A 71,716-nucleotide genomic window follows, 5' to 3' on the forward strand; every position below is an offset into this window, starting at 1 on the left:
GGTCCGATATGATGCCTTCTTACTAAATACTTTGTATATTTTAGGTATTGTATAAGGTATAATTTATTATTAGGGTGAAAACAAAAAATCCACAATTTATACTAGGAATCAAAAGATTGTTTCATAATCTATACATATATTTGGCAATTTCTATTCGATCTGTGCACTTATGTTTTCTTGCAAAAGTAAATAAACCAATATACTACTGAGTACTAAACTAAGAAACCCAGAAAATTGAGATCTATGATCTGATCTCTACCTACCACAGATAAAATCTTAGAAGGCAACATACCAAAAGAATTTAGCCAAATAAAATAGAGCATAAGTGAAGTAAAAGAAGGTGATTATTAACTAAGGAAAGTATCCCACTTGTCATCCAACAAACAATTCCTTAGATTTCCCTACATTTTATTTTCTTTTTTTTAATTGCTTTTTAATAATGCTCAGTATTAATACTAATTAAATTCATTAAAGTTCTTACTAGTAGTAATTATGCTCTGAAATGACAGTGTAATCTCATTAATTAGTGCCAAAATTAAAGATTAGGGTATTTAGATCTGAGAAAGTCAGCAAATCATTATGGTTGAAGCTGTATTTTATTAAAAAGATTTCTTTTTTTACTTCTACTCCACTACTTTGGAGTGTTTCTCGTGAACATGTCATCTACTTCCATCCTCAAGTAGTCATGTTCAACTTACCCTTTTATAGTTTGGCCTTTCAATTACTCCTCTGTCTATTTAAAAGTGCCTAATGTTCCACTTTTAAACGTTTCTTTGATTTTGTCTCATACTATAAATAGTATAAAGACGGTTATTTTATTCTTACATGCATTGTTTTACTTCTACCAATTTTTTCTATCATAGACTTGCGAGAGTTAATTATCAATAAATATACTAGTACAAGAAATGAGTAAGGGTGTATTGTGTTATTTGTGTACATGATACACTTAGTATAAACACAAACACTTTAATTTTATGGTACTAGTGTATTGGTTGAGTTTATTTACGGAGTGTGTATTTAATGCTCAAATAATGTACATTGTACTTTGTCCTATTTATTTGATTGGCTGAGAGAAAAAAACAGAAGGAAAAATAGTTCTTGATACAACACCAATAAAATTGCAAGAATACTAGCTCTTAGAATAAACTTAGTTACACTTACACATCCCATTTGTTTCACAAATATTTGTACACTTTGATGATTGACATTACTCACAAACTCCAGTGTATCTCTTTATAGAGTATGTATTTATACTTTATAGTGCATGGCTTTGTCCTCTTATATGTCATACTATGTGGCTACAATGTTAATAATAGGGAGGTGATTATGTAATTGGTTTCATATGATCCTACTAAAATCCAAAAGATGAACCTCTTATATAGAGAATGGTAGGTTAAAGAATAAGATAATTATTTAAAATTCTTCAAGATCTTTAAGATATTATAACATATTTTAGAGACATCATCACCTTATTTACATAAATTTGACAAATTTTTGTGTTTACACATCTCAACAGTAATTTTTGCAACAAACTAGAAATTATGGGGTAAAATATAATTGCTCCAATATTTACATGGATATTGTTGACAAACGCATGGGGCGTTAGATAACCATTTAATATATTTCCTAAAATGGTATTAATATAGGAATGCATGCCAAAATTACGCGTTGATCGATATGCTTAATGCTCATTTCAAATTAATATTTATACTTTTAACTATCTTATCCAACACTTTAGGGGCAGACGTTCGTTGCTTTTGTCTATTTTCATAGACACTAATAAAAATGTAACAATCTTTATGAAACAGAGGTAATTATCTACAAATACAAATAATGACATACATTTAGACAGTATCCTATATGGAACAAAGTAATGAAATAACAATTACTTAATATTAAATCACAAATTTCATTACTTTACTCACAAAAACCCAACAAAATGTCCTAGAATAAATTTAGGTAGTGTCTAAATCTTTTCGAGAGCAAAAGGCATTACAAATTTACCACTTTCAAAGTCTGAATTTCAAGAAAAGAAACCAACAAAATTTACTAAAATCCAACCCCTAGAACAGAACAATGAAACTTTTGAAAGAAACAAAAAATACATTAATTTTATTTATTTTAATTTTTAGGTAATTTTGACAAAATTCCATATAAAAAAATAGAATAAAAAATGTGGGTACTTTCTGTGGCTTGGGATTCTTCTAGTCTATCGTGCCTGCCAGCTTTACATAAACACGGGCAAAATTTAGAGAACTGTTCTCTTCTTGTTTACTGTTCAATTCGTCGGTCAGAAATTACAACGAAAATTACTCCAAATTTTAATTAGTAAACAAATTATGGAATTATACCCAAGAAATTAGATTTATTATTTAATCATTCAATTAATTAAAAAAATAGAAATTTAAAATAGAGCAGGCCATCACTGTCTGTCTGTTTAGTCTTCACTGGAAGGGAAGAAAGAGGTGGATAGAGAGAGAATTTTTGGAGAGAGAATTTTTAGAGAGAGAAAGTTAGAGAGAGAGAATTATTGAGAGATGATGATGGAGCTTTGGAGGCTCCTGATTATCAGCATTTTGGTGTTTAGTCCAAGCTTCATTAGTGGTGACACAGATCAATCTGATGGTTAGTTTTTTTTTTGTTTTTTGTTTTAAAGTTAATTTTGATTTTATCTTCTTTTTTACTTGTTTTGTTCATCTGGGTTTCTGTTAATTTTGATTTTTTAGATTGAATTGGTTTCTGGGTTTTGAAATTTTAATCGATTTTTAGCTGCTGACATTCAATTTTTTTGCGCTTTTTTATTTTTTTTGTGGGATTTAATTGTAAAGATTGATTCTTTTATTCTTTTTTTTTGGGGTTTTGATTAAAGATGTGGTTTATGCTTGCTGATGTTTGTCATGTAGATATTGGCTTGATTTTTGCATTCGGATTTTCTGGGTTTATTTTTTTATTTAATTTTTAATTTTTTTGAGGTGGGAATTTTGATGGAATGCTGATGATTGATGACACTGATTGCTACAATGAGTATGTTGATCTAGTTTATCCAAGCTGGCAAGCTATTTTACAATGAATTTGGTTTCTTTTTTTTTTTTCTATGAAAATATGAGAGGAATTTTCTGTATTTGGGTTACTGAAATTATTGGTCAAAGGGTGTTCATATGCTGATGATCATGATGATATTCTTGCTAAAACCAATGGGGTTTTCTGGGGTGTGGACAGTTGAGTTTTTCATAGATCTTTTGTGTCAATTTGCCCAGTGCAGCATTCTAGTACATGTATGGTTTGTTTCGTCGGTGGTAATGAGAATAATTTTGTATGTAAATGTGCTAGTAAAGTTATTGTTCATATGCTATTAACCCATGAAGTCATCTCCGTTGTCGGCTTGTTGCTGTGTATTACTACCTACGAAATGGGACATATGGTGGTTGTTATGAATGGAGCTATTTTTTCCCTACTTCATCACAATTGGCTTGTTTAGAGGCGTTGTTCTGAGCTTCTGCAAATAAGGATTATCAGAGTAAAGATGGTTGTTACGACGATCTTGATGGTGTTATTGATTTCAGAATCAAAAGTTATTGCAATTTTTGTTTGACTAAGTCTGACTGAAATTGCTGAAAGTTGATCAATGTGATCAATACGATGGATTAACAAAAAATAAAACCCAACTGGGGAGATATTGCCAATTCTTATTGATTAAGACATATATGTGATGTTGGTTCTCTTTTCAATTTGCAGCTTCTGCTCTTAATGTCATGTTTAGCAGCATGAATTCGCCTCCACAGCTTACGGGATGGACTGCTAGTGGTGGTGATCCATGTGGTCAGTCATGGAAGGGTGTTACTTGCTCAGGCTCAAGGGTAACACAAATGTAAGAGTCGGTTTTATGCATTGTACTGGTGTTATTACGATGTTTAATCACCTGTAAAAGCTTGTGTGTTCTAATTCTGGTATCATACAATCTTTTGTGCAGAAAAATATCAAATCTTGGACTTACTGGGTCAATAGGTTTTCAGCTTACGAGTTTGACATCTTTGACTGACTTGTAATACAATTTTTTTTTTTTTTTTTTTTTTTTTTTTTTTTTTTTTTTTTTTTTGCAGTTTAATTGTAATATCTCCTGTATCTTTATGTACATTGTCTGATGATTTTGTGATAATGTTTGCAGTGATATAAGCCATAATAATTTTGGAGGCACAGTACCTTATAACCTTCCTCCAAATTTGCAACGACTGTAAGCACTTTTGCTTCCATTGTCTCAACTCTTTTAAGAATTGAATGTCGTTACAGTAACTGCAGTTGTTTTCCTATCTCCTATTTTAATTTTCGGCTTTCTTGTTCACGGGAGTTCCAGATGATTCTTAGGCTATTGTTTTTGTGCAGAAACCTTGCTGGTTGCAATTTCAATGGTGCGGTACCTTATTCAATTTCAACTATGAAACCTTTGGTGCATCTGTAAGTTGCTTGCCCTTTGACCAATATTTCTACTTGATGTCATATTCTATGAAAGACCTGACTAAGGCTCATTTCTGTGAATGAGGATAGAGACCTCAGCCAAAATCAATTTAATGGACAGCTGAATGTCGACTTTTCACAGCTTACTTCGCTCTCCAATATGTGAGTAATCCTCTATCCTTATGTTAACCATATTTGCAGATATATTTATTTGTATTTATGGGATGAAAAGATAATTTTTCAGTGTGAAATAGTATTCAATATTGTCAATGACTTCTTTTACTTGCATGATCTATTAGTTTCCAAGTCCAAGTAGTTTCAGTTAGCTTTACGAATATTACTTTCCATTCTTTCATATTTCCGAAGATCAAACATAAAAGCTAATCTAATCTGCTGGTGAAACTACTTGAATACTTCTACTGAGACTAATCTTGTTGGAACAGAGTTATGGAGTAGTTTATAAATCACTGAATGTTTATAATTATTATTTCAGAAATCTCGCGAACAATGCTCTCACAGGCAATCTTCCACAAACAATGAGCTCGTTGACCAGTTTGAAAACCTTGTTAGTGCCTCTTCTATTTAGCTTTCTTCTGTATTAAATTCTCAATTTACTTGCCTTTGTGGACAGTGTACAGTACACACGTGCTCTATATTTGTAATATGATTGATTAACCTGCTACTATTGTGCAGGAACTTGCAAAATAACCAGTTCACAGGCACAATTGATGTCCTAGGAGATCTACCTCTGGAGAATTTGTTAGTATTCTTGTATATGAAAAATTTAAGGAGTAGAATTGCCAATACATATTTCTTGATGTTTTATTTCTTGTTTTATAGGAATATTGCGAATAACCATTTCACTGGATGGGTTCCAAGGCAGTTACAAAATATTAATATACAGTAAGAATTGATGGATACCTCATCTATGTTTCTGGTTCTTTTAAACTAAGTGGAACTTTTTGAGTCCTGCTTTTATAATGTATATTTTTTCCCTCACAGGAAAGATGGTAACTCATGGAACTCAGGGCCAGCACCCCCAGCTCCACCTGGATCGCAAACCAATCATCACAAATCTGGGAATCACGGAAAATTGTCAGAGAGTTCGAGTTCTGGGGATGGAAAATCTGGTATCAGTGCTGGTGCTATAGTTGGAATTATTCTGGCTATTGTCGTAGTTGTAGCAGTAGTAGGATTTATATTATTTAAGAGAAGAATACGGAGGCCATCCCCGGACGTAGAGAAGGTAGACATTCATAAGCCTTTTGTTGCTCCTGCTTCGAATGACGTGGAAGGTAATTCACTCTTATTGTGGTTCTTTTTCCTCTCTTAATGGATCTTGCTTCAGTGAGAGAAACATATATAATTTTAGGTTCTTTTATCATCTGGAACTATGTATTTTCTTGCCATAAAAAAGTACTCGATAAACCTTAAAAGATATTGAGGATGTTAATATGGCATATCCACCCCTTCTAGCATATGGCACTATCCTTGCGCATAAGTTCATTATGAGTTGAAACCTCAAGACCCCAACCATAGGAATGAAGATAACTGAACCTAAAAAAACAGTCTTTTGCCAGTGTGTGGTCTAGGCTTTGTACATTGGTGTCTCTTAGCTAACATTATAAATCTTATATATAATTAAATCTCACCTGGCTTGAGCACATAAACCCAAAATGACCTGGAAATAGCAAGTCTCAAGAGTCCAGGTGAGCTCTAAACATAATTCAAAATTTGTAAGCCCAATCTCCAAGTGTCAGTATAGCACATGGAGGCTTCATTGACTGGTGGCACTTCCAGAGCGGAATGAATTTGATGAAGATCAGATATGGAGTCATTTGCAATGCTAGATATGGAATCAATCAAAATGAAATCATTGCACTTGTTATATGATCCAAGCATGTCTGCATTGTGTTTTGAGATTGCTTATTTGCTGTTTGTGTTTGCTGCATCAACTTGCCTTATGCTCCTTAATTTCCTAAATCTTACTTTCGAGCTGTTTTGAATGCTAATTCATCAGGTAAACCTGAATATATGGAATTGAAGTCAGTTCATTCTTCATCGTCAATCAACACCACCACGCTTGACACAGTTACCGCAGTTCTAAAACCACCTCCATTGGATCGCAACAAATCATTTGACGATGAAGACTTTTCAAATAAACCTGTTCGCCCTATAGTAACCAAAATTCCTACACCAGTGCCCGAAAATGTAAAATCATATTCTATAGCAGACCTGCAGATGGCTACCGGAAGTTTCAGTGTTGAAAATCTTATTGGAGAGGGGTCTATTGGACGTGTATATCGTGCTCAATTTGATGATGGAAAGGTGTGTACCCTTGAATGCTTTTAATTTTTATTTTTTATTCTCCACTTTTTGTTCCCCAAATGATGGGAAGTCTGCCAATGGAAGAAATTATACTATTGCTGTTCGTGATTTGAATGGTGTGTCTCAGCCCTCGTATATAAGATAGTACTGTAAATTTATTGAAAAAAATTTGGTCTGGTGCACTAGAAGGCAAAACATAAATTTTTAACCTAAAGAAAAATTTCATGAAATGAATGGCCTAATGCTTGGACAGGTGAAAGCCTGAAAGGGACATACATTTGAAATTTTTCATCATTTTTTACATGTGAATTGTACCTATGTTGTTTGGCAACCTCCACATTCAGTGTCATTGAACTGCTGATAGTTGGTGACAAGTCATTGTGTGCTAGTTTGAAGCCTTTATGATGATTATAGTTGCTCATTGTTGGTAAATATGTTGTTTTGATAGGTTCTTGCTGTGAAAAAGATTGATTCATCTGTTCTAGCTAACCATCCTGAAGATTTCACCGAAGTTGTTGCGAGCATTTCCAAATTACATCATCCAAATGTAACTGAGCTTGTTGGCTATTGTTCTGAACATGGCCAACACTTGCTAATGTATGAATTCCACAAGAATGGCTCATTGAACGACTTCTTACATCTTGATGATGAGTACAGTAAACCATTGACATGGAATACTCGTGTCAAAATTGCTTTAGGGAGTGCACGTGCTCTTGAGTAAGTCAGCTTAGTGATTTAGTATGTGTAATTTTCATTTGTTTACTCAACTCCATTCACATTAACATATATTCCCCACTCATTGCCAGGTACCTACATGAAGTTTGCTCTCCATCTGTTGTTCATCAAAACTTTAAATCAGAGAACATATTACTTGATGTGGAGCTAAATCCTCATCTTTCTGATTGTGGGTTGGCAAACCTCCTTCCAAACGCAAACCAGGTAAGCTTTCAATATATACTCTAAGTTCTTTGCTTGAATGAGGGCCTATGAGGCATGTCCTACATTCATGGTACTCATATGACAATGTCTTTTGTTGGACATGCATCATAGTATCTTGGAGTTTGAGTAGACTGAAAGGTCCACCCTGTAATACCATAAAAGGAAGAGAAAGAAGAGGAAAAGGAGAAAAGCACTAAGTGATCACTGTCTAAGAAATTATCTTAACATTTGATCAAACTTTATACTATTTTCTTCATTTCTTTTCCCCTTCATTTTTTTTCCCTTTTTGGTGATTGTAAATTGAGAAATTTTCAGTCATTGATGCTTTGTGTTTGTAAGTTGTTTTTTTTTTTTTTTTCCAGATAACGATCCTGATTTTCTTGCAAGTAATTCATTGCTGACAACTATGTTTCATAACATGCTCAAAGACTAACGCCCTTTCTTTTGCTGTCCTCTTGCTGTTTATGCAGGCGATTAACCATAATGCTTGTGCTCCTGAAGTTGCTGATTCTGGTCAGTATACTTTGAAGAGTGATGTCTACAGTTTTGGCGTGGTTATGTTAGAGCTTCTCAGTGGACGAAAACCATTTGATAGGTAATGTTGTGTCATCAGTACCGAATGAGGACACAGCCAGAATTTAATAAGGTGATTTTCTGAATAAATCTATTTTGTATTCAGCTCGTTGCCGAGGGCTGAGCAATCATTGGTTCGGTGGGCTACACCTCAGCTTCATGACATTGATGCTTTGACTAAAATGGTGGATCCTGCTCTAGAAGGCCTCTACCCTGTGAAATCTTTGTCGCGATTTGCTGATGTCATTGCCCTTTGTGTTCAGGTATTGTTGACTGCCTTTTCTTGGTTTGTATCACACCTTGGTTTGTTTTCTTGAATTACATGCTGTTACTTCAGATGCTAGAACTTATATGCTGATCCCGGCAAAAACCTGAAACTTTGTGGGGGTGATAGCACTTCATATATTGTTTGGTTGTATGTGTGGTCTTGTGCACTGAAGATATCATATAGATGAACAAGAGAATCTCATAATACTAGCTAATTATTGAATAACCACAACCAGGTCCATCAGATTAGTATACAAGAATGTCACAACCCATTTGGTAGATTAATGTTGTGTATGTTTACACACAATTTCCAAGTGGATGTCTTGGGAGATGTATCTCCACCTCCAAGTATATGATTTCCTTCTTTAATTCAGTACCGCTCATTTGCATCTCTAGAGGTGGTGATCAGTGGTAATAAAGGTCAAAGAACAAAAATGCATGTTTTGTAAACTGTGGGTACTTGTGTAGGTGCGTTTAAGACTTGCAGTAAGCGTCTACATGGAAATATGGAATTTTGCATGTAAATTTACCCACCCAGTGTAGTAACCTCAGTTTATGATCTTGTATCAACTCGTCCAGTTGTCCATTAGATCCTTAGAGCCTTCACTCACCTATGAATTTTGGAATGTTGGAAGCTTTTACTTTCTGAAACATAAGATGTAGATTTTCATTTAGACACTTGTTTGTTCTGCGTAGTATTCTATACATATCTAGGTTCTGCTAGGTTTGTGTCTAAAACATACTGAAACATTCTTTTGTGAACAGCCTGAGCCCGAGTTCCGGCCACCAATGTCAGAGGTGGTGCAAGCTTTGGTTAGATTGGTTCAGCGAGCAAACATGAGCAAAAGAACTGTTGGAAATGCTGCTCGACAATCAGAAAGCACAGACACAAATGATAGTGTTAATTAAATGGATGTATAATAATTTTGTTCATTTGATCCTCCGCCTGACCAAAGTAAAGTTATTTATTTCTCCTTCACCTCATAATTTTTCTCCTCCACGACCTGGTTTCTTCTGCATTCACAAAAGTTTCAGTTCAGGGTACGAATGCTGTCATTTATTCTTTTCTTTTCCTTTTATATATGTTCATTTTCCGTATCACCTTATTGTAAGATATAATGTATTGAAGGTGAAAAAAGATTAATACTTCATATGTTTTCATGTGGTGCATCCATCGCATGGGCTTTGTATTCTTCCTTCCCTAGTTCCCCTGGGATGGTAGGGGAAAAAAATTGTACGTAGTATATCATATTGAGAGTTGAAAATTCTCAAAATTTTGTCAAAACAAGTTCAGAAATGTTACAACAAAGAACATTAAAGGATCCAACTTTGGCTAATTCAGAGACACTAACTTGACAAAACTGACCCAATTCCGATTGTACCTCATTACGATTATTGAACTGTACTTGTAACACTTGGCCGAATAATGACTTGAATAGGTTTATGAAATGACCTGAAAATAATCATCAATCAGCTAATTGGTAAGACTCAAATATGACCCAACTTACTTAATTATGAAAACTGGATATTTGGACTAAATTATGTCGAACAATGATTTGTTCACTAAAGCCCTGTTTGTCTATTGTCACTTCCAAAAGCTCTAATTGACACTAATTCAAAGACACATTGTTTATTACTCGTATTAGTTGAACATGAGAAGAACCCTTTCTCCTAAAGAATGCTCACTCGGTTTATATTGACTAATTTAAGATAAAATAGGATTAATTTAATTGAGTTTTAAAAATTGACGACAAAATATATTCATATCACACAATGTACCACAAGAATTTTCGAATAATTTTAAAACCAAACAATTTTTACTCAAGACTCTTACCCCGTAATTTTTTTCCGACAAAATAAGTTCCAATAGTTTCAATACAGTTGAAATAAACACAAAATAGAAGTGAACTTCAAGACAAAACTATAAACACAAAAAAACACAATTACTACATAATTTGGGCAAAGACGAGTAGCAGAGCAAAAATGGCGGGTACTGAGAAGAAGCTCTTAACAGAACTCCATGAATCTGGCATTTATGATTTCCCTAATTCACTCACATTCTTCATTGATCCTGTTCGAATTCTCAATCGTAACTACACTCAATTTAGGGTTTCCCCTTCTTCCTATTATTCTCGCTTCTTTACTTCCAATTTCACCATTGATGAACTACCAGAACACAAACAAGAAAATGAAGAGAGTTTTAGGGTTTCTGCAAGTTTAGGTAAGAGAAAACGAAACCAAAAAAAGAAGAAAAATCAGCAATGTTATTCTCTTAATGAGAAGGAATTACTCGCCGATCAAAGACACCAGGTACAATTTCAATTTCAATTTAATTTTTAGGGTTTATGTTTTACTTCATTTGTTGTTAATTTTGTGCAAGTTTTGATTTTTTTTTTCTGGGGTTGATTTGTTTGAAGGAAATTAGGCCTTTATTAGTGAAGGCACATGAAGAATTGCTAAGAGCTAAGGAACTGTTAGATGTAATTTGTGAGCTTAATTGTGAAATTGATGGTTGGGAACGTTGTGTTGATTTGAATTCTGGTGGAATTAATGAAGAAGATGAAATTTCGTTTATTGAGCTTGGAAAAGTTTGGCAAGCTCCCTTGTATGAAATTGCTCTTGATTATACTCAAGCTAGCAAACAGGTCCAAGTAAATGGAGGTTAGTTTGTGTTGATTTCACGATATTTAATTCGTCTAGGTTTGTTTGTTGTGTTGCTATTGGTTTCAAGTTTTCAACTGTTTCGATTCGAAGATTTCTCTTTTGTGTAGGACTAGGATTATTGTTGTTTTGTTGTCTTTTTAGAGGTGGAAAGAATTTGTTGCAAATGAAGATATGATTGCTTTGAGGGGTTCCCTAATGCGTTTCGTTGTCGTGCTTTCGAGTTTTGATGAATTGGCTTGTAGTTGAGTTGAGTAAAATTTGTGGCTATATAATTACTGCAAATGTGCCTTTTATAGTATGTCTATACATGAATCTATCATCTAAGCCTTCACTAACATCTGAAAGTATAGGGTAACAAGTTCCTTGCCATTAGTTAAACATTATTTCACTGTGTTCTAATCTTTTTTCAACTATATTTTCACCCATTTGTTCCTTTGTTGAATATTATGATTTAAGGATATCCAATACATTTCTTTTCAGTTCTATTTGTCACTATGCTTCTATCTCTTATTAAGGAGTTTCCTAGTTATCATGCATCAATGTATACATAATTATGATGATTCTTAGGCTTCCATTCTCTGTTGGACACACAGGTTCCCTTGACACTCAGCACATTGATCAAAGGTTACTCCCGTTATTCAATAACTTAGTCTCAAATGAGACAAACTATGATATGGTGGCAGAATTTCAGACAAGTCAGTACATTTTACCAAAAGATAGCTGCTTCTACATGGTATACTGTTTGCCTTTGCTTAATGGTTTGTGTTAATCCATAGCTCTCTATTAGCTATCATAAAAAATGCAACTTAGCTTTTATCGGACTTTACTTTAAGCATCACCATCATTGTTCTTATTTCTTACACAACCTTTTGTTTTTTTTTTATTTTTCTTATGTCCATTTCATAGTCTGAACTGGAGCAGATTCACACCTTAGTTCCTGGTAATGGTTTTTATGATATTTCTTCACAGCACATTGCTCCTTCATGCTTCCTAGTTCTAGGCTACCAAATATTGATGGTTCATTAGGATCCTTCATTAAGCTATTTTCATAAACAAGTCTACTTTTCTCACTTAGTAAGCAGAGGTAATGATGCAACTTGTAAGTCATACCTAAAAGCTTATCACTTTATCTCTAAGTTTATCACACTTGTTTGTATCTGTGCCTTATTCTTCATCATTGATGTAGATAGGGGTTAGACAGTTAGTCTCTGTCTGCTGGTCTAAAATTTTGGACTGAGATGTTTTTTCTTATCATTGCAGCTAACTTGGAATGTGGGTTTAATTTTATAATGGTTGATCCACCATGGGAAAACAGAAGTGCATATCAGAAGTCAAAGTATGTACTGCTAATTATTTTATTTTACTTTTCGCTACTGCAATCGATCAAAGCCTTAATCCCGTAATTGGGGTCGGCTACATGAACCAAAAGTGATTATTCCGTGTAGTCATTGACAAAAATCTTATCCCTCCACCCTTTACGATCCAATACCTCATCATCATGCAAATCCATATACTTCATATCCCTCCTAACTCCTTCCAACCAAGTCATTTTCGCTATAGCACTATTCTACGAATGCTTGTTGAAAGAACCTAAGAAACCTTTTCCCCTGCTAGTTGAAGCCTTACTCTAGGGGTTCATCTAAGAGAATTTATAATGTTAATCAATGATTCAATGAGCTTTCTATTGTTTTTGACATCAGTCAGTACAATTACTATGACTTAAATCCCTTATTTTTCAATATTATCCTCAGCTAAGTGAATCATTATGGCTCTTTGTTAGGTACCCTACTTTGCCAAACCGGCACTTTTTGTCACTTCCGATCAAGCAACTTACCCATACAAGTGGAGCACTCGTAGCTTTATGGGTGACAAACAGGGAGAAATTGCGGAAGTTTGTTGAAAATGAACTGTTTCCTGCATGGGGAGTCAGATATGCAGCTACATTATATTGGTTAAAAGTACGTCATACTACTTTTGGTATTTCCATTTGTACTCCATAACAGTAAAAAGAAAAATAAAAAAGGGTAGTTAGGGATGCTAGTTTCTAGATTTACACGACTTGTTGAATAAGAACTGGAAGTCTTATAGATGCTACTTCATGCTGGAAATTATGTGCGTGTAAAATTGTGTCTGATTTTGCAGGTGAAAGCTGATGGGTCTTTGATTTGTGACCTAGACCTCTTTCATCACCGGCCTTATGAATGCCTTCTTCTTGGATACACTGGAAAACCTGTAGGTTTTTCTGTGACTTCAACTTTTATTGATTTGATACATAAATTATCTAAAGAATGTAATGCAGGTAACAGATTCTGAGCTAACAGCCACAGCAAAGTCTTTAAAAGATCAAGTAGTGATGACCATTCCAGGGGACTACTCAAGAAAGCCCCCAGTAGGAGGTATATCCATCCTCCTCTTCGCAGCTAGTACAGAGAATCTTCTCGGTAATATTTTATTGGTTGAAAAAATAATCTATTCAACTAAATATATAAATATATTTATAAATGGATTCAGTGCTCCTTGAAATGACTTTTGAGTTTGCTGGTCATCATTTATTTCTATCCTCTCAATAGTTTCAGCTAAAAACTCTCTGCGAACTCTTTTTGTAGAAATATCAGATGCACTGCTGTGACACAAATAAGCTTCCCCGTAACAAATAGAATCATCCATCCTCTCATTCTGGCTCTTCATCTTCTTGATAATATATGGGTTACTTGTAAATGAACGTGTGATTTAGTTTGTTCTTGCCATTGTCAGATTTGCTCCTGGAGTATGTGCCAGGACCCAGACCTGCTCGTTGCATTGAGCTGTTTGCCAGAGAAATGATGGCTGGATGGACATCTTGGGGAAATGAACCTCTTCACTTTCAAGACAGGAGATATTTTTCAAGGAAGATAACTGAAAACTGCACTAATTACAGAGAACTTTAAACTAATGTAATGTGCTATGTTGCTTAAACATATTCAAAGACTATACAGCTTTTGATACAAATTGAGGTGAGGAATCTGAGGATCAATTGTTCTGAATAGCTCTTCAACAGCAAAGGAATTGCAAATTATGCAGCACCCCAGGACAAGGGATGACAGATATCTCGACAAAGAATGGACAAGATGAAAGCCATCTGTTAACTTCTGCGTATCAGATGTATAGCTATGTTGCTGCTACAGTTATGCTTTCGCATTGTAAAATTTCTGTGGTTCACACTCCCTACTCAATTCAGAACCAGGAGCTGAGCTCTTTGTCAGTTAAATATTCATCATTTATGATATCAATCAGTTCGTACTTTGATATTTTATTGTACGAGTCACTGTTTCCACATAGACATTTGGAAGTTGAAACCACAGCATGTCAAGTTTTATTGAAAGGCTCTCATTCATGAGTTACGGAGTATAATGTTTAAAACGGGGTTTACTAAAATGATTTCCATCTTGACATTGTCAAATGATGCTAATGAAATAAATGTGTTGGTGAGCGCTTTGTTTCTTAAGATTTCTAAAGGATTGTTCCAAAAAAGGCTAACCTGGAGCAACTAACTTGGATTTATGTTATTAATAATTTCAAGGTTCAATAATTTGACATAGCCTTATTCTGGATTCAAACTTCGAATCCTAGCAACAGTTCTACTTTTGCTGATAGTTTCCTGTAATATAATGTCTAAAGGCAGTTCCAAGCTCGCTTTTTAGTCTATGCTGTGATAGTTCAACATCTATTAATCTGACCTGAATGCTTGGTTAATCAAGCAAAAATCTGTAGATTAAAATTTCATTTTGTTGAAGCTACTTAATCCAATATCCTGTATTCAAAGCTTGGGATTTAGTATTACATATTGGGTATACTGCATATAACAAGTTTACTTGCTGCAACATAATCCTGTCTATGAAGACTCCTTTTTATGGTCCAAAAAAGGACCACTTTAATTGAGTTTTAAAGCATGAATGCGACAAAAATGACTGATAACACGCCAGATGCTGGACCAAAGGGTCAAAAATGACATTTCAGAAATAAATTCTTAGAATAACACTACAAGATCCAAGCATTTCGGTTGAAATCCATTTCTAGTTGTGACACAAAAGACTGGTCATTTAGAAATCCCATAAAATACATATTTAGCAAACTTGAAAACCAGTCTGGCAATAAAAGTCTCAATTCGACTACAAAACCATCTGCCAAATCTAAAATTTGTTTTAAAGCTTTATAAATAAATGGGACTTCCTGACCAATACTATAATTCAGATTCCTTTGTGAAAGATCTGTCATTGAGTTGCACATGTAGCCAGTCAGTGTGAATGTCCGGTCGATAGCACAAGACATGGTCAACCAAAGCATTGATTTCATACTTTGCAGCTTTGTTCTTCGAGCAACAACAGCCCTTTAATTGTAGACCATATACTTGGGGGTTGCACTGAACTTCTGGTAACCCTTTATGACCTTGTTCACAGCATCAAGGAAATCTTTCTCCGTCACTGTCTTCCTCCGAGCTCGAATTGCATACATTCCAGCTTCAGTGCACACACTCCTTATGTCAGCACCTGCAGCAGTTTTTGTTAGATTGACATTTTCCTTGACATGATACACAAGACAACTCTCTTTCCAGGAAAAACCAACTTTATATGGGTTAGGGTTTTTAATTCATTCAGGAACTTACAAGCATTAAACAGAAAGATATTTGCACATATAGGTTAAGATTGTCACCTGTAGAGTTTGGGCAAAGGCGGGCAAGAAGCTCAAATCGGATATCCCTTTCACAGTTCATGGTCCTGGTATGGATCTTGAAGATTTGTGTCCTACCCTCCAGATCTGGAAGGCCAAACTCAACCTTCCTGTCTAATCGACCAGGACGCAATAGAGCTGGGTCAAGAGTGTCAGGTCTGGGACAAGATAGCAATGTGAGAATTATCACTAAAAAAGAAAGGATGATAAAGAGATGCCATCTTGCCTTACAAGAACAGAGTTTACCTGTTTGTGGCCATAAGAACCTTGATGTTTCCACGAGCATCAAATCCATCAAGTTGATTTACGATTTCAAGCATAGTACGCTGAACCTCGTTGTCTCCTCCAACACCATCATCAAAACGTGCACCTCCAATAGCATCAACTTCATCAAAGAAAACAATACATGCCTTCTTTGATCTTGCCATCTGAGCACACAGGCATCATATATACTTAGCACAGGAAAGGAAGCACTCAGAAAAACCAGAACAGTAGAACCTCTAAAAAACATACCTGAAATAGCTCACGAACCATTCGGGCACCCTCACCAACATACTTTTGGACAAGCTCACTCCCAATAACACGAATGAAGCATGCATCAGTTCGATTAGCAACAGCTCTGGCCAAAAGTGTTTTTCCAGTACCAGGAGGACCATAGCATAAGACACCCTTAGGAGGATCTATTCCAAGCTTAACGAATTTCTCTGGGTGAAGCATGGGTAATTCAACAACCTACAACCAAAACATAAAAAGAGGTTTAGTTACATCTCAAAAGAACGACTTCAAAAAACAGCAAGACACCTGATTTCAGAAACAAGACAAGACTCTTCTTGTTTTACAACGAATACTAAACTATGCAGCAACTTCAAAAGCTAGCAAAACAAACTCACTTCTCGCATCTTTTCAATTTGCTCTTTGCATCCACCAACATCATTATATGTCACATCTGGCTTCTCCTCTACAGTCATCATGGTCACACTGGGATCAATCTTTGGTGGCAAAGGAATCTGGATCTGGTACTTGTTTCTATCAACACTGTAACAAGCATGATATAGAAATATAAATTATGTAAGCCAAAGGATCAGACTAAACATATTAAGTATCAAATTCAGGGAAACAAAAAGTAGTAAAGGAGTAGCCTAGGGTAAAACAGCGTGTCTAATCTGCTGAAGAGACATCACAGAACAACAAGCCATCTCAAGTTTGAAAGCAATAAATGCAGCGTAAGACATGTCAAATTCCTATGTAAATCTAATAGATCATAGAACATAGTGCGGGTTAAACCTAATATACCAAATTTTGAAATCATATTTTGAAGTCATTACAAAAATCACATCTCCAACAAATTGGATAAAGCAAATCAAAATCTATCCACGAAATACACTTCTACCAAAATTTTGAAACCGCATCCACAATTAACACTCACGGAAATCAAATGGCTAAGTTAAGCAGTGAAGACCATTGAACAATTGCCAAAAGGCCTAAAAGAGCCTCTCAGCCTGCATAGTGACCTACGTGGGCACATTTATATCAAACAGGAATAATTGGAAAATCCTCATAAATTCATCTGCTGAAGTTCTGAATAGCTGGGATATCCAGTTACCTAACTTTAGGCTCCACATAGGCACATACCAGTATACTACTAGTAAAAAAGAAAATTACCACTCATATAGCAGTGAAGACCATTGAACAATTGCCAAAAGGCCTAAAAGAGCCTCTCAGCCTGCATAGTGACCTACATGGGCACATTTATATCAAACAGGAATAATTGGAAAATCCTCATAAATTCATCTGCTGAAGTTCTGAATAGCTGGGATATCCAGTTACCTAACTTTAGGCTCCACATAGGCACATACCAGTATACTACTAGTAAAAAAGAAAATTACCACTCATATACCGTATAGCAATGAATTTCAGGTATACTGTTGAATTTTACTAAATCAAATTCACTTTTGTAAGATGCATCATGTCGAAAACACATTTTAAAATGTTGATCAAAGTATTACAACAATAATTGAAAAAACCAACATACCCAACACGCATGCCTTCTTCAATATCTGTTGGAGAAACTTTATCTCCCAGTCCAACAACAAACTGAAATTTTGAAATAAAAACAAATATTAGAAAGAAAATTGTAATTACAGAAAGGAAGTAACCACGCATATAGACGTCTATGTGCACAAGTGTACAACCCATACAAATATATCCAGAAAGAAACTATTTCTTAAAAAAAATAAAAATTTGCAACTAATACTCTAGCAAACAAGACATCTCTTTGGAATATTCTAAAGAACACCAAAAGCCCGACACCAACTGCGAGAAGATGGAATATAGCACAGACAATTACTGCAAGTCTATCATTAAAAAGAGAATCACAACATAAAATAGTTTTTACAAAAAAAGTAAAAATAAAAAAGTGCTAAAAAGAAAAGAGGAAAAAGGAAGGAAAAGAAATTAGGGAAATGGTAAGCTTGAGTACCTTTGCAATTTGCTTCACATTGATCACATACTTTGCATCTTCAGTGTTTGGATTGATTATCTTGGTGCATCTTGCAACCTGCTCAACAATAAAGGTATTTACCATAAATATTCAGAACTTAAAAGAGTATAAAAAAAAAAAAAAAAAAGAAATTGTAGAAAAACTACACATAGCAAGTACCTGGAGTGGTTGCTCCTCCTGCATCATTTGCTTGTCAGAGACGAGATCCCACTGGCTAGGAGCTGCCAATCCAGTATCAGATTCCTTGATACCTGTTACAAAGTAAAGATCATTAATTTAAATGAGAAACACTAGCAATCTAGCATAATGCAATCTCCAACAAAACTTAACTCAAACAGTAACTGAACCACATAAAGAAAACATCACTCATTAGTAAACAAACATGAACACATCATTTATCAATTCAGACTTTCAGAGACATGAGTATTATTAAAATTGCTCACAAGTGTAGGGCGCCCTGACAGCCATTTAACTAGAAAATACATAAGACCACAGGAAATTTCCGTAAATTAGGCCCAAAAGGTTGTCAGAATTGTCATAGCTTTACTTATTAGGATTTAGGAATCTCCTAAGCTGTTTGAACATCATTAGGACATAAAAAATGGAAAATCTCCTTCCACTGATATCGAATTAATCCAAAACAAACTCATAAAGGCTAATCAAATTCAAATTAGGGGCAACTTGCCAACAAACACACGGTACCCTTCAAATATTAATAATATGTTAATATCATTTCAACATTGGCTGCAGATTAATATAATGATCCAGATCAGGAGGCAAATAAAGGGGCAATAGTAATAGTTCAATCAACTATCCATACCAGTAACTAATAGAATTTTGCAAAACACATCTTCTTGAAGCAAAAAACAAAATAAGAACTTTGCATATCCTTCACAATCTGAAAAGGTGTATAGTGCAACAAAACAAGGAAGACGATAATCTAACTGAGACATTATCTTGTACTAATAAACTGTCTCAAGGTTAAAGGATTAATATTATACCAGCATTCTACCCCCAAGACTGATACAAAAAGATAATCTTTTCTAAGTCGATTAGTTTAGAGAGGAAAATTTAGTCGATGAATTCAATGAGCTTCAAACATTCATAAAATAAAAAACCAAGAAAGAGTCTTGTAAATCAATACATGATCATACATACCAATTAAGTCATTGACTTTTTTTGCCATATCCTTAATCTCCTTCTCCGCCTTCTTGATGCTAGCTGAGTAAGGTCCCAATCCCTGCATAAATGATCAAATTAACCCCAAGAGAATAACAATGCACACATAAAATCTTTCAAACTTCACTGGAACATATCAAGTTTCATGTGCCTTAAGAGTTAACACATAATCACCATATTCAAAGCAAAATAGGATCTTTTATTCATTAATAGCCCATAAGAAGGTAAACACAGCGGCGCCTATAACAATGTGCCAGAAAGCACTACTAAAGAGCCTGATTTCAGCAAGGCTTCTAGGTCCTGAGCATCCAATATTAAATTTCTTAATTATGTGTTCCCCAAAAAAATTCAAAACCAGATTTCTACAACTTCAACATATAATTCACAAGGCATCAATTACTTAACAAAAAACTTAAAATTTTGTTCCTGAAAACTTAAAGTATCAATCTTATACTTCAACTCTAGCACCAACCTAAAAATTGCATCTTTCACTATTCACTACCTTCAGTATGAAATCAATTGATAAAATAACAGCATTTATCAACACAAATTTACCAAAAATCGCAAATTATACAATCACAAAAGATCGCAGAAATAAAATTTCAATTCACACACAATCTCACACTCGCAGATTTCAATCGACCGCCATAAACCCTATCATTCAAATTCCGTAAAATTCATCATCGAAGAACATATTTTGACATCCATAAGAACTCCAATTAAACAAAAAAAAAAAAAAACCCTAAGAATTTCAATATTACAACAAATCGAAGGTATAACTAGCAAGAAAATTAGCAAGAAAAAAGTAGGTAAATTAGGGTTAAGAATTACATAGGTTTTGAGAAGAGCGATATCATCTTCATCTAAAGGACGGGGATTCTTCTCGTCCTTGAGATCATCTTCGTGGTCAATCGCCATTGTTGAGTTGGAAGAATTTCTCTCTCCTCCGCTATGTATAAGTAGTTGCAAAGTTTTCTTGAAGAACAAGTGAGGTGAGCTCTAAATAAGGAATTAAATTGTTGATTTTTATTTATAGGAAAAAAAGACTGAAAAACATAATAGTTCGTCTTACGTTTGGAATCGAGTATAACAGGAGTTTGGTTGGGTTGGGTAATGTTGTGGTGTTATTTAAGATTTTAAGCCCATTTATAAATTGTTTGTTAGCCCAAAGCTTTTCTAATTTATGGAAATAACTATAATTATATTACTGTAGTTGTTAAGTCCGTGCGTTGTCCGAGTTGTATTGAATTGAATTTTAAATAATTTAAATTTGACATTTAAACCTGATTATAGATTACCTCAAGATTCTTAAGGTTATAATCATATTGTTGCAAATAATACTTTTTTCAATGGTATAAACATTAATATATTACTTTGCTATCAAATTACCAAGCATAGCTTGGTCTAATAGGGTTTGATTCCACAACTTCAAAGTACCTATCCCGCTAACCCCACTAGAGGCACTTTGGGGTGGGGATTCCCTTACCCCACTCCCAAAGTGCCTAGCCCGCTAACCCGGGTCGGGAGGACCACCTGTGAGAGGTTTCAGTCCGGTAGGGCCCTTCTCTTTACCAACCAAAAAAAAAAAGAGTACATATCTGATTTTAAATTACTCCATATCATATAATATAACGCACTTATATGGTACTCTTTATGGCTCTTGAAAAGTTCATGTCATACATGAACTCGTAGCCAGAATATTGCCTATTCAAACAATAGTAGTTGTTAAGAGAAATGAGTCTTCATTTGTTTAGATTTCTCATCCTTATAAGCTGTACGTATGTTCAAACAACAGAGGTGGCAAGCATCCAAAACACGTTAGCTTCGCTGAGATTAAGATCTCTTAGGTGATCCTACTTCCTGCAAACTGCAAAGAGTAGATACATGAAAAATGCAACTACACTACTAAAGTAATACTGTAATACAAAGCAGGAATAAGTCTAATGTTTATGAAAGTAATAGTATTTTCATACGAAATATTACAGAAACTTCAGAAGTTCTTCACACAAAAAAATATTTTATGGTCAATTACAGAATAAATCCCTAAGTTTTATAGTCCCTTTCGTCAAATTCAATGATCTCAGTACTACTATTTTACGATCAATTCAGAGATATATCTTGAGTACTTGACCAGCAAACCAAGTCCACTCTTTGACCCAAAGTAACTAAGGAAGCATATAATCTGAACTTCCATCATCATGAAAGAAAAGATACAAAAACACACCCACAATCCAAACAATACAGATATCTCAAACCAACAGACATCTTATCTTCATATTACTTTGGTATTCCTTCCCTTTTTGTTATCAGTACACCGAAGCTTGCAATCTGCAAGACCAACAATCACTTCTCGCCTTTTCTGATTCTCTTACCTCTCCTTTGGGTCCACTGAATTGGAGCACTTCCTCTGATTGTTGCTCCTCTTGGGAAGGGATTGGTTGTGATGATAATGGCAGGATCACGCGTTTGTGGATTCCTGGTAGAGAATTAACAGGCTACCTATCATCTTCGCTAGGGAACCTTACAAGTCTCTCTCAGCTTAACATCTCTTATAATTTCCTAACTGGGGTTCTCCCTGCAGGAGTTTTTAGTTCATTAAGTAGCCTTGACATCGTTGACATAAGCTCAAATCGTTTGAGAGGTAATCTCTCAGCTTCCTTACCTTTGGGATCGAATCTGACAAGTTTTAATGCTAGCAACAATGAGTTAACTGGTCATTTTCCTTCATCCATATGTAAAACTTCACCTTTACTTAAAACTCTTGATTTCTCCCGCAACTTTTTCAATGGAGATATTCCTGTTGGCTTAGGGAGATGCTCCAACCTTGAAGTTTTCCGAGCAGATTGTAATTATCTGTCTGGAGAACTTCCTGGTGATATTTATAGCTTGCGGTCGCTTGTGGTACTGTCATTGGCTGCAAACAATATGAATGGAACCATAGGAGAAGGCACACTGAGCCTTACCAACCTCAGGATCATTGAGTTGTATGGGAATTACTTTAGTGGGAAAATTCCTCAGGATATCGCAAAGCTCTCTAAATTGGAGCAACTGCTTCTTCACCTCAACAATTTCAGTGGTTCGATACCAGCATCCTTGTTGAACTGTACAAAACTCATAAAGCTTACTTTACGAGGAAATAATCTACAAGGTAACATCTCTACACTTGATTTCTCAAGACTTGTCCAGCTCCAAATACTTGACATTGGTCACAATAGCTTCACTGGAAATTTACCACAGAGCTTATTCTCATGCAAGTCACTAACTGCAATAGGTGTAGCAAGTAACAGGTTAAGTGGTGAAATTTCTCCCAACGCTAGGAGTTGAAATCTCTTTCTTTCCTCTGTCTCTCTGGCAACAACTTCATCAACGTCTTTGATACAATCAGAATTCTGGCAGGTTGTAAAAATCTTGAGATCTTAATCCTATCAAATAATTACTATGATGAAACTTTACCTGCTGAAAAGAGCTTCATAGGGCCAGCTGAATTCACTAATCTGCAAGTTCTTGCTCTCGGGGGATGCAACTTCAGAGGGCGATTTCCAGATTGGCTGTTGCATATCAAGAGCCTAGGAGTTCTGGACCTGTCATACAATCAAATAGCAGGCAGTATTCCAGATTGGTTTGGTACTTTACCAAGCCTTTTCTACTTGGACTTGTCAATGAATCATCTTTCAGGAGAATTTGCGCTGCCACTCAACTGTTTTCCAGCATTAAAATCAGAGGGGTCTGCCCCCAAATTGATCCAAAGCAACCTCAAGCTCCCAGTATTATTGCTGCCAACAACTCCACAAGACAGCAATACAATGAGCTCTCAGTCCTTCCACCAGCAATATACCTCAATGGAAACAACCTCAGTGGTAATATCCCAGTTGAGATAAGTCGATTACAGAATCTTCAAATACTTGATCTGAGTCAAAATCATTATTCAGGCAACATCCCTTCAGAACTTGGGAACCTCAGAAACCTAGAAGTGCTCGAACTTTCTCACAACAATTTGAGTGGGGGGATTCCAGCATCACTGCAAAGCCTAAATTTCTTATCTAAGTTCAATGTTTCCTACAACCTCCTCGAGGGACCAATACCTACAGGAGGTCAATTTTCATTCTCAGAATGTAGTTATTTAGGGAATCCAGGGCTATGTGGTGGAATCCTGATACATAATCCTTGTTCACCTCAATCGGTTCCAGGAGCACATCAGCAAGAAACACCCGATACAAATCAGAAGACTTCATTTATAAAAGGATTGATAACTGGCTTCTCCACAATTTTTCCTTCCGTACTTGCAATTCAAGCTTACCGCCATAGAAGGATCCTTTTTACAGAAACAGGCAATGAATGGGAGACACTCTTGTCTATTAGTCCACAATGGTTTAAAAAAAATTCTTGTTATATTTTTAACCCGAGTCATTTATACAGGATACTTAATCAGAAGTTCAGATCCACTGATTATTTCAGGGGGAACAAATGCCAAAAACCAAGGATAGAGAATGAAACATTATAATGATTGTATAGAAATTACCATTCTAGAACTTTATTACTCTTGCTAAATTATTTTGTTATGATGTGGATTTCACTGTGAGTCATCTATTAACCACCTCAACCTCAACTAGAATATGTGTAAACGTTGTATGAGATTTAAGCCTGTAATTAAGTATTCGTTCGTGTTTTCTTCATTGTAGTTCTGTGACAAAGCCGCTAAGTTTTTGTTTGTGTTTCTTCAATGTAATTTTGTGACAAAGGAACTTTCATATCCTCATATCTTGTATTCTAAAACTCTGAAGTATAATTGCCAGAACTGTATATCTTTATTTTTGATCTCCTATATATGAAAGTAGTTCCCAAAATAATGGAGTCTCCTACTAAGTACAAGAGTTTCATTATAATAAAATACATGAAGTTTTCTTTAGTTTTAAAGTTTCCTTAAGAATAAACTACAAAGAGTATCACTAATAATATTCTACTAAAATGGCAAAGTAAACATCTTGACTAACAGACCAAGTCCACCCTTGACCAAAAGTAAACGCAAAATTAGTATCAAATAATTTTAGCTTTCATTCTCAAGGCCTCTAATGACATAAGTAGAAAAACACAACCAAAACATTCACAAAAAAATGTACAGAAGAGAAGGGTGAAAGAACAGAATAACTACTCTTTAAGCTATGAAGTTAGGCTTCTTACCTTTATTACCTCAAAGCAACTCTTATCTTCTCTTCATACTGCTATTACTATACTCCTCTACCTTCTCTAATCAGCAAGCTTGTAATCCACAAGATCAACAATCCCTTCTCGCCTTTTGTAATTTGCTATCCTCTTCGTTGGGTCCTCTAAATTGGAGTTCTGACACCAATTGTTGCTCCTCTTGGGAGGGAATCGGTTGTGATGATAAGGGCAGGGTAACTTTGTTGTGGCTACCCTTGAGAGGATTAGAAGGAAGCATCACCGCTTCGCTTGGAAGCCTTACAAGCCTTTCTAAGCTCAATCTATCCTATAATCATCTTACAGGGTGTCTCCCAGAAAGACTTTTCAGCTCATTGAATAGCCTTGAGATCTTTGATATACAGTCAAATTCTCTGTATGGTAATCTCTCCGCATCTTTTTCCTCAGATGGTAGTTTTTCTTCCCCATTCAAGTTATAGATATTTCAAGCAATATTTTCCATGGAGGAATTGAGCCATATTGGTTCTTCCAAGGTTCAAATTTGTCGAGTTTCAATGCCAGTAGCAACGGCTTCACAGGCCACATTCCTTCAGCTATTTGTATCACTTGTCCTCTGCTTAGGACACTTGATTTCTCCGACAACAGTTTTAGTGGTGAGCTTCCTGTTGGACTAGGAAATGCTTGAAACTCAGAGTACTCCGAGCAGGTTTCAATTTTCTCTCTGGATTACTTCCTGATGACATTTACAGGCTAAGGTCACTTGTCGAGTTACCACTGCCTGTAAATAACATTGGTGGAACCATTGGAGGTGGAATTTTAAAACTTGCAAATCTCAGGATCATCAAGCTGTATTCGAACAACTTTGCTGGTGCAATCCCTCAAGAAATCGGGAAGCTATTTAAACTGGAGCAATTGTATCTTCACATCAACAATCTCAATGGTTCTATACCAGCATCACTGATGAACTGCACAAATCTTGTAAAAGTCATTCTTAGAGTGAATTCCCAGGAAGGTAACATCTCTAAGCTTGATTTTTCGAGGCTTAACCATCTCCAAACACTGGACCTTGGTAACAATAACTTCATAGGAAATTTACCAGAGAGTTTATTTTCATGCAAATCACTAACTGCAGTTCGAGTAGCCTCCAACAACTTAACAGGACCAATTCCTCCCAATATAGTGGCATTAACATCTTTAACTTTCCTCTCTCTCTAATAATAGCTTCACCAATGTGTCGAATGCAATCAAGATTTTTGCAGGTTGCAAGAGCCTTGTCACTCTCATCCTGTCAAAAAACTTCTATAATGAAGCTATACCAGGCAAAAAGACCATCACAGGACCAGAAGGATTTAAAAACCTACAAGTTCTCGCCTTGGGAGGATGTAACTTCAAGGGGAAATTTCCAGAGTGGCTGGTATATATCAAGAGTTTAGTAGTTTTGGACTTGTCATACAATTGAATTACAGGCAAAATTCCAGAGTCAGTAGGCAACTTGTCAAGCCTCTTCTACTTGGACTTGTCTATGAATCATCTCAGAGGGGATCTTCCACTGCAACTCTCAAGGCTTCCAGCATTAATTTCAGAGGGTGTTGCTCGGAAACTAAGCTTAAGTTTTCTTCAGCTCCCAGTGTTTGTTTCCCCCAACAATGTTACTAGTCGCCAATACAACCAGCTCGCACACCTGCCTCCAGCAATATACCTCAGCGGTAATCAACTAAGTGGCAGAATTCCAGTTGAAATAACTCAACTACAGAATCTTCATGTGCTGGATCTCAGTAAAAACTGCTTCTCAGGCAGCATCCCATCAAGATTTTCAAACCTAACAAATCTAGAAATGCTTGATCTTTCTCAGAATAATTTGACCAACAGAATTCCAACATCACTACGTAGTCTAAATTTCTTATCAAGATTTAATGTTTCACACAACCATCTTGAGGGACCAATACCTGAAGGAGGTCAGTTTGACACTTTCACTGAAAGTAGCTATATCGGTAATCCAGGGCTATGTGGTCAAGTTCTGCAGAGTCCTTGTTCAGCTCAACCTGTTCAAGACGCACATCAGGATACAGCTGATAAAAGCATGAAGACATTTCTTGTTGAAGGATTTCTAACTGGTTTCTCCATAATATTTCCTTCTGTTCTTGCAATTCAAGCATACCGTCATCGGAGGATCCTCTATTACAGCAAGAAGCGATGAATGAAGATACCCCTATTCAGTTGATCAGTCAGATTGGCAAGTTATCTAAAATCTCTCTCACGATAATAAGTAAGCGGCAAATACCAGCATCACTGAAAAGCCTTTTTTATATAAATGAAGAAAAAAACTTCATAGATTTGAATTTTTAACATTTTTCAGTACTTTTGCTTTTTGTACAGCTTGTACTTGCAACTCAATCATTTCGCTCTTTAATCCGAACAAAAACGCTCATATTCAATTGATAACAAGAAGGGAATTATGCAAAGAACGGAATTGAAATGTACATGAAAGTTATACAAATCAGATTAAATCCAAAAGACACTTTCTGCAAAGGTAGCATGAAAATCATACTGGCCTTTTTCCTTAAACTGAAGCTGGGGAGAATGGAAACCCCTAATATAGGATTAGATGAAACAAAACAAGGTTAGCTTTTGTTTGATGCGTCAATACGAACAATATTTACTTTGGCTCGATTAAGAGAACGCTAGCAAAATACTGTAAGTTAGTATTTACGACAGCCACTTAACTTTCATTTCACAAACGAGCTTATTTCACATGAGCCAGATTCTCCTTGGTTACATAAGGCTCTAAAATTTTACCAATATCCCATCAAACAACAATTAACATCTTCATAATCCACATATTATTCAAAAAGATGGTCTTATAGCATGCAGCCAATCAAATAAACTTCAGAATGCAGGAGTAGCGGCTAGAATTTATGCAACATACAAGCATTTGTTTTTTGAAATTCAAACTCTGAACAACACATTGCATATGAAAGCCAACGTATTATAATTAATCAATCATATGATTAACCAGGCCAAAAGTCAAGTAAAAAGCTTATTTCTGTTTTTTGGAGAAAACAAATCTTTTTATTCACTTGTGGGAAAAATACGCAAAGCAGGGGAGTCTGCAGTCTGCTACACACACCCCTCACTGAGCAAAATTTCTATCTCGACATCCCTGTGAATCTATGAGTGGGCAGGAGGAAGCAGAATAGAGAGGCAATAAGTAAATATGCCCAAACCCCTTTAGCAGAGAGCTATTCATAGAATTATATAACTGGTAATCTGGTATACACTTGAAAGCCACGGATCATGATAGTTCTATCAATTGAAACACCGAAAACAAGTTTCTACAAATTCTCAATCTGAATATGTGGTACGATTCTTCTTACAAAATTGCAAATCTAATCACTTTAAAGAAAAGTTCTTCAGAAATGCTCCTAATCCTAACCAACACTTCAGCTACAACTCCTGGTACCTGAGAACCTCTTGCGGATTCAACTCAAAAGTCTTGCAAATATCTATCATGACGCATCTGCTAAGGCCATCATCTGCATTTCCACGGCAAACAAGTTCTTCCAGTTGCTTCGATGGTTCCAAGACCTACCCAAATATGAAGAATCATCCTCAATGGGTAATAGCAAATACATTACAAAAACAAGATTCTTTATCGGTCAACTTGCACGACATGCCAAAACTTTTTATGGTTTTAATTTATACTATCATCTTATCAAATTTGAGGAAGTAATGATCAAACTCTGAAATGATTTATTAGCTTCTCTAATTGTTAAAAGTAAAAACCAACAATCCCCCTGGCTTAATTTAAAAATTGAGCTTTACGGCTTATTCAATCTATATATTCTTCCACCATAAACATTTTAAGTGGCAGTGGTGACTGTTTATCAGCAGGCTACACTCAGCAAAAACTCAACAACCAACAAGAAAAAAAAAAGTTCCTTACCAAACGTAACCCAGTTGCTTCATCATTGGAGCTATTATGACGTTCGTTTTCTTTCTTGTTACTGCATCGACCATCTGAACCATCTGAGACAAGCTGAAGAAGCTTTTCACTGCCCTATAAGATTTTGACCAGCATTACTAAGTTAAATCATAAATGAACAGAAGTAAGTGGAGTATGGCCCTAGAACCAGGCATGTATATCAAATCTACAGGGGGGGGGGGTAATGGCTTAAATCACTAGTATCGTAGCAGAAACACACACTTGATACAGGTGTGCAGTGTAATATATGAAAACTTCTTGCTCAATCTCAAGGTGGTTGCAATTCAATAAAGCAATGAGAGGGAAGAATATCTTTCAACTGCTAATTATGTTTCTACAACATATACTGCTAAGAGCTTTAACTAGCCAAAATTGTCTATATGATCTTTCTTCACACATTGAGCTATTCAAGAAACAAATACTAGGTAGCAGTGAGCCAGTGAGGTAATCTTCACCTAGATTTCCAAAGGAGCCAAAAAAAAATGGATAGTAGGTTTTGTAGACAAAAAACGTCTGTAGCAAGCTACGCAGGAGTCTGGCACGCTTATTAACTGCAAAGGTTGGTGTTAAAATCTGGAGTATTGTAACCTATGAGTTCTTTCCAAAAGTTTCAGTAATTTGACAAGCATCGGTAATCTCTCCACCTCAGTAAAATTTAATTAATTGCAATAAAGCTCTGCAGGCACCTAACAATTTCAACTACATAATGTATAGTCAGCATTGTATCTCTAACAAAGGTTCCTCCAATAACATGGAGATCCTAATATTTCAATACTAGCTTAGACATAGCAACATTATGAATTTATAATGTTGTTTGAAACAATTGTTGGAAATGGAAAGCATAAAAAGTAGACCACTCAACCCAATTTTTGAGCAAACCAGAATGATCAATGACCAACAAACATCAATTTGATCATTTTAAAAAAACGGTGAAGTGATTTTTAACAAAAACTTAAAATCTTCATTCTAAAATAAAAAAAAATAAAAATAAATCCACACAGAGGTTTACAAGACTCCTATCACCCATAAAATAACAACATAACCTGACCTAAGTTAAATAAATAAAATACAGCACACACCTGCCAGGCACGCCAGTGAGAATATGTGCGATACAGCAGCCAAAAGAATGGGATGTTGGGCAAAGGTAGAACCTGATCATCAAGGACCAGATGATATCAGTTTTTGCTACTGCCAAAAGTCATGAAAAAAAACATTGCATGGGCAAAATCATTACCATGAAGACAGAGGATACTGGAAGCAATGCTGCAGAGCCATACAAATACTTTTTGTGAATTATTGATCCACTGAAAAAAAAAAATATATACCAATGTATCATCAATAAATAGATTACTCACTGCCTTGAAAATATAGACCTAGCTAGGGAAAAGAACTAAGGAAGTGGGCAATTAAATACACAATAGCAAAATCTATCAACATTCAGTAATAATTAGACTAAGACAAGCCAACATGGTGACCACCAGGGTCCACATCCTCCACCACCACCACTCATAATAAGCGTTGATTAGAATTTGGGATCATATACCCACACTCAACATAGGCAGACACACCATTGTTTGAAAATGATGCGCTTCCAAGAAGCAAATACTTTATAAATGAATGTTTGCAGAGGAGAGAGGCCACCTGCCAACCGCTTATTTCAGCATTATAAGGCTGACCTAAAATACTTATTAAAAAAAAAACCTGGTGACATTCACAAGTCACAAAAGTCCAACAATGCAATTCATCAAAACAACCTACTTACCTTCTCATATATTAACTAGCCATGCACACTTAGTTTCATAATGTAAAAATGATGGTAACTTGACCCTCTAGTTTTTAGCAACAAAAGGCCATTTGAATTTATCAGATTACTTGAATTCACCAAAGCTCTACTATAAACAATTCTCTAGGTCAACATATAAATGCCAAAAGACACAAAAATCAAGCAGATATTCAATACCTCATAGCAATGTGTCGTAATCTTCGACGTACAAGTCTAGCATTTAAACTGCATCATCAGAAACAAACCATAATTGGAAACTCAGAATTTACAGCAGATGTGATTCTACAAATTTCAGAAAATCTAAATAGAAAATAACTGATATTCCTATAGGAAATATATTTAGTATTTCAAATGATTAGAGATGGGAACTGAGTGCAATGTGATAAATTTAAGAGTAAAAAAATCTAGCTTATGTTATTAGTGTCAAATAGCTGGTATATGAGCATGCTGACTAATAAACAGCACTCTTATGTTAGCTGGTTAAGAACAACACTGAATACATCTCATTACAATATATGAAAATGAGGGAATGCCAAATACAGAAGTCTAAACATGAAAGCAAAGAGGGAACCTTGTTGGATATGTAACTTCAACTCCAGTGACTTCCTTAGATATAGACTTCAAGAAGAGCTCACTTGGCTTGACCCGAGAAAGCAACCATAACCCGACACTGCATAAAAGTTTAGGCTTAAAATAAGGAATATGATAGGAAGTCCAGTAAATCACAGTAGGCAAAGAGAAAATTTACATCTAAAAGTACCCATAAATCTTGTTTTTGAAAGACCCTTGCGGTGCCTTCTCCAAACCCATCCAAGCTGTATTCATCTTTAGAAAAAAAAAAGATAAAGAGGTTTAACTGATTGAACGGAATCCATCAAAATATGGCACATGCAATTAGCTAGATTTTTGCATACATAAACAAAAATAAGAGAAATCGAAAGGGAAAACAGACAGAGAACATCAAATGGGTAACAATGTAACATACCAAACAGGTGGCACATTATTTTGACTATAAAACCCAAATTTGCTCCAATTTTATTGAACTTCTCAACATCCCAACAAATGAAAATGCGAGACATTAGTTCTAAGTATCAAACTGGTTGTTCTTAGTTTGTGCCTGTCCCATTAAATCTGGCATGAGTGGCATCCACCATTCCACTAGAAGCTCAATACTGGCTAATTCAGGCTTCATAAACAATAACAAACTGAAATAATTTCTGCTTCGCAGATAGCTGCTTAGGGACTACAAATGACACATGGGGAAGTAGTGTCTAATCCTAAGTTCATCACAAGGTTCAAAAAGTTCATCACAAGATTCAACGACTATTGCTTCATAATATGAAAAAAGGTTCACACTATTGCTTCATAATACCATACTACGACTGCATTCAACGATCGAGCAAGCGGTTTGCAGCAAACACCACATCATGACGGATGATCATTACTCCGATTAGAAAATGACTACCCATAACACCAAAATTGGCAATATATCCCAGCATACAACTATCAACAGCTATCAAAATATGAAAAATAGCCCAGATTAATCATATTATATACTTAATCTCCCAAGAAATTACCCACATTCAGATATTACCAACATTACAACAATAATCTTGCACCCCCACATCATTGCTACCAAAAATCAACAACCCCATTTGAAGATTATAATGTCAGCCAATAACAATCAAACCAAGAAGCAAAAATTCTTATACAACAGGTGTATCGTATACAACAGACCCAATCATCCTCAAATCACACCCACAAAACTGCAGTAATGTAAAAGAGGGAGGAGAGAAAGACCTTATGTGAGACAAAATCAACAAGAAGCTCGGCATTAGCAGTAACAGGCTGAGAAGAGGATGAGAGAGACTTCCAGAGATCTCTAATAGTTGTAGGAGTAGACGATAACTTTGACGTATCGCCGGAAATTAAGGAATCCATTGATCTGCTAAAACACCAATTCCTCCCTTTTACTGGAAACACTACCAATCTAGCTCGCATCATTGTTGTTTAATTGAAGATTAATGTTTAAAGATTTAGGAAGAAGAAGGGTTAAACGAAGGATCATAAACCCTAGAAATACAAAATGATGGAATTTGGGGATTTTTTCAGGTGAGAGACAACGGCGGGATTTTGAAGAATTAATGAGTCAAGTTTTGTTTGGTTAAACCAACGAATTAAGAATTGTAGAATTAGAAACGAGTTTCCCCTCTTAAAGTAAGAATTTTACGTAGTATGACTTCTACCACCATAAAAAAATATAAACTTGATTTTTATCATTAATATTATTTCTAAAAGTTTTATTTTACATCTAATAAAGAATACAGAGTACTTTCTTCATGTTTTTTTTTTATTGCATCATTTGGACTTTTGCACTATTTACATAATTTTCTTTGACCATCTTTTGTGAGTTATTAATAAAGAAAAACATAGTCACGTGGGATCTAGTTAGATTCATCTCAAAATCTACTTTCTAAATATCAACTTTTTATAATTTTTACAAAAGTATAATTAAAGATATTAATAGCTAAAGTAACGCATTGGCAAGCGTGAAACTCCACATGATGCAATAAAAAAAACATGGAGGAAGTATAAATTTTGAGCGGTCTGTAAAAAATAAGTCAATATTTTAATTATTTTTAAATAATACAAACTTTAGTAGATATCTGCTATAAATAAAAATGACTGGTAGGACACATGTCATTATTTTATTGGCTTGAAAATAATTTAATTTGAAATTTTTTTAATGTTTTTTTTTTGAAATTGTTACCCACCTATTGTAGGTGGGCAATTTTTTTTTAATGTTTTTAATTTTTATAAGATATTAAATAATATAGTGTTTTTTCCGTGTGGCCGAGGTTACTTATATAGGGGTTATTTATGTCGGCAACAGTTACTTATTCAAGGGTTACTCACCCGGCAGAGGCGGAGCCAGATATGGTCCTGGTACTCTGGTAGTGCCCTATCTGGGGAAAAAAGGTCAAATCAATTTTTCAGTTAAATATAAACAATGTTTTTTTTTGGTTCTTTTTTTAAAAAAAAAACATTATTTTTATTAGTGCTTAATTTTCTATTTACCCAATACCAAAATAAATTATCATGAAGGTTTTATCTCATTGAACAAGATTACTTTTTTAGTTAAGATGATGAATTGATGATGTAATAATAATAGTAAAAATAATTATAGTGGTTTCAAAAAAAAATTAAAGTAGTAATAATAATAATAATAATAATAATAATAATGAAATCTGCTCTGCTGAAATCTGCTCTCTACTTTGTTGCAATCTGCTATGCTCTGCTGAAATTTTGCTCTGCTGACTCCTGCTATGCTCTGCCCAGAATCTCAAACAAACAGGACCTGATATGTTCATTAACTAGTTTATTTATGTTCACGAGCTATTTATTTGACGTGATAAGATGTGATATCTTAAAGACGCAAGGTGCTTTTATATGAAATTTTTGTATGAATTCATTTTATAACTTTTTATAAATTATTGGAGTATTCATAATTGTTAATTTGAATCTAAATTTATAATTAGGATTTAATTATTATACTAATTTTGAGATTTCCAAAAGTCAAAAGCACAAAGCTCATTTAGTTAATTTAGAAAAGTTCGTTCATAATTTGCATTCGTTCATGAAAAACGCTTATTTGTCAACTCGTTTGATAAATGTGTAGTTCACGAGCCGTTCGCAAACACTAACGTGTACTAAATAAATCGAGTTTGAACAGATGTTTGAGCTCGCTTGAAAGCTTGTGATTGTGCTCGAGCTCGCCCGGGTTAAATGAGCTTGAACATGAACGAGGTAGTACTCGGCTCGGCTCGGCTCGTTTGCATGAATTACACCCCTGGTCTTGGCCTTGTTATTAATAATCCTTTCCAAGTGTATGTCAGTTGGTATGTTGAGCGAAGAAGGAACGTGTGGAACGAAAGTTTGGTATTCATGGGTCTTTTTTGTTATTACTTTGTCTTTGAGATTGACTTTTGTTGATCAATAATAATATATGTATTTTTCCGTTTTTTTAGTTGACACTATTTAACTTTTACATAGATTATACATTGACTAACTTTTGTAATTTGTAGCTATGATAAAACATAATGATCACTTTGGATCTTGTTTGAATCTTCCTAATATATATTTTACTAATATCCATTTTTTATAATTCTACAGTGTTTTAAAACTGTGTATTGACAATTGTGATTGTGTGATAATAGATAGTGTCAGGTATATATATATATATACTAAAAGACACACTAGCAATGTCACATGTTATCTCTTGGCTTGGTGTGTCCTTAGTTTGTATAATATAATTACTTAAAATACTACATAAAAAAATTTAATACTAGTATATCTTTAACACAAGAGTTTGTGTGGGTGACCATATCGTGAGAAATACTGACCGACTAATACCACAAAAATTAAATAAAATCATATTGTGAAATTCGAATAAACAAAAAAATTAAAAAGGATATATTGTATAATATTCCGCATTAGTTAAACATTACTCCGTAATAAGCAAAACATCGAAAAGAATGTCATTACTATGTGGTGAAGAAGACAAGTTCAGAAACTGTAATTCAAAATTCTTCAACTTGTGTTTGTCTTCGGCTCGTGTAAAATGGTGGATGAGTTTGTCTCCGGCTCGTTTGTAAAGTAGGTCAATAGTAGCATTAGGAGCCAAATCAAATCTCATATAAGGCCATCCCTTTTTAAGTGTTATATAAACTACAATTTTATCACACGTGCAATCCTTTAAGTCTTATTCTCTTATCTTGTTGATTTTCTCAATTACTTCTTGTATCATCTGTAGTAACAACAACAATAGTATCAAATTAAAGCCTTAATCCCAATAACCAAGCCACTATATATAAGTAAATAAAGTATCCGCAAATTACTAATATCTATTCTAGTAAACAAATAAGTTTGTTACCTGATTTTCATAATGACCGAGGAAAATTGGCGTAGAGTCGGGCCAAGCCCGTCCCTGAGGCAGGGCAGGAGGGGCGGCCGTCATAGGCCTTAAATTGTCTCAAAAATACATAATTTTAGGGATATTTGATTCAATAATCAAATTACGCTCATAATTTTCTTTTCTTTTGGATATGATGTTTCATAATCTAAGAATTTACGAACCCTAAACTTAAAGCATTGATAATTAAATTAGATTAGATCAAATACAAACCCTAGATTGTGAAATTGATATGATGATAACAACAACAAACAACTTACCTTAGAAGCTGCTTCAATGGGGGATCCAAGAATTAGATTCAACGGAGAACTAACGCTTCAATGGAGAACGTTGAGTGCACTTCAATGAAATAAGTCAGAGAGGTAGGAAATAGGAATGGAGGCCTTTTAAAGCCATGACCTGCCATAGTTATAATATAGATTAGATCCGTCTAATAAATAAATGGGGCGGGTCTTTATATGATCGTTTAATTATGAGACATGTGGGCTTTATAAAGGTTTTATGTAAACATGTTTTAAAGATTTTTAAATAATTATATACACCAAAGCTTGTATCAATTCTTTGTAAGTTTTGTAGATTTTTTTTTATAAAAAAAAAATAGCTGAAATTACATTAATTAAATTGAGTTTACAACAAACGAAAGGACAGTAAGTAACATAAGTTACTATTGGCATAAGAAGCCCTTACACAATATCAATTAAGGTCATTAGCGATATTTACCTTTAAGCTATTACAACGAGTGAGGACAGCGCATATAAGGCTTACCAATATACATTTTAACATGCGACGGGACTATTGATAGAACGAGGGAAGTTGGTGATGATATTTTGTGTTGTGCAAGGTATTTTCTAACATATAATTAAAAGGCTATGAATGCTGCTGAAATGACAGAGACAACCCAAAATCAGTATGTCTTACCGTAAGGGACCCCAATAATTCAAATGGATAAAATCCTCTTGAGATCTATGTTTCATACATGTCAATCACATTTCTTTGTGATCTGACAAAACCATATCTTATACTCCCCCGCCCCATAATATAGTTCCTATTGTGTTTTTTTCATGGTAATTAAGAAATGGGAGGAGAAGTGGACAAAAGTTAGACAAAAGTACAAGGCGAGTGGATAATTTAAAGGGAAAAAAGTGAAAAGTACAATATAGACAAAAGTTAGAGAGAGAAAGAGAAAAAAATACAATGCAAGTGGATAAGTTAAGGGTAAATTAGGAAGTTCAATGAATAAAGTAAAAAATAAGGGTATAATGGCCTTTACATACTATTCAAAAATAGAAACGAGAACAACATTTTGGATCACTAAAATAGGAAAACAGAAATTATATTGTGGGACAGAGGGAGTATATATTCTCATACAAGATCATGATGTTGTAATGACTTTTACCGATAACACATACAAATGGGTTTAACAACACCTACTACCATCCTCCTTCAACAAGGGTTTATGTAAATCTGAAATTGAAATTTTGCTACATCTCCCAACAAACATAAGTAACACCACTTCCATTAAAGGGACACATTTTTATTAAAACTAAAGAGATTAAAAAGGGCAATTCCAAGAGTCAAACGACTCCATTTCATCCTCCAATTAACCCTGAATTCGACTTGTCTTCGCTTTTCGATCTATTATATTGGGTGCTTCCAAAATCTAAATTTTTATTTTTTAGAAAAATTCACTTTAATTTATTAATCCGAATTTTCAGCGATTTACTCTCAATAATCCCAACTTACATTTATTAGGGAGCACTATGAACTCTTGGGTTGATTTTCTTCCACTTGGTTGATTTACCGGTGACTTAAATAAAGGGTGATTTTTATTTTGTAAAAGCCATGTGTGATGTGTCACAACATAATTGGTCCAAATTTATTTTGTAAAAAACGAAAAAAAAATAATTAAAAACCCTTCCCAGCCAGTCACCATCCTTCCTCCCTTTAGCCCCAACCCCCAACCCGATCGAAATTCGACCGCCCGCCTCCCCTAGCAACCGATAATAGCCAGTCGGCCCCTCCGATCCCTACCCCTAAAAACACTCGGGCGGGGCGACCCACCTACACCATCGAAACCACCCCCCTTCCCCAATCCCCAAAATAGCCCCTCCCTTCTCAGGTTGATGAAACTGCCCCTCCTCCTTTCCCTCGTCGTTGAAACGACCGATTGTTTAGCTCCCTCAATTGGAAATTATTGCCAAGAAATTAAATGTAGTTGTGTTACTCAAGGTTTTTGTGGTAGATTTTTTTTTTTTACAAAAAAAAATAAAATAAATGGTAGTTGTTCTCAAAGTAGGCATTATAATGGTAGTTGTTGGTAAAATTTTCTTAAGTTTCACAAAATTACCCTATATCTAAAGTATAATACTCCCTTCGTCGCTTTTATTGGATACGTTTTGACTTTTACACGTTTGTCAATACACTTATTTGATTATTATTCATTACATACTTTTTAAAATTATAACGATTGAATATTAATAGAGCATTCGTTGAGAAGAATCAAACATGATCTCACAAGACTCTTTTACTTTTGTGAGTAAATTTGAAGATTATCTAATACTCCCTTTATCCCAGAATACATGACACAGTCAACATTGCACACATGTCAATGCACTACTTTGAATTTATTTGTATATAATTAAATATTATGAAAATTATTATTTTAAAAATTATATTTTGAAACTTTATATATATACGTATTTAACAACATATTTTCTGATAAAATATGTTTTTATCATGTTAGTAAAAAATTATGATCAAAACTAATACATGAATAGTGAAAAAGTCCAACGTCTCATATATTTTGGGACAGATGGGATTATTATGAATAATGTTTAAAATCTAAACATAACCAATAAAAAGAAACAGAGGAAGTATTATGAATAGTATTTAAAATCTGATAATAACCAATAAAAAAAACGGAGGGGTACCCTACAAAATTAATCATCCTAAAGTTTTTGTCAAAAAAAAAAAAAATCATCCTAAAGTAATTGAAACACTTTAATATACATTTTGTTGATACATAACATTATTTTACCTTTAATAATTTTGATCGTATATTTATTATAATTAGTTGATACTATGAAATTTTATATAATATATCAATTTTTTTGTGCATATTATTTATAGAATTCTAGTCAATCTCCTAAAAAATTATGTCGATTAAATTGATGCGCACTTTAAAAAATGGAGGGATTATTTTTCTTGCATTAAATGTCTGAATTTATTATAAATGATTTAGTATAAAATGTTCTATTATAATTGTAGTTAAATAAATATATCTTAATGAATGTTATTTTTTTATAGTAATAATTATATCAAACTTATCAAATCGAGATTCCATTTTGAATTGGAAGGGATTTAGTGTATGTGTTACTGATGATAGTAATCGTTTCAGAAGTTTTCCATAAGTTTTTATTTTTCACATGATAAGGTTTTTTCATTTTTTAGGCTTAAAATATTTTAATTATGCAATTTTATTTTGACAATAATTATTTTGAGTTTTTGTTAAAAATCACTTTACCTTTCTTATATTGGTCAAATTGATGGTTGTTGGTCATTGATCATTTTGGTTTGCTCAAAAATTAGGTAGAGTGGTCTTTTTTTAATGCTTTCCATTTCCAACATGTGTTTCGAACAACATTATAAATTCATAATACTGCTACGTCTAAGCTAGTATTGAAATATAAGGATCTCCATGTTATTGGAGGAACCTTTGTTAGAGATACAATGCTGACAATATATTATGTAGTTGTTGAAATTGTTAGGTGCTTGCAGTGCTTAATGATGGTGAGCTAGAAGCTAATCAACATCAAGAATTTAATGATGGTGAGTTAGAAGTTAATCAAGCTCTGCATCCAGAATTAAATAATAATGAGCAAGATGAAGCTATGCATTAGGAATTGAATAACAATGAGCAAGATGAAGCTAATAATCAGAGAAAGACACAGAAAAAGAAAGGGAAAAAGAAGCCGAAGCCGCCTAAAATCAAAATCATTCTTTATGCGAGTTATGAAGGAAAGCACGTCAGGTTTAGCATCCCTTTTTTCTTGCAAGTCAGTTCATAATTTGAAGGCTCTTGTTGCGAAAAAGTTGAGTCTCGAAGAGGAAGTTTTCGAATTGTTCTTCACTGATGATTGTAACAATTAATACAATCAGCATAAAATTCAAATATTAGCTAGTGAGTACGTGATGACTGGTTGATTAATGTTGTTAGGATTTGAGTAGTATATACTAAGTACAGTGATGATAGTGTTTTTAGGATTTGAGATAGTAAGTATATAGTAAGTAGAGTGATGTAAGTACATGCATGAGATGATTAGTTGATCTTAGACTAGACTACTAGGCCTTGTTTGGTTGCACATTTGTAATGAGGGAAATACAAATTTATGGGAAGTGAATCTATGAGTTGTTTGGTTAACATTTATTTGGAAAGTTGAAATTACTTTTTTTTCTTTGACAAAAACGGGAACTAGCTTTATTTAGAAAGAAGCAAAATGTCACAGTTTACATCCTCTAATGTACTCATAGGGAGTTCCTCAATCCATACTCTCACCATTACATCATATCCTTACTAATATGCGCAAGCTGATGGGCAACTTTATTGCCTTATCTACCAACATGAGAAAAGTTAATGAAACAGCAAAGTTGAGCAAGAGAGAGGATGTCAACAATCAGTCCAAAGGCCGAGTTTTCAGGTGTTTGTACAGTTTCATCGAGTCCGTCTCAAGAGTAATCTTGTTCAGCCCAGCCTTGATTACAATAGAGAGTCCATGCCTGGCAGCCAAAGCTTCCCCAACATCCACCTCATAGCAGCCATTAATGTACCAGCATGTAGCGGCCATAACCTCACCAACTGAGTCACGGATCACCCTACCCACACCAGTCATGTTATTGGCAAAACGAGCAACATCAGAATTTAGCTTATAAAAGCCAACCAAAGGGGCATTCCATTTGTCAATTACTGTTGGGTTCATGTTCACAAGAGTAGAATTTGCAGTCTTGGCTTTTTCGAATTCTTCAACCAAACTCAAAGACTTATTAATCACATCTTCTAATTTAGGGCTTCTCTTCTCAAAACACCACGCATTTCTTTTGAGCCAAATCCCCTATAAAATGCACCACATAATATCCCACCACTCTCTTTTATAAGTTGAAATTACTTGGGAATAAGAAATTCCTACAAAACATAAGAATTTAATTACCTCACTATACCTTGGTCAATCAAATTTCCCTTGTTTATTTTTGCATGAAATTACATTCTTATTCCCATTCTTACCCTCTAAAATTAGGAAAGTTAGGATGAAATTACGTTCTTACCCTCTAAAATTTGGAAAGGTTCTTATATTCATGAAGATTACATAGTGTACTGCTAAACAAATAAATCATAGAAAGTATATTAATGGGAATTACAAATTCCTTTATGTCAACCAAACAAGATTATAGCATTTCCTAGGAATTTTAAATTCGATTTTTTCACTATATACCCCTGAAAAAAATTTAAATTCACCATATACCCCTGAGTTGTTACAAAAATTCACTATATATCCCTATTGACAACAAGATGAGTGAAATTTGGTTAATTAAGCATCGAAACCACCTTAGATTTCTTCCCTCCTATCCCTGAAACCACTCCTCTCCTTTATTCAGCCCTTAATGTCATTCCAAATCCCCATAACTGATAACTTGCTATTTTTGATATGATTTTAGGGTGTTTTTGAATCGAGTTTACTCGATAAATTTGTGTTTTGGTTCGCTTTAACTCTATTATTATGCAATTTTCGTGTATCCTATGCTTCACGGGTTGTTAGTGTTTTTGTTGATGTTCTAGGTCCAAAGACAACCAAATGAAGCCCATGGATACAAAACCGAGGTTAGAAGCAAGGAGATGGTAGAAAGAAGCCAAGGAAAGGAGCAATATAGAAGAAAAGATGGAGAAAAGGGCTTAGAAGACCCTGCACTTGTAACACCCCCAAATCTCCCTCTACAGAATATGTAGAAAATACGTATAAATACCGTAAAGATAGATTGGGGCGTATTACCGCCGTGTGATAACGCAAGGATTATACTTTAAAATACTTTTGCAGCGGAAATTCTTTATTCTTATTTATGAAACTTTAAATAAAACTTGTTCATAATTTGTGACACAAAAACGACTCCAACTTTTCCTAAGCTAGGTGAAATTCCCGTGAACTCTCGTATGCATCAATCAACTTCCACCTGAAACATTCACCTGCTTACCATAAATGGTAAACAGGGCAAAGCCAAAACAAAAGCACATATTAGCAAATTATGCTAAGTAGATTATGTGTAAGATAAGTAAAACATGATTTAATTCATTTAGATTTAATTCATTTAGATTTAATTCATAAGAATTCCAATGCCGCACTCAAGTAAGAGTTTTTCCAATTCAATTCTTTCAAGACAAATTTAAAAACTCAATCGATTACGTTCCAAAACCAATTCCTCACTAAGTGTGCACACCCCCCAAGTGGTTTACTTTATGAACAAAGGCCAATCTTGAGGAAAGGCTAGGTCATGCAAAGTCCATAGCCTTCTCTAATCCATTCCCTAAGTGGGATTCATAACCATATCGATTGATTGCTTAAAAGCACCTTTAAAAAAAATCCGTCATACTTGGACATCAATAAACTTGTAAATCATTTTTAATCCAATCCTTTTAATAATTTTAATCGCAATTCAAAGCCTCTTTGATTAACCAAAATAATTAATTTCAAGCTATCATAAAACACAATTTCATATAGTAAAACATAATTTCATACGGCACATAATTTCATAAGAACTATATTAAAACATAATTTCATAGTCAAATTTCGAAGGTATCAAACCACATAACGTACCTTAATTCCGAATATCAATCAACATTTCGCGCTTTCAAAGTTCAATCACGAATACACCTTGCAATTAACATAACCATACGGTTATCACAACATCTTTAGACATAAACCTAAAGCTAATGTGCATGGACTATAAAACTCTTTTAAAAAAAATAATACTTTAATATAAAATTATAACTATGAAATAGGTAATTATATTTTAGAAAACTTCTCATGAAGAAAATAAAGGAATAGGATTAAAGGAAATTGAATTTGCGTTGGAAAGGATAGGCAGAACTTGCAGAGGTCATAACTCCTTTGATATAACTCCAAATTGAGTGATTCTTGAGCCTAACCTCAAGGATGTTTTGACAGAAATAATTTTCTGTGAAATAGAAAGATCCAAAAACTGACCAGAAGTGCCCGAAAATTGGATCCAAAGATATACGGGCAGATTTTCTTTTAGAAAAGAGGAAAAGAAAAATAGGAAAAGTTTGAGGGAAAAGAAGAGTAAAAGAAAAGAAGGGAATTGAGTTTTTGGTGTGAAGAATATGAGAGGTATGAGGGGGTATTTATAGGTGTTTAGGTGATGAGTTTATAGCAATTTAGGGTTGTATAATTTATGGAAATTTCAAAGAATAGAAATTAGGGTTTTAAATGTATGGAAGGATATTAGATTTTATTTGATCATGAAATATTATTTGGTAGGTTTTGAGCTTGGAGTGCAAGTATAGAATAAGATCAAGAGATTTTAGATTTAAGAATAGAAATAAGGAATTTTAAAGGATTTTTATATTTAATAAAATAAATTAAAACCATTTAGAAAATTCATGAGTGGCCGAAAATATTGAGCTTAATATTGCTCAATATTTTCAGCCCTTCTATGTTAATTTAAGGATTTTGTAAAATAATTTATTTACCTAAAATTAATAATCCCATAAAATTTATTTGTGAAAATTAATAATTGAAGAATAAAAATCAGATTTTTATTAAATAATTAGGGTGGCCGAAAATATTGACATATAATAATTAATTAAATAATATTTTTATTGTATAAAATCTGAAAATTAATATATATTTCATGAAAATAAACAATTTAGATTTTTATTCTATGAAAACCGAAAATACATTTTAATTAATCTACCGAATTAATATAATTTTGGTTTAGCTATTTAAATTTTGAGAAATCAAAAATACTATTTATAACATAAGTATAAAATAGTTTTATTTATTGGATTATCCAATTTAATTAGTTTTGTAAAATAATGATTTAGGCGCCAAAATTTAAATATCATTTTGGCTCCAAAACTAAAATACTCTTTAGAAAATAATTAATTTGGAAAAATACGTCAAATATGAGACTAAAATACCTTTCAAAAATACGGGGTATTACAGCACGGCCGTGCCAGACCTTGCACGTCCGTGCAGGAGTGCTCCAGAAAGTTGCAACATTCTGTCAAGGCCTGCATGACCGTGCTTAAGTTAGCACGTCCGTGGAGAAGAGGTTGCACGTCCGTGCCATAACTGGCACGTCTGTGGAAGATTTCAAGCCCAAGAAGTAGCTTCTGCCATGCCCTGCACGGCCGTGCATAGGGCAGCACGTCTGTGCAGACCTGCAGTCAAGCCCGATTCTTGTTTTCTCCGTCCTTTTTATTTGGGGGTCTTATATATACCCCCCTTGAGCTCATTTATACGGGCTAGCAAGGTTTTTAGAGATTCCTCTTAGTTTTGCAATCCTAGAACATTAAATTCTCAAATCATTAGTTAGATTCTAATTATTAGCTTGGAAATATTCAATTTCAACCATTGTAGAAGACAAATTCCACCATTGTTGCTCACTTTGAAGCTTCATGGTAACTATTTCTTACTCTTCTCTTCCATTACTCTCTACTTTGTTGTTAATTACTTGCTTAATTCTTGCATTCTTAGATTGTTAATTAGCTTAATCCCTAGTTTGAACTTGTTCATGAATTGCTTGAAATCTTTAATTGCTTTAACCTCCATGGATTGTGAGTAGTCTAATTTCTAGGGTTTGGGTAAAACCCTCAATGTTGTCACTAATAACTAGTTGCATGTGCTAATTTGGTTGTTGTGGGATGTTAATTAGTTGAGCTTAAGTGGTTTAATTGCTTATTGTATATGGCCATTGCTAGAACTATTTATCTAAACTTTCTCAACGAAGGATCGAGAGATGAACTTGAGTTAGCCCCCTTATGCTTGATTGACCCAAAATACCATGAGAATAGGAATTTCTGGTCAAGGGAATGTTTATGTCATCGTGATTATGCTTTAACACTTGCTGTAACCACGAGAGTAGGTTGTTTTCATGATTCAAGTAATCTCTCTAGCTTGAGAGAGTAGTTGGGTGCCTTAGATGACTTCCCCTAATTTATCCCATTTATTTACCTTGATTGTTGCATGCTAATTATGATTTGTGATGAAGTTGAGTGGTATAACCCGTGCCCTAGATTCCTCTTAATATTGTTAATCTCCCCTTAGCTTTTAGTTGTATTGAACTAGTAGAAGTTACTTAAAACTCAACCAATTTAGACTTCATTTAGCTTGTTTAAACGATAGTATCTCGGTGGTTGATTCAACGCCTCTCTTGGGTTCGACCCTTTCTTACCCTTACTATTAGTTAGTGAGACCAAGATAAGATTTATTATCTTTGGTAGGCTCGACGACGGCCTATCAATAACCATATCATATGATTGATGTTGAGGATGAGAAAGGAAATTTGGGGTGGTTTTGGGGTGGGTAAAAGGAATGTGGGTGGTTTCGGAGGTAAGAGAATGTATATAGGGTGGTTCGAGTCATAATTAACCATAATAATTGACGTAGTTAACAATCATTAGTCATCAAAGGTATAGGGTGTATATTTTATGAAAATTCGGGAGTATATGATGAATAAAGCTAGGCACGGGCCGGGGTGGCCCGCGTGCCGCCCGGCACGGCCCGTCCTTCGACGCAGCACATCACGACACGGCCCGAACCCAGGCCCGCCCTGGCACGCCCATCGAATTTCGTGCCACGGGCCGGGCCACGGACAACATCCTGGTTTTCCAGGCACGACCCGACACGAGTACGGCCGTGGCCCGGCGTGCTGGCACGTTGGCCTGGCACGTGGCTCGGTGTGAAGCACAGCACGCAGGCATGGCCCGCCAGGCACGACGTTCGTGCCGGCCCGGCACGGCCTGCGTGCCTGCATTTAAAACGGTAATATTACCGTTTGAGCCAACGGCTAATTAGGCAAAAAAACGGCTAGTTTTTGCAAATTCCCTCCCCAAATTCCCTATAAATACCCACTTCCATTCACTTCCCAAATCACAAAATCACAACATCTTCTTCTTATCTCTTATATAATCTAAATTTCTAATAATCCTTAATCTCTTATATTCTCTAATAATTCTCTTAAATTCTCTAATTATTTTCTTAATATCGAAAAAAATTAAAAAGTTCGTATTCGTAATTAGTGGAGCGTTGAAGCACGGTTGTAAGATCTAAACTAATCTTTAATTTATTATTGTTTTCTTATTATTATTAGAATAATATTGTTTAATTATTATTGTTGTTAATTGTTATTGTTATTGTTATAATTGTTGTTATTATTATTATTATTGTTATAATTATTGTTATTATTTTTTATTGTTGTTATTGTTATTGTTATAATTGTTGTTATTAATTATTATTATTGTTATTTTTTATTGTTAAAATTGTTGTTATTAATTATTATTATTGTTAATTAGTTTTTATTAAAAATCTAATTGTTAATTATGGCATCGAACAACCCATCATCTGGGGGGGGGGAAGGCCGACTTGGCCGTGGTAGTAGTTCTAGGGAATCACCTAATACAACGAGCCCCCAAATTCCGAGTCCAACCAATGACCCCGGTTACTTCCCCCCGGGCTATGAGCCATTTAGGCACGATGGTACTTCCGGATCTTCCGGTTTTCAACCCTATAATATGTCAGGATTTCCACCACCAAACCAATTTCCACCACCACAGCAATTCCCACAATTCGGTCAATTCCCACCTAATTATTTTGGTGATCAACAAAACTATTATTCTAACCAAAGTAGCCAAGAAGATACCCAAAATTCCTCCGGTTCTACCCCTTCTACTACTACTAACCCAAACACACATCATGAATGGTTAACCGAAAGTGAGATGCTACTTTTGAAAAACCGAAAGAGTGATGTATGGCGTCATTTCCTCCTAAATAAACCCCAAACACATGCAAAATGTAAAACATGTAATAGTGTATTCTCGGTACTATCCAAATCCGGGACGGGACACTTAACTAGACACATGAATGCTTGTGCAAAACCAGCTAGTGATCCAACCCAGCCAAAAATTTCCCAGTACCATCCACACGGCTTTACCTACAACAATGAGAGGGATAGGGATAAACTAGGGAAAATGATAGTACACGCCGAACAACCTTTTCTTCAACTTGTGTTTGTCTTCGGCTCGTCTAAAACAGTGGATTAGTTTGTCTCCGGCTCGTTTGTAAAGTAGGTCAATAGTAGCATTAGGAGCCAAATCAATTCTCACATAAGGACGTTCCTTTTTAAGGGTTATATAAACTATGATTTTATCACACGTGCAATCCCTTAAGTCGTATTCTCTTTCTTGTTGATTTTCTCAATTACTTCTTGTATCATCTGTAGCACAACAACAATAGTATCAAATTAAAGCCTTAATCCCAATAATCAAGCCGCTATATATAAGTAAATAAAGTATCCGCAAATTACTAATATCTATTCTAGTAAACAAATAAGTTTGTTACCTGATTTTTATAATGACTGAGGAAAATTGGCGTAGAGTCGGGGTTCAATGACAATGATTCGAATTTCTCGTTAATTGTATGCGCGGCACCACTAGAGGATAAAGCTACCATCTCCTGATGACCATCCATGCCTAATAATTGCTTTAGAAACAAGTATAATACCGAAACAAAGAGGACGAAATCAAATAATAAAAACTAATTGGCGTGAATAATATGTAAATTATTTATATCCATATTCTTGGTGAAAATATATAGACTACAAAAGATTATCATATGTAAACTTTCCTAATCCTACACAATGTCAAATAATTCCATAAACTCATGAAACCTAATCAAACCTTCCCATAATAAACTTATCATATCTCAACAAATTAATTAATACGAGGTACAACCCTAATCCAAATATACTGCGGCTAAGAAAGGGTTGGGGGACGTTGTCGGTTTGTGATGAGTACATCTGCCAAGGTGAAGCTCCAAACTTCATAGCAGAGGATGAATGAAACTGGAGCCAGGATGCCCATTAGTTACTAGATAATAGGATTGAGATGTTGGTTTTGAGTCTTTTTGACAAGCCGTTGAAATGTGTAAGTGGTGTATGATAAAATAATGTAATTTGCTCGTCTCTTTATTCATTGATTCTATTTGTTTCACATTCTCATACATTTAATGTTTCCTTTTTCTATTTCAAAATGTTACAAATAAGCCTGTATATTCAGGGGAAGAAACGTTCCTCCTCATTAAAAAAGAAGAAAAGCCCTTATCTTTTGGGTATATACAAATTCTAGCTGCAACAAGGCCCAAAACGCGTGGCCCAAATCAAATAACCCAGACAACATATCCGCCCAAATCAACACCACGCTCTATAAAATGAATATTTAGTTGAAAAATATGAACATGAAAAACAAAATGAACATTTAATAATAAAAAGTGACCACGTAAAAAAAATGAACATTTAATACTAAAAAGTGAACATTTTATAAAAAAAAATGGTCATTTATTAAAGATGAACATGATTATCATATAATCATAAATTTTCTAGATCACAACCTTAAAAATGAACATTTAGTAAAAAAAAAATTGAACACGTAAAAGAAATATTCAGTAATAAAAAGCGAACATTTAGTAATAAAAAGTAAACAGTTCAAAAAAAGAAATGAACAATTAGTATATTGGAAATGAACATATATCATACAACCATAAAAGAGCTAGACAATACCAAATAAAATGAACATTTCATAAAAATATATGAACACATTAAAAAAATGAACATTTAGTATTTAAAAAAAAAAACACATAAAAAATGAACACGTCAAAAAATTATGAACATTTAGTATATTAAAAATGAAAATGATTTTCATATATCCATATAGGTTCTAATTCATTGTATATAATAATTCATTAAAAATAAAGCTAATATAAATTGTTAAAACATCTTCATTTGTTATGCACTAAATGTTCAATTTGTACAAAATTAAACAATTTAAAGTACTTCGTGTTTATTTTTTCACAAAAATTATACACAAGTTCGATTGTAATTATTTTGACTCTAAAAATTTGAATATCCACCTTAAATCTAATCTTGGTTCATCATAGAGACACTAATTATCGATTTATCACATAATAGATTTGGAATCACAAATACAAAATTGATAAAAATCAACAATTGTACAACACTCACATATTTATAAACACAAAAATACACACACACACAAAAAAATAAAAAAAAAAAAAAAAAAAAAAAAAATTACCCCAAGATTCATGACCGCGACGAAGATGACAACGATGGAGAATGCTACAGTAGTGACAATTGGAGAACATTCGAAGTACGACAAAGAAGGTTAAAGAACGAAGAGGAGTGAGGTAAACTTATAAGGAAAGGAGTAAAAGAGGAGAGAGAAGATTTTGAATTGAGAAGAAAACAAAAGAGAGAGAAAATTAATAGAGCTAAAAAAAGAAGAAGAGAGAGAGAGAGTTAAGATATAAAGAGGAGAAAAAAAAACATATGTTCATTTTGTACTATATATTCGTATTTAAGGCTATTGCAGCTCTCCTAAAAAAAATGGAGGTTGTTGCGGCTAGCTTGGTTGCACTAGAATGCAACCAAGAATTTGCCTTTGGCTTACCCAAACCCGCCCTATTAGGTTGGGCCATTGTTGATCACCTCTACATGGACTATAAAGGAACTAAAAATTGAAAAAACAAATAAAAATACGCAAACTATTGAATGCGGGCACCCACACCCTAACAGTTCGTGCGGTTGCTCTCCTCCTTCTTTCTCTCTCTCTCTTCTTCTTCTTCTCTTTCCTTCTCTTTCTCTATCCTTCTTCTATTCCCTTCCCTCTCCTGCAATTTGGTGGTGTATTTCGGTGGTGCGATTTGGGTTTGATTTGGTTGCTATTTGGTGGTGCATTTTTTGGTGGCAATTTGGGTGCGATTTTTCTGGCGATTTGGTGGCTACTCGGTGCATATTGGTGGTGGCGATTTGGGTGATTTGGTGGTGGCGATCTTCTGCCGATTTACTGGCGATTTGGTGGCTTCTTGGTGTATATATGTGGTCCGCTGTTGATGGCGGTGGCAGGGTATTTGCAGTGAAAAGGTGCGGCTGTGTTTTGGGTGGAGGTGGTGTTTGTTGTTGCGGGGTGACGGGGTGATTTGGTTGGTGTTGGTGACTTGGGTCGGGAAGGTGGTGGTTGAGTTTGGAGTTTGAGAGTGTTGTTGGCTGATACATTTCAAAGAAAGAGAAAGAAAGAGAGGAAGAGGGGGAAAGAGGAGAGAGAAGGAAATAAAAATATGTTGTTAATCATATAAGCCAATAAATGACACATATAAGCCAATAAAAATGACATATAAGCCAATTAATGTCTGATATCAGTCAACATTAGAGACGTATCAGACATTAATAAATGTATTAGCCAAAAAAAAGAAATCTATGAGCCAACATAAGATACATATCAGCCAACAAGAGGAATATATGAGCCAACAAAATGTACAAATAAGCTAACAGATGAACATATCAGCCAATAAACAACATATATTCCAATGATCAACAAAATGTACAAATGTAAATTATGGATCCACTGAAAAAAAATTATATATACCAATGTATCGTCAATTGATAAATTACTCACTGTCTTGAAAATATAGACCTAGCCAGGGAAAATAAATAAGGAAGCGGGCATTCAGATACACGATACCGAAATCCATCAATATGCAGTAATAATTAGACTAAAGCAAGCCAAGATGGTGACCACCAGGGTCCACATCCTCCACCATCACCACTCATAACAAAGCGTTGATTAGAATTTAGGATCATATACCCACACTCAACATAGGCAGACATACCATTGTTTGAGAACGACGCGCTTCTAAGAAGCAAATACTTTTATAAATGGATGTTTGCAGAGTAGAGAGGCCGCCACCTGCTAACCACTTATTTCAGCATTATAAGGCTGACCTAAAATACTAATAATAAAAAAAAAAATAAAGCCTGGTGGCACTCACAAAGTCACAAAAAGTCCAACAGTGCAAAGTCATCAAAACAGCCTACTTATCTTCTCATATATTAACTAGCTATGCACACTTAGTTTCATAATGTAAAAATGATGGTAACTTCACCTTCTAGAGCATTTTTTAGCAACAAAAGGCCATTTGAATTTATCATATTACTTGAAGTCACCAAAGCTCTACTATCGACTATTCTCTAGATAAATATATAAATGCCAAAGGATAAAAAAAAAATCAAGCAGTTATTCAATACCTCATAGCAATGTGCGTAATCTTCGACGTACAAGTGTAGCATTTAAACTGCATCATCAGAAACAGACCATAACTGGAAACTCAGAATTTACAGCACATGTGATTCTACAAATTTCAGAAAATCAAAATAGAAACTTACCGATATTGCTATAGGAAATATTTTAAGTATTTCAATTGATTAGAGACAGGAACTGAGTGCAATGTGATGAATTTTAAGAGTAATAAAATCTAGTTTATGTTATTAGTGTTGAACAACTAGTATATGAGCACGCTGACTAATAAAAAATCTCTTATATTAGCTGGTTATAACATCTAAACATGAAAGCAAAGAGGGAACTTTGTTGGATACGTAACTTCAACTCCAGTGACTTCCTTAGATATAGACTTCAAGAAGAGCTCGCTTGGCTTGACCCGAGAAAGCAACCATAACCCAACACTGCATAAAAGTTTAGGCTTAAAATTAGGAATATGATAGGAAGACCAGTAAATCACAATAGGCAAAGATAAAATTTATAACTAAGAGTACCCATAAATCTTGTTTTTGAAAGACCCTTGTGGCGCCTTCTCAACATCCCAACAAATGAAAATGCGAGACATTAGTTCCAAGTATCAAACTGGTTGTTCTTAGCTTGTGCCTGTCCCATTGAATCTGGCATGAGTGGCATCCACCATTCCACTAGAAGCTCGATACTGGCTAATTCAGGCTTCATCAACAAAACCAAACCGAAATAATTTCTGCTTAAATATGAACAGATAGTTGCTTAGGGACTGCATGTGACAAATGGGATCATGTGACAAACGGGATCATGTATCTAATCCAAAGTTCATAACATGAAGATAACGGATCAAATAATTAACAAATTACATAAAATTATTTATCAATTAACAAATTACATAAAATTATTTATCAATTAACAAATTACATAAATATTTATAATTATAAAAACAAATGATTTATTCAATAAAAGTATTATCATTTTGCCCCGGGCCACCAAAATATTAGAAACGGCTATGATGATGGTGAGCTAGAAGTTAATTAACATCTAGAATTTAATGATGGTGAACTAGAAGTTAATCAAGCTCTGCATCCAGAATTGAATAACAATAAGCAAGATGAAGCTATGCATCAGAAATTGAATAACAATGATCAAGATGAAACTAATTATCAGAGAAAGACAGAGAAAAAGAAAGGGAAAAAGAAGCTGAAGCCGCCTAAAATCAAAATCATTCTTTAGGGGAGCTGGGGAAGAAGGCCGACGACTACATGAGAGGGAATGCGAGCTATGAAGGAAAGCACGTCAGGTTTAGCATCCCTTTTTCTTGCAAGTCAATTCATAATTTGAAGGCTCTTGTTACGAAAAAGTTGAGTCTCAAAGAGGAAGTTTTCGAATTGTTCTTCATTGATGATTGTAACAATTAATACAATCGGCATAAAATTCAAATATTAGCTAGTGAGTACGTGATGACTGGTTGATTAATGTTGTTAGGATTTGAGTAGTATAGAGTAAGTACAGTGATGATAGTGTTGTTAGGATTTGAGATAGTAAGTATATAGTAAGTAGAGTGATGTAAGTACATGCATGAGATGATTAGTTGATCTTAGACTAGACTACTAGGCCTTGTTTGGTTGCACATTTGTAATGAGGGAAATACAAATTTATGGGAAGTGAATCTATGAGTTGTTTGGTTAACATTTATTTGGAAAGTTGAAATTACTTTTTTTTCTTTGACAAAAACGGGAACTAGCTTTATTTAGAAAGAAGCAAAATGTCACAGTTTACATCCTCTAATGTACTCATAGGGAGTTCCTCAATCCATACTCTCACCATTACATCATATCCTTACTAATATGCGCAAGCTGATGGGCAACTTTATTGCCTTATCTACCAACATGAGAAAAGTTAATGAAACAGCAAAGTTGAGCAAGAGAGAGGATGTCAACAATCAGTCCAAAGGCCGAGTTTTCAGGTGTTTGTACAGTTTCATCGAGTCCGTCTCAAGAGTAATCTTGTTCAGCCCAGCCTTGATTACAATAGAGAGTCCATGCCTGGCAGCCAAAGCTTCCCCAACATCCACCTCATAGCAGCCATTAATGTACCAGCATGTAGCGGCCATAACCTCACCAACTGAGTCACGGATCACCCTACCCACACCAGTCATGTTATTGGCAAAACGAGCAACATCAGAATTTAGCTTATAAAAGCCAACCAAAGGGGCATTCCATTTGTCAATTACTGTTGGGTTCATGTTCACAAGAGTAGAATTTGCAGTCTTGGCTTTTTCGAATTCTTCAACCAAACTCAAAGACTTATTAATCACATCTTCTAATTTAGGGCTTCTCTTCTCAAAACACCACGCATTTCTTTTGAGCCAAATCCCCTATAAAATGCACCACATAATATCCCACCACTCTCTTTTATAAGTTGAAATTACTTGGGAATAAGAAATTCCTACAAAACATAAGAATTTAATTACCTCACTATACCTTGGTCAATCAAATTTCCCTTGTTTATTTTTGCATGAAATTACATTCTTATCCCCATTCTTACCCTCTAAAATTAGGAAAGTTAGGATGAATTACATTCTTACCCTCTAAAATTTGGAAAGGTTCTTGATTAGGGGATTTTTATCCACCAATCACCGTCTGACAAGTGGACCAACCAGGTTCCGCCACGTGTCCTTCACGAAGGCCAACAGGAGCTTGCCACGTGTCAATCACAGATACGTCCTCCACGGACCACTTAAGACACGCCACGTGTCCACCCATGCCAAATGGGACAACCGGCCATCAAGGCCCAATTCAGTCTAGAGGCCCGATCAGCCCTAGGTTTACCTTAAACCTAGAGAGCTGCACGCTTCCCAAGGCTATAAATACTCGATTAATCCTCATTAATCACACAACAGAAAAGACCCGAATAATTAAGAGATCAAGCAGAGAAGAACAGACTTATTAACAACCGGCTAATCTCGCTAACAACGCAGATTACTAACACTAAGCACTCTCACCTAGAGAGATCTGATTACTTTATTTTCTGTATTGATTACTCCTTAATCAGGTACTAACTTGACCGTTGGAGGCGGAGCTCTCAGGAGTCTCCGTTATTTTGCAGGTACAGGCGTCCGGTTCCAGTCTCGGAATTGTAACTCTCCCGCAGGACATCAGAAAACCCCGAAACATTTGGCGCCGTCTGTGGGGAGAGTACTTCAGAGATGGCATCCAAGTCTGTACCGACTCCAGAAGAGAGGCATCCCCTAGACGACCCTCAAGTTCAGTCGGACCATGATACCGAAAGTGAATTTGAAGTTGAAACTCATACAGCTCCAGACGGGACCCTAAGGGCCCGCCGTACCCGTCATACTGAAATAAGGGAACGGGAGTATCTTCAAACAGGAAGCGAGCCAGCAGGCGCATCGCTTGCTCGGCAACAGCCGACTGATGGGTCTGCTCCCATCACAAGGAACGAACTCATGACCTTCATGAGGGGCTTCAAGGGAGAGATCCAAGAGTTGATCAACAAAAAAACCGCCTGCTTCAGTCAAAGAGCAGTCGGCCAAAAAACCTTCCACTTCACTGAAGAGGAAGCCAGTTCAAGGGCGAGAGGCGACTCCCCATCCTAAATCTAAGAAGCGGGAGCCGTCTGCTCTTGATTTCACAAAACTCCGTTATCCTACGGGAAATAGGAAACCGGTTCGTCATATTCAGGCGGACGGGTCAAAGCAAACGTTCACAGATGCTCGGCACCTGCTAGAGCAGAAGAAGAGTGACCGATTATCAGAGTCGGCTTCTACTTCAAATTTTCAGGACAGTTTGCGAAATGCCTCGATGAGGCCAACTCAGTCGTACCATGAGAGTCAGTCAGGCGGCACCTCCCGTCAGTCCGGCTTTCATAGTGCACAGGCGGTACCAAACTTGCCATTTGTGCCGCAACAACAATATTTTATGCAGCCACCTCCATTTGGTGGACCTGCAGCAAAAAAACGTCCAACCTATGGACTGGCAGCTACGGCTGCTTAGACTTGGTGAACAGCCGTCGGCCTTCTCCAAGGAAATTACTGAAGCCGCTCAGCCGGCCAAAGTAAAAAATGTTTTAGTAGGCGCCTATGATGGCACTACTAACCCGGAAGACCATCTGATGGCATTCACCAACCTGATGTACCTTCAAGGGTTGGATGATCCCACTTGGTGCAAGTGTTTCCCAGCGACTCTCAAGGGAATTGCACAGCAATGGTTCGGCAACCTGCCGACTGGTTGTGTAAACAGCTTCAGGACGCTTGCTTATTTATTTGCCTCCAACTTCGCAATGAACATCCCTGCGAAGAAAACGACCCTTGATTTGGGAACAATTCAGCAGGGTGAAAAGGAGGGGCTTCGTTCCTACATCAGGCGGTTCAACCTGATGAGAATACAGATTCAAGGGTTACCGGATGAGGTAGCTTATACTGACTTTTTTAGAGGTCTCAAAGACGGGTCTACCTTCAAATTTGATTTAGTTCGCAAAAGGGTGGCGACTCTTCAAGAGGCCTTGATTGAAGCAGAAGCCTATATACAGGCGACTGATCTGTGTACGATGAAACAGTCGGACGGGAAGAGGTTCGACAATAGAGAGGGACGACAGAAACAGTCGTCCAACAAAGATGAAAAAAGAAAAGGGGTCTGGGCGGCTGATTCCTCTAAACAGCCGGCCCAGAAAAAGAAAAAAGAATTCAAACCATACTCCCCAAAGTATGTGTTTAACAAGGATAACCAGTTTATCCTAAAAGAAATAAAGGGACGGCTCTCAATTGAGAAGCCGCTCCCCATGAAGGGTTCTGCGAGCAACCGGAACCAAGACAAAATCTGCGCTTATCATGATGACATTGGTCATCACACCAATGACTGCATCAGTCTCATGCGGTACCTAGACCGCTTGGCTGATCAAGGTGATCTTGACACTTATGTCAAGAAATCTACGGGGAATACTTCCTCAAAAAAGCAGTCGGCCAAAAAGAATCAACAGGCCGACAGTTCCGATACAGATGATGCAGTCGTCTACACCATTGCAGGCGGCTTCTCAGGAGGCGGCCCCACTATTAGGGGCCACAAAGATAATATAAGGCGGTTAGATGTAAATTCCGTTCACCAAGAACGGCCGTCCAAATATACATTTCCTGAGATTGTCATCACTGAAGAGGATCTAGGAGGAATAAAGGGACCGCATGACGACCCTCTTGTTGTTGAATGTAAAGTGGCCAACCAGAGAGTTGGCCGAATCCTCATAGATACCGGGAGCTCTTCAGATCTCATCAGCAGCAAATGTCTGTCAAAACTGAAATATCAGACGGATTGCATACATCCGGCCTCTCACCCTTTAATAGGTTTTGGAGGAGGAGTCGTCCACCCACTGGGACGAGTGGATCTACCCATTCGCCTGGGCGAAAAAGGGGAAGGACGACACATGGTAGTCCGGTTCCTAGTAGTAGAGGAACTCTCGGCCTACAACATGATTCTGGGTCGACCAACCCTGAATAAATCCAAGGCTGTTATAATCCCGTCACTTATGCTGCTTAAGTTTGAAAGGGATAATGGAACAGTCGGCTCCCTAAGGGGAGATCAGAGGATGGCCCGAGAGTGCTATCTCTCGGATGTCAAGCCCACTGCTATGGCCACTGGGTCAAGTGGAGAAAAAACAGACCTTGACAATGTCAAGGAAAGTGCGCCTGTTCAAGAAACAGGCGACAGAAAAAGAAAGGCGTCCCAGAAAGAGTCCGCCAGAAAGACAAGAAAATAGCAATCATTGGCAGAGGACCGGCCGGATGAGTTCCGCCCTCAGCCGGCTGGTGAGCATGTGGACCTGATATTAGACGACTCTCATCCTGACCGAACAGTCAAAGTAGGGACGACTGCTCTGAGAAACCTTGGTGACGACTTTCACAACCTGTTGAAAGAATACAAGGACATCTTTGCATTTGAAGTCCATGAAATGCCAGGCATTAGTCCTGATCTGGCAGTACACAAACTCGTTGTGGATCCGAAAAAGAAGCCGGTACGACAAAAGAAACGGAACCATGGTGAAGAAAGAGGTCAGGCGGCAGCCGCCGAAGTCAAAAAATTACTTGATGCAGGGTTCATTCGGCAATGTTACTTCCCAGATTGGGTTGCAAATGTGGTACTTGTTAAAAAGCCGAATGGCACCTGGCGAATGTGTGTAGACTACACAGACTTGAACAAGGCGTGCCCCAAAGACAGTTACCCTCTGCCTAAAATTGATAACCTGGTCGACTCAACAGCCGGCCATGCCTTGATGAGTTTTATGGACGCCTATTCTGGTTTTCATCAAATTCCTTTATGGAAGAAAGATCAGGAGAAGACGGCCTTCGTCACTGATCAGGGATTATACTGTTACACGGTCATGCCGTTTGGTCTTAAGAATGCCCCGGCTACCTTCCAACGAATGATAAACACAGTGTTCTTTGATCAGATTGGGAGAAACGTCGAGGCATACATTGATGATATGATTGTCAAGACTAAACTTCAGAAAGATCATCTGACGGACCTCCGAGAAACTTTCGCCACACTCAGGCGGCACCATGTCATGCTCAATCCCAAGAAATGTGTATTTGGAGTTGAGTCTGGGAAATTTCTCGGATTCCTTATCAACCAGAGAGGAATAGAGGCGAACCCTGAGAAGGTACAGGCGGTCATTGACATGCAGTCGCCCCGTACCGTCCGAGAGGTTCAGAAGTTAACAGGTTGTCTGGCGGCCTTGGGAAGATTTCTAAGTCGATCAGGCGACAAATGCCTATACTTTTTCCAGGCAATTAAGAAGAAGGCAAGGTTTGAATGGGGGCCGGATGCTGAGGCCGCCTTCCAGAAATTAAAGGTTCACTTGCATTCCTTGCCGAGGCTGGTCAGCCCTTTGCCCAAAGAAAATCTCTACATGTACCTGGCCGTCTCTGATCATGCGTTAAGCGCGGTGCTCCTTGCTGAAAGGGACGGCTGTCAACTCCCGGTCTACTTTGTCAGTCACGTACTGAAAAATGCCGAGTTGAGGTATCCCTTAGTGGAGAAATTTGGTCTTGCACTCTTCATGGCTGTTAAAAAATTGAAGCCCTACTTTCTGGCACATACAGTCGTCGTGTATACCGACCAACCGATCAAGCGGCCCCTTACCACCATGGAGTCCTCCGGACGAATGATCAAATGGGCCATAGAAATGCAGAGTCTCGAAGTTACTTTCGAGCCTAGAAAAGCAGTGAAGGGGCAAGCCTTTGCTGACTTTATTGTAGAGATGACTCGTCCTCCTGACTCTCAAGTTCCAGACCAAGTCTGGAAGGTATATGTGGACGGAAGCTCTACTTCAAACGGTTGTGGAGCAGGCGTCGTATGTCAATCTCCAGAGGGCGACAGGTTCGAGTATGCTCTACGCTTCAGTTTCCAGGCTTCAAATAATGAGGCAGAATATGAAGCTTTACTAGCCGGGATCCGCATGTGTAAGGCGGCAGGGGCAAGGAAAATAGACGCCTGTTCTGATTCACAACTGATAGTGAGTCAGTACAATGGCGAATACGAAGCAACCCATCCGGCCATGATCAAGTATTTACAGGCGGTCCGACAAGCAGTCGGCTCCCTTGAGGATTTCCATCTGATCCAAGTGCCGAGATCAGAAAACAACCAGGCAGATGCACTGTCAAAATTAGCATCATCCGCCTCCTCCGATACTCCTCGAACTGTTTTTTGGGAAGTAATGGAGAAGAGAAGCATCGAGGAAAACCCTATTGGAATTCTAGACAGAAGCTCAACCTGGATGGATTCAATCAGGGCATATCTGACAAACGGTACACTGCCGGATGATCCTCAACAGGCGGCAGCACTGAAAAAACGAGCCTCCTGTTTTGAAATTATACAGGGAGAACTTCACAAGAGGGGGCACCTTCAACCTTTCTTAAAGTGTGTTACTCCTGAAAAGGGACGAGAGATACTAGATGATCTTCACTCTGGTTTCTGTGCTTCCCACATAGGTGGTAGGATGCTTGCTCAAAGGGCAAGGCGGCAGGGCTACTTTTGGCCTACGTTGGAAGCAGATGCAATGGAGATGGTGAGAAAATGTGACAAGTGCCAAAGGTTTGGCAAATTAATTCACCGTCCGGCTACTGACCTCACTACCATTCACAGCCCACTACCGTTTGCTAAGTGGGGCATGGACATTCTGGGTCCATATACGCCTGCTACAGGCGGCAGAAGGTACATACTTGTTGCCGTTGACTACTTCACTAAATGGGTAGAGGCGGAGGCTGTAAAGGGAATCAAGACGAAAGATGTAATTTCATTCATTTGGAAAAACGTCATCACTCGGTTCGGGGTTCCCATGTCTATGGTTTTTGATAATGGTCCCCAATTTGAGACGCCTGTTCTCAAAAGCTGGTTGGGAGACCAAGGAATTGCACATTACTTTGCATCTGTCGGCCGTCCACAAGCAAACGGCCAGGTAGAAGCCTTCAATAAAATCATCTCAGACGGTCTCAAGAAAAAGATTGAACGAGCAGGCGGCCTATGGGCAGATGAACTACCACATGTTCTTTGGGCCATTAGGACGACTGAAAAAGGGGCGACTGGAGAAACTCCCTTCCTCCTAACTTATGGTGCAGAAGCTGTTCTTCCAATAGAACACTACGAGCCGACTCTTCGAGTAATGCTATATGACGAAGAGGCAAACTGGGAAGCCATGCGCCTGGCATTAGACTCACTTCCTGAAAAAAGGGGCAATGCTGTTTTGCGCCATGAGATCTATCGCCTAAGAATGACTAGATCATACAACAAGAAAGTACACAGGCGTCCACTCAAAGTAGGGGACTTTGTACTTAGAAAAATGGAAGCAGTTGGTAGGGCCAATGAGTCTGGAAAACTAACTCCCAACTGGGAAGGACCCTACCGAATCTATGCGGAAGTCAGGGATGGTACCTACCGTCTGGAAACACCAGACGGACAACCGTTGCCTCGAACCTGGAACGTAGATAACCTTAAAAAATATTTTTTCTGAATGATGTAAAGTAAAGAGCTACTTAATAAAAGTTTGCACTTACTATTCAATTTTGTATTACGAGGGGCATGCCGTCTGTACCTTTACAGTCGGCTACTCTCCATTGAGTTTCACTCTATCTTTAGAGGGGCATGCCGTCTGTACCTTTATAGTCGGCTACTCTCCATTTGAGTTTCACTCTATCTTTAGAGGGGCATGCCGTCTGTTCCTTTACAGTCGGCTACTCTCCATCGAGTATTTTACTCACAATACTTAGCTAAAAAGATTAGGGCCTGGCCGATCCTGTACCTAACAGGCGGCTACCCTGCTTTTACTTAGCACCTACGTTCACCAAGAACTTACCAAGGCCACCGGCCGAATGATCAGACCAGGCGCCAAGCCACCTGATCAAAACTACAAAACTAATTCGACCTGTCCCAACATCATAGCAGGCGTCCGACGGCATCCCTCCGGATGAAATTCGTCGCAGAGAGCAGCTCCCTTTTGGGTGGAACATTGTTCTATAAACTAATTACACGGCACCTATACGACTGTCCCCAAGGGCAACCACGTGGCCGTTTTTGAGACAAAGATAACTCTATCACTAACCAAACCAATGGTAGCAGTTGACATCTGAGTCAGATAACCGCCTGTATTACTTGGGATAAATGCAGGGGGTACCTATTGAGTTAATAGCCAACAAACATTGGCGAATCAAGGGGTCTAGCCGGCCTACGCCGCCTGGTACCTCTACTTCTCAAACAAAAGTGATGGCGACTGAGTAACTCCAAAGTTAACTCATAATCACTCCTTCAAATTTGGTATGGAATCTAAAAAGTTTGAGTCGTCCGCCTGTTTTAAACAAACAAGGGCACTCGAACCCCTATTCCTACTGGATAACCTATTGAGTTAATAGCCAACAAACATTGGTGAATCAAGGGGTCTAGCCGGCCTACGCCGCCTGATACCTCTACTACTCAATCAAGATTGTGACAAAGACTAAGTAACTCCTATGTTAACTTAATAGTCACTCAAACTTAGTATGGAGCCTAAAAGGTATGAGTCGTCCACTTGTTTTTAATAAACAAAGGCTCTAAACCAATACTCTTGCTAGGTTAACAAATAATAAATTAAAGGCCAACATTGGCAATAAAGGGAAACAACCGGTACCCGCCGCTTGATTTCCTACTTAATTCCTTGGCTACTAGGTAATTCTATTTACTTGGTCAAATTGAATAAAGAGTTCGAATACCGATTGATTAAATGGCCGACTGATCATCTATCCTGGAAACAGACAACCAGTCGTCCAGGGGCATAGGCGGCATACTTACTATTTGTACCTGTCTTAACGTTCGGCCATACACAACAGGTCTAGTGAGCAAATTTCAAATACTTAGACAAATTTGAACAAAAACAAAAAATTTGATTAAAATGAGCCGGCCATAAAAGACCAGCAGAATATTCAAAACCCCGGCCCCCTGGCCGGGTAATTACAAAGCAAACGGCACGCAGGCCGTGAAAAGAAAAAAATACTTAAAGCTTAAGAAGGGGGCAGTTCAGTATCAGCAGCAGCCGCCTGGTCAGCACTCTTCTTGCTGGACTCGGCCTTAGCTGCATCATCTTTTGATGCCTTACCCCCAAGTGGCACAAGCGCCACAACCGGCTCTTCCTCCTCCAACGCAACGTCCAACGCCTCTTCTTCAGCAGCCGCCAGGATCTGTTGATTATATATTTCCGAACACTGGCGGTACGTTCTTTCCCATGAGGCAAAGTCGGCACTGGGGAACAGTCGTTCCCAGGTCATGCGTTGGATTTGGGCGGAGTCTTCCACCATCTCCCGGACGAGCTCTTGTTTCTCTTGCTCGGCCTTGTCCGAGAGCTCTTGGGTAAGACTCTTCTCCTGGTTCACCAGGCGTTCTTTTACGTTAGCCAAAGATTTCTCCATGGCTTCGTAAGAGTGCATTTTTTGGCGAAGGGGTTTCAGCTCGGCTTTAAGTTTGGTGACGGTCCCCTCCAGCTCGTCAACCTTCTTTTGGGCCGTCTCTAGCTGAGCCCGAACAGCGGCGGTCGCCTGCGCCTGATAATAAAGAAGATCAAGGGTCAGTACTTCATTTTGGGCAATTTGAAACATTGCCTTATCACAGCCGGAGGCGGCCATAGCCTTTGCGGCCTTTACCTCTTTGTTTTTCCGATCAATCGGCTTGCGAAGGCTGTTGACTCGGAGCAGGGCCTAAGTACAAAGAAAAACAGGCGTCAGTTTCCAATCAAAAGAGTTAACAGGCGTCCTGGAACTCAAAAGCTCAAAAAGGTGCTAAGTATACCTCAGCTAGGATCCCCGAAATTCCATCGAGGTCAAGGGTGCCGGCACCCTTGACCGCCTCCCTGTCAGATGGAGGAACTACTTTAACCATTGACTTGGCTACCTCAACCAAGTCAAGTCCCTGGGGGCCGGCTGCATTAAGCAAAAGGAAAAAACAAGTTAGACCTAATCAAGAAGGAAGCAAGGGTGAGTTTTTACAAGCAAATGTCCATACATCTAGGCGGCCCCGCCTGGGTTTTTGAAGAAGTGGCCGGCTGCTTCTCAGCCGCCACTGTTTTCCTGGAAGACCCAGGAGAGCTTGCAACAGTCGTCCTCCGGGCCTTGGGGTCCGGCTGTTGCGAGGAAGAAGCCCTTGGAGTGCCAGACTGAAAACAAAAAGAGTTAGTATATGCATAATACAACTAAAAGGGGAAGAGTTTTCAAAGCTTACCAAGGGTGCCTCCTTGCTGGGGGAGTCGGCGTACGACTGCTTCATTAGCGAGGCCCGCAAAATGGCCGCCGCAGTCTTAGATGCTGTTATTTTACTCATGGCGTCGGCTGAAAGAAATAAACAGCAAAGTTAGTAAAAATCCCAAGTAAAAAAAAAAAAAAAAAAAAAAAAAAGCGTGAAAAAACAGAGTATTCGTCAGGCCGGCTACCTCTAGAGCACCGACTGCCGAGGCCACAGGCGGCCAAGAAGTACTCGTCATAGAGCCACTTGAAGCTCGGGACGCAGTGTAGGGGTACTTGCTCTCGTACCCCTGAAGTAGAGTTCACCCTAGTCTCTACTTTGAAGAGTCCTTTGTCTAGGATCTCTTTTTTAGCCTTTGGGGGAACAGGCGGCATGCTGCGACCGCCTGCGAGAAGAGGCGGATCCCTGTTCCACTTGTTAAAACGTTTGTTCAGCTCCGTGTCTGAACTCTCGATAATAAGGAAGGTGTTCCGCCAATCCTTCCATTTGTTTGCCTTACCTCTCGTCATGAGGTAACCCCTATGGCTTGTTAATTGATACCAGCCGGTACCTCCCGACTTAGGGGTCCGGCTGAGATAGTTCATGTGGGCGAAAGCCTCAAAACTTGGCTCCACCCCGTTCAGTTCGCACCCGGCCACATAGCCGAGTACGTTTACCCAAGAGTTGGGGGCTAACTGCCATAACCCCAGATCATACCCATCTAAAATCCGCTGAACAGCCGGATGTAATGGGAAGCGCAGTCCAGCTTTGATGGCCGCCACATAGCAGCCAAAGCAGCCGTCACCATAGCTGGTACCAGCCGGCCAGACGACAGTATCTTCTGGATCCGGCACAAACAGTAAGTACTCCGGGCCCATTTTGTGGTTAGCAATAAAGCTCGCCACGTTGTCTCGCATTGTTGCGATCCGGCCCCGGGGTACCCTGCAGTAGTAAGGGGCGTTTTCCTCTCTGTAAGAGGCGGACGGCTCTGCCCAATTGTCCCCCTTCTCCACTGCATGAGAACTTCTCGCCTCTTGTAGGCGGCTATGTTTTTCTTCTGAGCCAGAAGAACTATGGTCAGAAGAGCTGGATTCGGACTCGTCCCCTGACGAGTCCGAAGAGGACGACTCCTCCCCTCTCCTAGAGGGGCCCGCCTCCTCTCCCTTAGAAGGAGCAGAAGGAAAATTAGACATGTCCACGGTAAGATGAGAAGGGAACACCTTGGTCCCTCTCTCAGAACTGTCAGCTTGACAGTCGCCTCGTTCTACATCTGGCGCCTGGTCAGATGTTTCACTAAGGAGCACCCTTTGGGAGGAGCCGTCTGAGTTTGATATCATAGCAGTCTTTTTTGTTCTGGCCATCACGTTCTGCATAGACACAGATTCAGTCGGACTTTGTATAAAGGGCAAAGATGGGTCCAGAAAAGGGCAGGCGGCACTCCTAGTCCTAGATTCAGCCGTCCCCGGTGACCGGCTGATCACTAACTTAGGGCGTGTCGTGTGCTTCCATGGTGCCATTTCAAAAATAAAAAGAAAATTAAGAGTAAGAGAACTGAGTTACCTGAACGGGTGACGGTTGATGAAGTCCTGGAAGTTCGGGTCAGTCGGCTTGTCAGAACAGGCGGTAGGCAGAAAAAGTCCGAAAATGTCAGAGCAAGTTCAGGGGTCCGAATGTTCTCGCAAAAGTTCTCAAATGTGAAAATGACCGAAGTCAGCACTTCCTTTTATAGGCAAAATGAGAAGGCGAAGGGTCGCTTCCGAATTCAAATTTGGGCGGGAAAATCTCTCGGCCGTCTGCAAGGTGACACCTGTAACGGGCCGTCGCCTGTCACCGTGCGACACCTGTCACAGGCGACACGTGACCAGTCGCGTGCCACCTGTGAGGGGCAAATGATTAGGGGATTTTTATCCACCAATCACCGTCTGACAAGTGGACCAACCAGGTTCCGCCACGTGTCCTTCACGAAGGCCAACAGGAGCTTGCCACGTGTCAATCACAGATACGTCCTCCACGGACCACTTAAGACACGCCACGTGTCCACCCATGCCAAATGGGACAACCGGCCATCAAGGCCCAATTCAGTCTAGAGGCCCGATCAGCCCTAGGTTTACCTTAAACCTAGAGAGCTGCACGCTTCCCAAGGCTATAAATACTCGATTAATCCTCATTAATCACACAACAGAAAAGACCCGAATAATTAAGAGATCAAGCAGAGAAGAACAGACTTATTAACAACCGGCTAATCTCGCTAACAACGCAGATTACTAACACTAAGCACTCTCACCTAGAGAGATCTGATTACTTTATTTTCTGTATTGATTACTCCTTAATCAGGTACTAACTTGACCGTTGGAGGCGGAGCTCTCAGGAGTCTCCGTTATTTTGCAGGTACAGGCGTCCGGTTCCAGTCTCGGAATTGTAACTCTCCCGCAGGACATCAGAAAACCCCGAAACAGTTCTTATATTCATGAAGATTACATAGTGTACTGCTAACCAAATAAATCATAGAAAGTATATTAATGGGAATTACAAATTACTTTATGTCAACCAAACAAGATTATAGCATTTCCTAGGAATTTTAAATTCGATTTTTTTCACTATATACCCCTGAAAAAAATTTAAATTCACCATATACCCCTGAGTTGTTACAAAAATTCACTATATATCCCTAATGACAACAAGATGAGTGGAATTTGGTTAATTAAGCATCAAAATCACCTTAGATTTCTCCCCTCCTATCCCTGAAACCACTCCTCTCCTTTATTCAACTCTCAATATCATTCCAAATCCCCATAACCATATCCTTATGATTAATGTTGAGGATGAGAAAGGAAATTTGGGGTGGTTTTGGGGTGAACCGTGGGTAAAAGGAATGTGGGTGGTTTCAGAGGTAAGAGAATGCATATAGGGTGGTTCGAGTCATAATTAACCATAATAACTGACGTAGTTAACAATCATTAGTCATCAAAGGTATAGGGTGTATATTTTGTGAAAATTCGGGAGTATATGATGAATTTATAAAGGTTTAGGGGTATATGGTGGATAAACAAAAAACTCAGGGATATATGGTGAAAAAACCAATTTTAAATTCCCATAAATTTTAATTGTCTATGGGAATTTACTTCCCATATGCAACCAAACAAAGCCCTAGAGTATGTCATACTTCGTTTGATTACGTAGGTTGGTTTTCTTTTAGGTTTGACTTTCTATGTTCTAATGCTTTAAATATAAAAAAATATCAAAAATAATACAAATTTGAGCATTCCGCCAATAAAAGTCAACCTTTTGATTATTCTGAATAATATGGAGTATTAATTTAGAATGCATGACAAAATCACATGTAAATAAGTGTAATTATGTTATATTTTCATGATAGCGTATTGGGTGTGGATGCCCGCACACAAATTTCTGTGCAGATGGCTTGGCTGATATGTTTTACTTGTTGCCTTATATGTTTCATGTGTTAGCTGATATGTTTCATTTGTTGGCTGATATGATTTTTGTGTTGGCTAAGATATTCTTTTTTGTGGGCTGATATATTCTTTTTAATTATAATAAGTTCTTTTTGTTGGCTGATATCAAACATCATTTGGCTTATATATTTCTTTAGTTGGTTGTATTTTAATTATTGGCTTATATGTTTAATTTTGTAGGCTGATATGTTTATTTTGTTGGCTAACCTGTTGCTTTTCTTTGTTGATTTCATCCTTTTGTTAGCTGATACGCTCCATTTGTTGGTTTAGATATTTCTCTTGTTGGCTGATATGTATCTTTTGTTGGCTCATAGAGTTCTTTTGTTTGCTGATTTCATCCTTTTGTTAGTTGATATGCTTCATTTATTGGCTGATATGTTCCTTCTGTTGGCTTATTTGTACATTTTGGTGGCTGATATATTCCTCTTTTTGGCTGATATGTATCTTTTGTTGGCTAATACGTTTATTCATGTCTGATACGTCTCTAATGTTCACTAATATCAGACATCAATTGGATTATTATATGTCATTTTTATTGGCTTAGTTGTGTCATTTATTAGCTTAATAATTAACAACATATTTTTGTTTCCTTCTATCTCATTTTCCACCCTCTTCCTCTCTTTCTTTCAAATTTATCAGTTAACAACCCTCTCAAACTACACTCTCAAACTCCAAACTCAACCACCACCTTCCTGACCCAATTCACCAACACCAACAAATCACCCCGTCACCCCGCAACAACAAACACCACCAAATCAGCCCACATCGCCACCACCTCCACCCAAAATACAGCCGCACCTTTTCACTGCAAATACCCTGCCACCGCCATTAACAGCGAACCACATATATGCACCAAGAAGCCACCAAATCGCCATTGAATCGGCTAGAAAATTGCCACCACCAAATCACCCAAATCGCCACCACCAATATGCACCAAGTAGCCACCAAATCGCCAGAAATATCGCACCCAAATTGCACCCGAATCTCCATCAAAAAATGCACCACCAAATCGTCACCAAATAGCACCAAATCAACCCAAATCGCACCACTAAAATACACCACCAAATCGCAGGAGAGGGAAGGGAAGAGAAGAAGGAAAGAGAGAGAGAAGGGAAGAGAAGAAGAAGAGAGAGAGAGAGAGAGAGGAAGGAGGAGAGAAGCCACACGAACTGTTGGGTGTGGGTGCTCGCACCGAATAGTTTGCGTATCTTCATTTGTTTTTTCAATTTTTAGTTCCTTTATAGCCCATGTAGAGGTGATCAATGGCCCGACCTAATAGGGCGGGTTTGGGTAAACCAAAGGCAAATTCTTGGCTGCATTCTAATGCAACCAAGCTAGCTGCAACAACCTCCATATTATTTTTTGAGGAGAGATGCAACAGCCTTAAATATGAATATATAGTACATAAAAAATGAACATACGTTTTTTTTTTCTCCTCTTTATATCTTAACTCTTTCTCTCTCTCTCTTTTGTTTTCTTCTCAATTCAAAATCTTCTCTCTCCTCTTTTACTCCTTTCCTTATAAGTTTACCTCACTTTTCTTCGATCTTTAAACTTCTTTGTCTTACTTCGGATATTCTCCAATTGTCACTAGTGTAGCATTCTCCATCGTTGTCATCTTCGTCGCGGTCATGAATCTTGGGGTTTTTTTTTTTTTTTTTTTTTTTGTGTTTATAAATATGTGAATGTTGTAAAATTGTTGATTTCTATTAATTTGTATTTGTGATTCCAAATCTATCATGTTATAGATCGATAATTAGTGTCTCTATGATGAACCAAGATTAGATTTAAGGTGGATATTCAAATTTTTAGAGTCAAAATAATTACAATCGAACTTGTGTATAATTTTTGTAAGAAAATGAACACGGAGTACTTTAAATTTTTTAATTTTGTACAAAATGAACATTTAATACACTAAAAATGAACATTTAGTACATAAAAAATAACATGATTTAACAATTTATATTAGCTTTATTTTTCGTGAATTATTAATACAATGAATTTGAACCTGTATGAATATATGAAAAATCATGTCACGAAAAACATGTAAAAAATGAACACATCCAAAAAAAAATTATGAACATTTGGCATATTAAAAATTTATTCAAATAAAAAAAAAGTCTATTAAAAATGAGTAAATTTTGTCAACAACTACCAAATTAAGTCTTTGTTTTGAAAACAACTACCTTTTAATTTTTATTTAAAAACAATTACCACAAACTTGTAACAAGTTAGAATAGCACTACCAATCTTAAATTTCCGGCAATTTCTCCCTTTCCCTCCAATTTTTGTTTCTCTCTCCTCTCTATATAACCGCTAATGTTCGTTTTCCAATTGAACAAAATTTCTTAATTTTTTCTTCCTAATTTCTTCCTTTTTTCAAAAATTGAGCAAGAGGAATAATTTCTGTAACATTACATCAGGTAATTTGAGAATTTTATATGCTAAGTAGGGTTTTTAATGACTCGAAATTGGGGAAACTAGGGTTTCACAATTTTTTGCGTTTTGGGTAAATTGAATGGATTTATCGACATTAGGGTTTATTAATTGGTTGTTATCCATGTATTTGCAGGTGGAATTTGTCCTTCAGCAGCTGTCACCATCTTCCCTTTCTCCATTAAAGCTCCAGCTTTCCCAAATTAGAAACGACAACTCCAATTTGGTTGAAAGTTTGGACCACCGCGACAGAGAGAAAACGTGAGGAACAGTGGGGTAAGTTCAATGACCTAGCTAGATTAAAGTGTGAGGTGAATATTCTATGTGAATTTTAGAGGTTGTTGAAAATGGAGATAAGGGATAGTATAGCGGAGTTAGGCGGGAATTCAATGAAGAGAAGGGAAGGTAGTTGGGTCTAGAATAAAAGAGGGGTAATTAGGTAAATTCGGATGGTCAAATTGGAGGGAAAGGGAGAAAGTGGGACCCACTCACCGGAGATTTTTGCCGGAAATTTAAGAGTGGTAGTGCTACTCTAACTTTTTACAAGTTTGTGGTAGTTGTTTTTAAATTTTTTTTAAAAGGTAGCTGTTTTCAAAACAGAGACTTAAATTGGTAGTTGTTGACAAAATTTTCTCATTTTTAATATACTTTTTTTTTTTAATAAACTTTTAATACTCCTTCCGCCCACAATTATCTGCACCAAACCTCATTTTTGCGGACTTCTAGGCAAAAATTTTAGTGGAGTTTAATTAATTTTGGGTGGGTTTAATTAAGTGGGATAAAAGGAGGGAAAGAAGTGGTCCCTTATTTTTTTTGGTTTTAGGTGGGTTAAAGTGAGTGAGAAAAAAGGTGAAAAATTGAGGGGCCTCTTTTATGAGTGGAAAAAAGGTGAAAAATTGAGTGTAATTAAAAGATGTTAAACAAAGTTAAAAAAATAAAAGTAAGGATAAGGTGGTCTTTTTACTCTTTAAAATTTACTAAAAGTGGAAAGAAAAAAATTTGTTGCACATAATAGAGAGCACCTATGGCAAATATTGCAGATAATTGTGGGCGGAGGGAGTATACTGCATGTTCATAATTTTTTTAGACGTGTTCATTTTTTACGTGTATTTTTTTAATACTAAATATTCATTTATTTAGTGTGTTCATATATTTTTATGAAATGTTCATTTTATTTGATATTGTCTAGCTCTTTTATGGTTGTACGATATATGTTCATTTCTAATATACTAATTGTTCATTTATTTTTGACGTGTTCACTTTTATTGCTAAATGTTCATTTTTTATTACTGAATATTTTTTTTACGTGTTCATTTTTTTTTACTAAATGTTCATTTTTAAGGTTGTGATCTAGCAAATTTATGATTATATGATAATCATGTTCATTTTTAATAAATGACCATTTTTTTTATAAAATTTTAATTTTTTAGTATTAAATGTTCATTTTTTTTTTCATATTCATATTTTTTAACTAAATGTTCATTTTATAGAGCATGGTATTGATTTGGGCGGATATGTTGTCTGGGTTGTTTGATTTGGGCCGCGCGTTTTGGGCCTTGTTGCAGCTAGAATTTGTATATACCCGAAAGATAAGGGCTTTTCTTCTTCCCCTAAATATACAGGCTTATTTGTAACATTTTGAAATAGAAAAATGAAACATTAAATGTATGAGAATGTGAAACAAATAGAATCAATGAATAAAGAGACGAGCAAATTACATTATTTTATCATACACCACTTACATTTCAACGGCTTGTCAAAAGACTCGAAACCAACATCTCAATCCTATTATCTAGTAACAAATGGGCATCCTGCTTCCAGTTTCATTCATCCTCTGCTATGAAGTTTGGAGCTTCACCTTGGCAGATGTACTCATCACAAACCGACAACGTCCCCCAACCCTTTCTTAGCCGCAGTATATCTTCAGTGAATGTAGATCCCGATGATCCAATGAACACACTAGACATCGCACATATTGTTTTATCCAGCATGGCTTCCACCTTCATAGTCCAAAAAATGCAAATGTTACATTGGTAGCAGAAATTGGTAAACTCACAGAATGCACTACCATATATATATATATATATATACACACACACACACACACACACACCCAATTGAAAGGGGAAAAGATCAAAGAATGGGTGGTAGCAGAAACAAGTTGACAGCACTCAAAATTTGCAGAACCTTAGTTGAGCAATGAGCACACACATTTCCCCCCTTACTCAGAACTTTGTTAATTTTCCACAAAAATGGTAGCAGATGAAAATAGGCAATTAGGCACAGCCAACCTGTAAAACCCCACAACTTGATAATGCCTATAAGCCCTTAAACACTGGTTTAATTACACGGGAAAAAAATAAACACACTTAACTAATGATACGGATATTAGCAGGTAAAAGAAACCAAATGGATTCCTTAATATAACAATCAGGTCAGAGCAAATAAACTCACCTGGGAATCATCCGCAAGACCATGTCTGTACAGCAAGGCATCCCATTTTTCAGCTGAATTCCGAGCTGGCCGCTGAACAAGAGGTACAGGCTTACCATCAATCACAACCAGAGATTGAAGCAATCCTGTTTCACTATCTGCCGCATCTGTGGAAAGATATATGACTGGTGTATTAGCCCTTGCTACCACCCGTGCAACACAGCTTGCAGCTTGAGGAATAGAAAAAAAACAGCTTGGATTCTTAGCATTGCTGAAAACCCAAGTAAACATAAGGTTAGAGGCTGAGTGATGCAGAATACTAGCTGTACATTATCAGAAATTGGATAGAACCAGACATACTAGACCCAAAAGTTCATATATGTTGCAATAGTAGATCAGATGCAGTAAAGACAATATAATCAAGTATATTGCATGCACAACCAAAGTGCCAAAGGCTAATGGCCATCAATGAGTGAGTTCTATATAGTAAATCAAATTTGAGTGCATTCAGACATAAAGATCCCTACAATCCCACAAGAGCTTTATTTCAGACACCTGTTGACCTTCAGCAATCATTTCTCAACACTTGCAGTGCTCTCTTAACCTTGATGACATGTAAGAAAATCAACTTGCTTTCAAGTGTTTAGAATTGAGTACATAACTTCAAAGGAAAATAAAAACAAAAATAGGTGGACAGTTATGGTGGTTGAAGCAGGAGGAATGGGTGCATTATTAGGGAGTG

The 71,716-nt window shown here is 36.8% G+C and overlaps 5 protein-coding genes and 1 pseudogene across 6 annotated transcripts in view; 3 read left to right on the forward strand and 3 right to left on the reverse strand.

Annotated features, from left to right (window-relative positions):
* The first annotated feature begins 2,223 nt into the window (after positions 1-2,223).
* LOC110688009 (protein STRUBBELIG-RECEPTOR FAMILY 7-like) lies at positions 2,224-9,886 on the forward strand. The gene is made up of 16 exons (XM_021864672.1): positions 2,224-2,625; positions 3,736-3,868; positions 3,971-4,042; positions 4,166-4,231; positions 4,381-4,452; positions 4,543-4,614; positions 4,946-5,017; positions 5,146-5,211; positions 5,293-5,355; positions 5,455-5,747; positions 6,473-6,780; positions 7,229-7,497; positions 7,587-7,719; positions 8,190-8,314; positions 8,399-8,555; positions 9,325-9,886. Exons 1-16 carry the CDS (start codon positions 2,538-2,540, stop codon positions 9,466-9,468), a joined length of 2,133 nt encoding a protein of 710 aa, XP_021720364.1. The 5' UTR covers positions 2,224-2,537; the 3' UTR covers positions 9,469-9,886.
* A 496-nt stretch (positions 9,887-10,382) lies between these two features.
* Positions 10,383-14,520, forward strand: LOC110688010 (methyltransferase-like protein 2). Of its 2 annotated transcripts, none has more exons than XM_021864673.1 (9): positions 10,383-10,869; positions 10,977-11,220; positions 11,817-11,956; positions 12,130-12,163; positions 12,484-12,559; positions 13,004-13,181; positions 13,366-13,455; positions 13,523-13,664; positions 13,978-14,520. In XM_021864673.1, exons 1-9 carry the CDS (start codon positions 10,543-10,545, stop codon positions 14,148-14,150), a joined length of 1,404 nt encoding a protein of 467 aa, XP_021720365.1. In that variant the 5' UTR covers positions 10,383-10,542; the 3' UTR covers positions 14,151-14,520. The 2 variants fall into 2 exon arrangements, with proteins under 2 accessions (XP_021720365.1, XP_021720366.1); XM_021864674.1 differs by having other exon boundaries at positions 10,387-10,869; positions 13,523-13,619.
* Positions 14,521-15,186: 666 nt separating this feature from the next.
* Positions 15,187-20,626, reverse strand: LOC110688011 (26S proteasome regulatory subunit 7). Its single transcript, XM_021864676.1, has 10 exons — positions 20,441-20,626; positions 19,589-19,670; positions 18,590-18,681; positions 18,410-18,487; positions 17,963-18,024; positions 16,821-16,965; positions 16,444-16,662; positions 16,177-16,358; positions 15,913-16,088; positions 15,187-15,749 (listed from the first exon to the last, which is right to left on the reverse strand). The coding sequence occupies exons 1-10, from the start codon at positions 20,525-20,527 to the stop codon at positions 15,592-15,594; spliced, it is 1,281 nt and encodes a 426-aa protein (XP_021720368.1). The 5' UTR covers positions 20,528-20,626; the 3' UTR covers positions 15,187-15,591.
* Positions 20,627-21,683: 1,057 nt separating this feature from the next.
* Positions 21,684-27,065, forward strand: LOC110687711 (annotated as a pseudogene).
* An 895-nt stretch (positions 27,066-27,960) lies between these two features.
* Positions 27,961-32,744, reverse strand: LOC110688012 (uncharacterized protein C23H3.12c-like). Its single transcript, XM_021864677.1, has 8 exons — positions 32,332-32,744; positions 31,292-31,356; positions 31,103-31,201; positions 30,709-30,756; positions 29,983-30,052; positions 29,828-29,899; positions 28,710-28,823; positions 27,961-28,351 (listed from the first exon to the last, which is right to left on the reverse strand). The coding sequence occupies exons 1-8, from the start codon at positions 32,533-32,535 to the stop codon at positions 28,211-28,213; spliced, it is 813 nt and encodes a 270-aa protein (XP_021720369.1). The 5' UTR covers positions 32,536-32,744; the 3' UTR covers positions 27,961-28,210.
* A 37,426-nt stretch (positions 32,745-70,170) lies between these two features.
* LOC110688013 overlaps positions 70,171-71,716 on the reverse strand; it is a 4,039-nt gene continuing 2,493 nt past the window's right edge. Inside the window, exons 2-3 of the mRNA XM_021864678.1 lie at positions 70,996-71,245; positions 70,171-70,541 (exon numbers count right to left, since the gene is read on the reverse strand). Coding sequence (XP_021720370.1) covers positions 70,365-70,541; positions 70,996-71,245 — 427 coding nt within the window. The 3' untranslated portion in view covers positions 70,171-70,364. The remainder of the gene's footprint in view (positions 70,542-70,995; positions 71,246-71,716) is intronic.

The sequence above is a fragment of the Chenopodium quinoa genome, unplaced genomic scaffold (genome assembly GCF_001683475.1).
Source record: "Chenopodium quinoa cultivar QQ74 unplaced genomic scaffold, ASM168347v1, whole genome shotgun sequence".
Classification (NCBI taxonomy): Eukaryota; Viridiplantae; Streptophyta; class Magnoliopsida; order Caryophyllales; family Amaranthaceae; genus Chenopodium; species Chenopodium quinoa.

What these genes read in the sequence shown, in the direction of transcription:
- LOC110688009 (XM_021864672.1), top strand. Translation starts at nt 2,538, where the DNA reads ATGATGATGGAGCTTTGGAGGCTCCTGATTATCAGCATTTTGGTGTTT. An exon ending in GGCTCAAGGGTAACACAAAT is followed by an intron (nt 3,869 to 3,970) that starts GTAAGAGTCGGT and finishes TCTTTTGTGCAG; the next exon opens with AAAAATATCAAATCTTGGAC. An exon ending in TTGACATCTTTGACTGACTT is followed by an intron (nt 4,043 to 4,165) that starts GTAATACAATTT and finishes TAATGTTTGCAG; the next exon opens with TGATATAAGCCATAATAATT.
- LOC110688010 (XM_021864673.1), top strand. Translation starts at nt 10,543, where the DNA reads ATGGCGGGTACTGAGAAGAAGCTCTTAACAGAACTCCATGAATCTGGC. An exon ending in ACAGGTCCAAGTAAATGGAG is followed by an intron (nt 11,221 to 11,816) that starts GTTAGTTTGTGT and finishes TTGGACACACAG; the next exon opens with GTTCCCTTGACACTCAGCAC. An exon ending in AGTGCATATCAGAAGTCAAA is followed by an intron (nt 12,560 to 13,003) that starts GTATGTACTGCT and finishes GCTCTTTGTTAG; the next exon opens with GTACCCTACTTTGCCAAACC.
- LOC110688011 (XM_021864676.1), bottom strand. Translation starts at nt 20,527, where the DNA reads ATGGCGATTGACCACGAAGATGATCTCAAGGACGAGAAGAATCCCCGT. An exon ending in TGGTTCGTGAGCTATTTCAG is followed by an intron (nt 16,359 to 16,443) that starts GTATGTTTTTTA and finishes CTGTGTGCTCAG; the next exon opens with ATGGCAAGATCAAAGAAGGC. An exon ending in CCTTTGCCCAAACTCTACAG is followed by an intron (nt 15,750 to 15,912) that starts GTGACAATCTTA and finishes AAACTGCTGCAG; the next exon opens with GTGCTGACATAAGGAGTGTG.
- LOC110688012 (XM_021864677.1), bottom strand. Translation starts at nt 32,535, where the DNA reads ATGATGCGAGCTAGATTGGTAGTGTTTCCAGTAAAAGGGAGGAATTGG. An exon ending in TTCAAAAACAAGATTTATGG is followed by an intron (nt 31,202 to 31,291) that starts GTACTTTTAGAT and finishes ACTTTTATGCAG; the next exon opens with TGTCGGGTTATGGTTGCTTT. An exon ending in AAGCAACTGGGTTACGTTTG is followed by an intron (nt 28,352 to 28,709) that starts GTAAGGAACTTT and finishes ATATTTGGGTAG; the next exon opens with GTCTTGGAACCATCGAAGCA.